Source organism: Arachis ipaensis, chromosome B1, assembly GCF_059453495.1.
Source record: "Arachis ipaensis isolate K30076 ecotype BB chromosome B1, ASM5945349v1, whole genome shotgun sequence".
NCBI classification, from domain to species: domain Eukaryota; kingdom Viridiplantae; phylum Streptophyta; class Magnoliopsida; order Fabales; family Fabaceae; genus Arachis; species Arachis ipaensis.
Window position 1 is genome coordinate 23586969 of NC_142436.1, and position 72089 is coordinate 23659057.

At 34.1% G+C, this 72089-nt stretch overlaps 2 protein-coding genes and 2 non-coding genes across 5 annotated transcripts; all 4 read right to left on the bottom strand.

Annotated features, from left to right (window-relative positions):
- Nucleotides 1–4183: 4183 nt before the first annotated feature.
- On the bottom strand, nt 4184–17923 carry LOC107627349 (suppressor of RPS4-RLD 1). Of its 2 annotated transcripts, none has more exons than XM_088501260.1 (23): nt 17407–17923; nt 17153–17262; nt 15965–16608; nt 15663–15707; nt 15423–15524; nt 15273–15353; nt 14002–14068; nt 13204–13304; nt 12981–13088; nt 12551–12621; nt 12377–12433; nt 11687–11795; nt 11518–11598; nt 11210–11296; nt 10681–10887; nt 8992–9320; nt 6785–6871; nt 6584–6683; nt 5817–5908; nt 5697–5735; nt 5500–5590; nt 4944–5041; nt 4184–4753 (listed from the first exon to the last, which is right to left on the bottom strand). In XM_088501260.1, the coding sequence occupies exons 1-23, from the start codon at nt 17526–17528 to the stop codon at nt 4465–4467; spliced, it is 3117 nt and encodes a 1038-aa protein (XP_088357386.1). In that variant the 5' UTR covers nt 17529–17923; the 3' UTR covers nt 4184–4464. The 2 variants fall into 2 exon arrangements, with proteins under 2 accessions (XP_088357386.1, XP_088357385.1); XM_088501259.1 differs by having other exon boundaries at nt 6584–6692; nt 17407–17844.
- Nucleotides 17924–35094: 17171 nt separating this feature from the next.
- On the bottom strand, nt 35095–35202 carry LOC148575968 (small nucleolar RNA R71). The gene has a single exon (XR_015902832.1). It is a non-coding gene; the product is annotated as a small nucleolar RNA R71 (small nucleolar RNA).
- Nucleotides 35203–42180: 6978 nt separating this feature from the next.
- On the bottom strand, nt 42181–42286 carry LOC148575969 (small nucleolar RNA R71). The gene has a single exon (XR_015903599.1). It is a non-coding gene; the product is annotated as a small nucleolar RNA R71 (small nucleolar RNA).
- Nucleotides 42287–50210: 7924 nt separating this feature from the next.
- LOC107617193 (uncharacterized) lies at nt 50211–55099 on the bottom strand. The gene is made up of 7 exons (XM_088502636.1): nt 55048–55099; nt 53789–54121; nt 53623–53746; nt 53340–53538; nt 53151–53258; nt 52922–53036; nt 50211–50477 (listed from the first exon to the last, which is right to left on the bottom strand). Exons 1-5 carry the CDS (start codon nt 55097–55099, stop codon nt 53175–53177), a joined length of 792 nt encoding a protein of 263 aa, XP_088358762.1. The 3' UTR covers nt 50211–50477; nt 52922–53036; nt 53151–53174.
- Nucleotides 55100–72089: the final 16990 nt, after the last annotated feature.

The following is a 72089-nucleotide window of genomic DNA, read 5'->3' on the forward strand; positions in this document are numbered from 1 at the left end:
TGATGCAAAAGTTAAATTATTCCTAATTAATATGGCCACAAGATATCAATTGTTTCTACTTACATTAAAAAAATGTCTAGTTAAATTAAAATAGATCATCTCAGTGAAGGGGTCACTTACTGTTAGAAAGAAGCTAGCAAATATATACACAAAGAAGTCTGGTAAAGCATCTCCTTCAGCAAGACCTCGAGGATTAGAAAACAGTTGAATCAGCGGAAAGCAAATTGAAGAAATTCAAGACCTTAATCTTCAACACATCGTGAACAGGTTTTAGGGCAGCACACAATTTTCAATTAGGGAACATCAGATTATATTTGTAGATATAATAATATATTACCAAAAATAAATAAATAAATAAATAAATAAATAAATAAATAAATAAATAAAAAAGGGATAAAATTTCGACATGTTTGTGCCAAGAAAATGAACTATCCCTTTTATCCTGTTTTTGGGAGCAAAATAGACAGAAAATTATATATATATATATATATATATATATGTTTTTTTCATTTTTCTTTTTTTTCCTACCTTTTCTTTCATACTTAAAAATAGAAAAAAGACAGAAACATAATAGAATTGAAGAATAGGATTCAACAGTCAAATCATAATTTGAGTTAAAAAATGTAAAAGAAAAAAAGAAAATGTTCTTCAGAGTAAGATTCTAGTACTCATAGTCATGATTAATACAAGGAATATTTTGCATGCCATTTTTGGGATTAGGGTTCCTTTGAATCAACAATGGAAAAGAGAAAGATAAGGATGGAGCTAGCAGTGAAATCTTACCTGGAATATTAGAAAAGTTAGGTATAGTCAAACCATCGTGAACAGAGAAAGTAAATAAAATTTGGGAGAATGGGAGGCACAGATTAAAGAAGAAGCCTTTTGGCATTTAAACACTAACGTAACCTCTCTCTCACAAGTATTACAAAAAGATAAGAGTACTGAACTATTTTACTTTTTGTTTAGCCAAAATAAAAATAAATAAACAAATAAATAAAATAACAAAAAAAAAAAGAGTACGAGTACTCTTGTGTGCTTTCTAAGTGACGTTTCAAAATATCATTCTTGTCAAACACGTATTATTTTATATATATATATATATATATATATATATATATATATATAATAAAAATAAAAAAATAAATAAATATACTTTCGTATATACTCCTTTTATTATTATAAGAAGCAAAATTCTTTTTACTTCCAATTACTGTACGACTTCAAGTGAAAAATTTTGGGGGCATTATGTTAGACAAAATATAATTTTTATAAAAAAATTATAAAAAAGATAGTTAATTACATGGTGATGTCTCCATATATAATATTTATATCTATTTTAAATTAAATTAGATCATTTGACAGTCGATTATCTATTTGATTTTTGAAATTCACATGAGGTGCGCGAACAGTTACGGGCCAATCTAAATTTTCTGCAATAGGTGTACAAATGGTAACTGTCAGCTGACATTAGGTTAGTTTATAAATAAAGCTTTAGGAACATATTGTAAGCAGTTAGTTCTTCTTGAAAAACACTTAGAAATCAAAAACTCTCTCAACCCCTTAGCATCACAGAGTAAAATTGGGAATCTTAAGTAATTCCTCTGAACTCAAACACTTGTACTTTGCTTTTTCCCAATTTTTATTAATAAAATTCTTCTACTTTTACGTCTTCTTCTTTTTTAAGTTCATGTTTCTTCCTTCATCTTCTTTTTAATTTTCTATTTATTTCAATTTCTGCAATTTACTTCACCACTAGCACCTTGCATTTATATGTTTATTTGTTACTTTTATTCCTTTTAATTTTATTTGACGTTACAATTACGACATTGAGATACCCACAATTTCTTTTAAACATAAACAAAATTTGAATAAAATAGACAGAAAAAAAAAAAAACCTAATTGGTTCAAATGGTTTTCGGCTTAGATTGATATTACATAAAATTATGCTCATGGTATCTTAAACTTTTATATTGCTTACCTATTTTTCCTCTTTTGAGTGAACTTTTACCGCAATTCATAAAATGTTACTTTAAGAAATTTAACATATTTTAGAATAAAACACAAAAATTGTCTAAAAATTTTAGTTGCGGATAAAAATATTGTTAAAAGATTTAAAAATTAAAAATACTCTCAAAATAATTAGAGAAAATTCTACTCCTCTCTCTTGAGAGATGTTAAAATGATACCTCCTTTCTTTTTATTTGTAAAATATACATTCCTCTTTTTTATAACTTTTAAAAAACCTCTTCTTTAATTCATTTTAAATTTTTGAAAAAAGGACAAATAGGTTCCTGACCTTTTGTCTCACGGACATTTTTGTCTCTGACCATTGAAAAATACTTTTAAGTCCCTGACCTTCACAAAACTTAGACGGATCAGTCCATCCGTCTAAATTCCTCCGTCAGGGACTGATCCGTCCAAATGCCTCCGACTGATCCGTCCAAATTTTGTGAAGGTCAGGGACTTAAAAGTATTTTTCAATGGTTAAAGACGAAAATGTCCACGGGACAAATGGAACAAAAGGTCAGAGACCTATTTGTCCTTTTCTTATGTTAACTAATGTTAACTTTATCCATTTTTCAAGAAAAAATATATTATTTTTTACAAAAATATATTATTTTTTACAAAAATATCCTTTAACAAAAATTTTATTTTTTTATCATTACATTTTTCTTATCAAAATACCTTTTAATAAATTTTTTTTATTGATTAAATTATCTTTTTACCAAAATATTTTTTTTAAAAATCAATAATTAATTTTTTTTAAAATACTCTTCAATAATTTTTTAATTATTAAATTATGATTTTACCAAAATTTTTGTTAACAATTATTTTAAGATACAAATATTTTCTTGACAATTATTGGCTAGATTATTTTTTTTCATGTATAACATAACTGTATGCTAATTCTAACTTATTCATATTAATTATATTGTTAAAAAATGGTTACACATACATAAATATCACAATGATTAATCACCTAATAATCTCTTAGCTTCCTATAAAGATTGTCCAGAAAATCATTAAACGGTATTTAACTGAATTATTTAATATAATATACATTTACATTTTAACTATTATTTTAACATAAAAAAAAACTTTTATGACTATTCACATGACATAGTCTTGATATAAAAATAATATATAATTTATTCTTTATGAAATATAATTAATTTTATGACTTTTATGACTTTATAATATAAATTAATAGTAAAATATAAAATTATATAATTGTATTATATAATTTGGTAAAAGTCATAATTTAATTAATTTATTAATCAATTGTAATATATTAATTTATTTTTTATTAAAAATTAATAGTAAAATATAAAAAAGATTATTAACGAAAATTTTGGTAAAATCACAATTTAATAATTAAAAATTTATTGAAAGGTATTTTAAAAGGAAATTAATTATGAATTTCTTTTAAAAATTATTTTAGTAAAAATATAATTTAACCAATAAAAAATAATTTATAAAGAGTATTTTGGTAAGCAAAATTTAATAACAAAAGATAAAATTTTTGTTAAAAGATAATTTATTTTTTCTTGTAAATGGACAAAGTTAACATTAGTTAATACAAAAAATTTAAAATAAATTAAAGAAAAATTTTTTTAAAAATTATAAAGAAAAAAAATGTCATTTTAACATCTCTCGTACGAGAGGAGTAAAATTTTCTCAAATAATTAAAAACGTCACAAAAATACTACAAAATAAACTCGTCTCTGTATTTATTTCTAGTTAAGACACTTTTGTCTCGATTTTAAATCTTTCAAAATATTTGTCATTTTTATTTTTTGAGAGCATTTTTGTCGGCAATCAAATTTCAAAAGGCATTTTTAGTAGTTTAATCTATTTAACAAATATTATTTAGAGCACGATACAAATTTTGGAAAGGAACAGCAGGACGATGGTGCGTTTTGGCGCAAATACTCCACTCAAAATTATTTTATGACCTCTAGAATAATCGGCATAGATCTTTCGCTACAAAGTTGAATTTATGCTACTTTCCATACCAAACTATTTCGGTGTTTTCTGCGCACCGAACTATACAATAATCATAAAATTCATAAAACAAATGCTGAACATCTCAATCGTGGATGTCGACCGATTCTGAACCATTTAGGTATTAAGAAACCATTAACAGTTAAAAATGAAATAAAAGGAAGGAGAAAATAAAGAATTACGAAGGAACTTCCCTCTTTCAGGAATTTAACAAATAAAATACAAACAGAAAGCAAGAATATATTAACTCCTATTGCATTATTGTACAACAGCTAAACACGGGTATGATGTGACCAGTCTTCACTTATTGATAAATCGGAAAAATAAAAATTCTAACTTTATAATCCGATGCCATGAAGTTACATTATTATACAACAGCTAACATAGTTATAATGTGACGGATTATTTATTTCACAATAATACAGGCAGTTAACTCACTTGGGCATTTCTTAAAGGAGCTCAATCATCAGAAAAGCTTAAAGCAGCAACAACGGACCCTGTTGATGGAAAAGTTGATGAAACATCAGGGTAGTCTTTCCACGAGGTTGTCACCTCCAAAGATGGGTATAGCCATGATTTAACCGAATCCACAAACGAGTTTGGATCTAAGTTCAAAATGGCCTCCCAATCAACTTGTAAGCCCTGAGGGATGCTTCCTGTGAACTCCATATTGGCAGCGAGGAACAAACCAAGCATACCTATGAACCCCACTGCAGCTGATCCTCTGGACAGTGGCATAAAGTTATACCTGAAAAACGCTTCGTTAGGTTTTACAGAAATGACACTAGGTGTGATCTACTAGTACAAGGTTTGGGTGGTCTACATGAGGTCCAAAATTCATACTTTGGTGTCGTCAATGTACCAAAGAAAAAACTTTATAGAACATTCAAATGCTTAAAAAGAAAGAAAATTGGCAAAGTTTGATCAGGAAGTTATACCAGAAATATGTCATCTTTAAAATTGCATCTCTGATGTTTTCAAGCATGTCGAAATCAGTAGACCCATAGTTTTCACCACAGTAAGCATTGCAGAGATTCTGACAGATACCAGTTCCAACATGCATACAAGGCAAGCGTTAAGACTGACCAAGAAATTTGAACTATAAATCAAAGTTAAAAGAAAAACATATTTTCATACAAATTCAACAAGAATAAATATACTGCCAGCAAATAAAAAAAGCTGAAATGGCCAAGGAAGACAATGTTAATTATACATGTAGGTGACTATAGATAAACTCTCATTTGTAGTTGATTCTTGGAGTGTCTAACTCTTCCTTAGATCAGTGTAATCCTTTTTAGGGTTCTATGCACTTCCCCAATAATCCTACAACAATAATACATATTTTTTCTCTTCCGATTCCAGATCTAATAGTGTGTTAACTTATTATGAGATGACAGATATGGTATGAGGTCAATGGTCAAGATACTAAAGAAACATAAACAGAAACCACCCATAAAGTGGCCATATGTATAAGGTTTAGTTTAAGCCACATACATCCCATGCCATTGCCATTTCTGCATCAAAATCTTCCCATCTCGCAGGAGTGCAAGGTGTTCTTATTGCAAAGTCATAACCACGTTCCCCCCTGAAAAAAAAAATCCATCAGTTATTCAATTAAAAAAAAGGAAGAGAAGCAGCAGGAAATGAGGAAGAAAATAACTGAATTTTCGTAAGGCATGTATCTAGCTTACATTTTTACAAGGGTTATCCTTGTCCCTTCAAGCTGCTTCCTGAAGAACAATAACATACAGAGAAAGTAAGCATTCGGAGAAATTCTGTTGCCAGTCACATTTTGCACTATGCACACTTACTCTTCAAATGCAGCACTCTGGCACCAAGTAGACAACCAGAAATCCTCACCAACAATTCTGTAGAGATCAGAGCATGATTTTGCATGCATGATCTGCACATCAAGCATTCAAGTTTCCATTTTCAGAGAAACATAGACAAAGGAATCTTTGCTATTTTATTATATCATAAGAATCAGAACAATACAATGGTACATAACAGCCAACACGGACCATTATAAAAAATCCGAAGACATTTGATACCAAGTAATCTATATGGAAGCATTTCTTTTCAGAAGTTCATTGCCCAAAATGAAATCCTTAAGATTCAATTATATTTATGAAGCATGTCAAGTTAATTCAAAACAACTAAAACGTTAACAAAAATTTAAAGATTATTCGTTTCAGTCTATCTAACTTGACAAATAAGAAACATCAATATCATGCACCTTGCAGATTTCAATCATCTATTCTAGGCACACAATAAACCTATCTATTGATATGGCTGGCTGAGGAGCGACATAACACTTGATTCTCCTGACATGTTGTGTCTCTTATAAACTGGTCTATTGAAAACTTAAATGATATAGAATACCAAATAGTGTACGAGATACAAGCGCAGATTTAGAGTATCACCCAGCAAACAATGGCATAAGAGGTGCATTAACACACTAAAATTAGCATTAATACACTAACATTATAACTTTCCAAAGCTGTACCTTTTTGAGGTTAAAAGTCATGTAGTTGCTTTCTGCATGGTAAACCAAGTAATTTTAAAGCTACAAACTCACCTCTTCCAGTTTCCCATCTTTGGCAAGATGGATGATCTTGTCTTTTTTGCTGTAGACATATGATCTCTCTTTCATGACAGTCTTTGCAATATCCAATGTCCTGCGGGATCTAGAAATAATAAGTACTTCCAAGCTAGTTTACTAATTAACTAAGAATAACTAAAAAGAATGAAAAAGTTAAAATAAAATCACCAACTTTACCTTTCATAATTAGGGAAGTAACGGACAACTTTGGCTTGTCCAAGAATCAAAGGTGTGTGAGAGCCAAACCCAGAATTAAACTCCTCACTGAAATGCAAAAAATTCAATTCAAAGTCCATATAAAATCTGAATTTCATACAATTCTGAAATAATAATCTGAAGAACTGCAAGAAATAGAAGCAAAAATAAATCAGATCTAGAGAATAACAGAACTATGATCCTATTTTGAATAAATGGAAAGCTATCCTAGTAAACCAATCAATGAAAAATTTAACTTTGACCATCTTTCAATTGCAATAATTGGTCACCCCGATTTCTGCACAACTGCAATTATATCCACCTTTTCTGGTCCTAAAATAAGATCATAAGTGTGTGTGTGTGTGCGTGTGTGTGTGAAAGATTAATTTGTTGGTAAATGTGGATAAAAGAAAAAAAGACAGTTCCAAAAGCAGAATTTTTTTTCAACATTTTCCTTTTAGTCTACTTGTTTATTTTGTAATGTGACAGTACTTTTACCATTTTATCCGTTATATATTACAAAATCAAACATCACTTTTTCTTTCATACAATTCAAACAAAATATATTACCAGTTAACTGAAATGTGATTTTAGTTAACATATTGAAACAAATTTATTTCATTACAATCAATCATAAATAAAATCAACTATATTTATTGTTGATTATTGAAAATATCTTACTTTCAAACAAAAGGCAATCCATCATCTCATATTTATTGTTGATTATTGAAACTCTCTTACTTTCAAACAAAAGGCAATCCATCATCTCTCATGGATATCTAAGACTCACACGAAAGAAGTAGAAGTGTTCAAATAAGGATAAAAGTTATGTGTATACAACATTATACATACAATATTGAAGAGAAGCGAGAAATAATACAAAGAAAAGCGAGGAATTATACATACAAAATTGAAGAAAGTAAATAGATAGTCAAAACAAGAACAATATAAAACTTTCTATTTAAAGAAATTATGAATCTAAATTATTGGAAGAGGAGCCTTAGAGCAACGGTTGAGTTGTCTCCGCATGACCTCAAGGTCTCGGGTTCAAGCCGTGGAAACAGCCACTGATGTAATTATCAGGTTAGGCTATGTACATTACACTCTTTGGGTGCAGCCCTTCCCCAAACCCTGTATTAACGCGGGATGCTTGTACACCGGGCTGTGCTTTTCTTTTTTTAAAGAAATTATGAATCTAAATTTATTTATTGTTCAAAACAAGAGAAAAACTAGTGTGTATGTCTCATTATTTATAGTGCCTCTGACCCACATATAACCTAAAAAGATCAAGGAAGAAAGTAGGAATTGGACTTCAAGCCAACAAGCCAATAAAGGGGCCAGTGAAGGTTTACAAGAGAAGGCAGAGACAAAGATTAAAGGTAGAAATGAAAATGAACTGAAAGAAGGTTGCAGAGAATAGTCTGGGGAAACTGCAAGAAAGAGGTGAGGGAGGAATTCAGTAGCCTGGGCAGTGTGCCATGGCTTATGCCATTAGGCAAAGATAGCATCCTGTTTCTTTGATTATTTCCTATTAAACATGTCTAAATAGAGCCTGTTGTTGAGATTGGGGGCTTTGCCTCTGGATTATCTATCCAATTTCCAGTACTAATACTAGAATATATCATTATTTAAATAACTCCTTAGAATATCAAAGAAGGTTTCTCACTAATGGAATTTATATTTCCTTATATTTCATGATTTGCTTCCTTATTTAATTAGGTTTTGGAGTCTAGCATTATTGTAAAAAGGGCTTAATGCAGTTTGTATTGCATCACGATAACATTGTTCTATTGTTCAGAGTCTATTCTATTTTTTCTTCCTTCCTTGCCTAGAATCCATATATCATTAACAATTTCAGAGTGTATGCGTGTGTTCAGAAGACTAACAAACAATGGAATAGTTAGAAATCTTAATTAAGAAGCAGCACACCTCTAAATTTAGACTCAAAAAGACAAAAAAATGAGTTGGTGGCGGGCAAAGTATCAAGGGGAAAAAAGGATGTGTTTTTCTAATAATGAAAAGAGTTCACAAGTTCACATCAACAACATAGCATGCGACAATAGTTTCTCAACTTATCTTTGAGAACAATTTAGATATGCTCCGTTGCAGCATAAAATTGTTGGAGAAAACATAAGTGGCACTGAAACATAAATTACTCTATACTGATACTTAGTGCAAAGATGGGATACCTTAGCTTGTTCACCCACACAACAGGGTCACAAGGCTCAGAAATCTGTCTCCATCTAACAGCCAGTGAGTAAACATCTTGCCATGACATGGTACGACTGGATGATCTTTCTTCTATAGTGCCGTGTGAATATGATTCCAAGGCACTGCTCGTACTACAACCAGCCCCTCCTCTGTTTTGACTGGGCATATTAACTCTTTCCCTTCTCCTAGCCCTTTTCCCAGACTTTGAGTTGTTTTTATTAGAAGATTTCCATTCCACATGCATGGAACGCCAGGCCTTTGAGACCTTTTGTGCAATTTCAATGGCAGCAAATCCTGCCATACGATGCTGATAAATAAGGAAATATTAGACAGGCTAAAAAGATGATTGTATCAACAATAATGGCAACCAGAGGTGCTGATTGAATGTAATCATATTACAGTGAATGAGTGAAAGCATAAAAATTAGTTAAGGGGTAAAAACCATGATTGGCAAATATGTAGAATGAAGTGTCCCGAAAATAATCTTAGATAAAAAATAAACAACAATATCATCAACAACAATGCTTTATCCCACTAGTTGGGGTTGGGTACATGAATCAAATGCCATAATTGTGCTCTATCATGTATTATATTTATAGTGAGACCGTTTACCCATAGAACTCTGTTAGGTATCTAAGGAAAGTGGGAAACCACACCTTAAAAGCTAGCTGTTAAGGGGGAAGAACCACTCTCCTTATATACAACATCAAGCATCCCATACTACTCGATGTGGGACTTTGAGCACCCATAATACCCAAGTCCCTAACAAACTCCTTTGACCACCTCGTGTATGGTCTTCTTGGGTCTTCGTCTAAATTTTGCCATCTGTCTAGCTTCCATCTGATCCACTCATCAAACCGGATGCTCGATCGATGTTCAGTATTCTACCCACATGTCCAAATCACATGAGATGAGATTCTAGCATCTTTTTCAACAATAGGAGCTATTCCAATTTTTCCTCTTATAACATCATTCCTTATTCTGTCCATACTTAAATCTTCCTTTGATTCTCCCATAGGATGATGTCATTGGCAAATAGCCTGCACCAAGGTACAGGTTCTTGGATATGTTCGGTAAACACTTCCAAAACCAATGTGAAAAGATATAGATTTAGAGATGACCCTTGGTATAGTCCTATACTAATAAGAAATTCTTCTATCATACCACTTTGAGTTTCTACACTACTTATAACCTCATCATACATGTCCTTAATTGCACAAATATACACAATCCTTACTCTCTAGTTTCCTAAAACCTTCCATAAGATCTCTCTTGATATCCTATCATAGATATGCTACATGTGTACTTACATAGGAAGCTCATCCATGAATTTTTACTCTCCAATTTCGTGGACAAGAAATTTATCATGTGATTTAGTTTATGAGAAGTTTAAGTTAGTTATTGCTTCAAAATCCGGAAACTGACCTGCTTAATCTGAACTAGTTTTATCTATTATTGAACCATTATAGATCATTATTTATTTGCCAAAACAAAATATCCTAACACCATCAACTAAATGGAAATACTATATACCACATTTCCTTCTTTTGCAGTTTGATCATTATTTTTAGGTGCAATAAAATAAAGAAGAATACAAGCCTAATATTGACACCAAAGGCTCAAAAGCTAGAACTTAAGAGGGACATCAATATATTGAATAGCTTTACCTGACGCCTATTAGGAAGAAAACCGGGACAATCATATTGGATTTTATTGCCAGTTGAGTCCGCAGCCTGTATAAGAGTAGCCTTCTGCTTTGTAAGAGTAAAATCATGCCGTTTAAATTTTCCCTTTCTTAAAGACTCACGCAAAGGGGGTTGCCTGAACACCTTTTCACATACATTCTTTGGATGCAATCTCTTGCACCAGTGCTCCTAAATACAATGAAGATACAATTAAATATCATAGAAATTGGAACCCCAGGCAATACAAAACATGATCTTTTAGAGATCATATTACATAAACTAATTTTTAAAGATCTTTTGGAGCTAATTTAAATTCTCAGTAGGCATAATCATGAATCATATTTGTGATTTTCTTCCCCCTCCTATTTTTTATAGTAAATAGGCTAATTTACACAACACACATGACAACATAGTTATCGAGATAGAAGTCATCTAAGCAGAATTTTCAAGCCCTTGAAGTAAAAGAGATGAGCAAGTTCCAAGGAAAGGAAGTTATTTACATAACTTTTACCTTAAAAAGTGCATCAATATCCCCATCAACATCAAACCAGCAAAAATCACCATTAAACTTTGAGGCTGTGTAAAGAGCAATCTCTTTCTACAAAGGAAGATAGTGTAAAAGAACATATTAGAACAAGGCTGCACATAATGAGTGAAATTTAACAGAGCAACAGTGACATGCTGGTCTATCGACAGAATTTCTATTTGAAACATGCTGACAAAAAACTGCATGATAATATTATCATGCTCTAAGTGTGTACATTGTTATGCTTGTAATCTCTCTGCAAGTACAAGTATATATTTCACAATAAAACAAACCTGATAGAATGCAAGGCACTGGAGGATGAACTTGTCCATTGAATCTAATTCCAAATCCAGTGCAGCATCATAATCCTTGACCTGTGACCATTAAATAAAGCTCTAGCTTGGCATATGTAAACCAGCATGGCAATATTTCACACAAAAGTTAGAAATTAAGCAATCATACCGCCTCTTTGTATTGTCCGACAGCATGGTAGCAGGAAGCTCGTAAATATAAACACTCAATGTTGGTTCCGTCGATGCTCAGTCCCGTTGTTAAATCCTTGATAGCCTTTCTGAAATATTCAAACCCACATTAAATACTAGAACATAGAGTACCACACCAAAGCATTTAACAATGGCCACAATGGCCATTAGGGTGAAATATTTGAAACAATATATGATGACCTTTCCCATTTTCAAAAAATTCTTCAACTTATCTCCATAACATTTTAAATTTCAAACCAAAAGAGCATTGCTCCTTGCTATCTGAAATAAATAAAGATGCTTTGCATTTGAGCAAATACACATCAGATAAATGTCCCTTGAAGTGCTTGTTATCTAAATACAAGACATAAGTCCCAATGAAACTCCTAACAAGATTCTATTCAAATAAATCATTTTGTCAAAGAATGAAACAACTTAAGACAGGGAATGTCTCTATATAGTCCCCCCTAAGTCCCTAAAACAGTATTATCAACTACTTTCTTGTAGTTACAGGAACTATTTCACCATGTTCTACGATCCAAATTTTATCACATTTAATGCTTGTAGGTGTGCCTCTGTATAAGTTGTTTTCAAGACTCATTAAAATTAAGAACCAGTCACTCCAAAAGATATTCAACCTATCAGTCAGTAGATATGGTTGTATAAATACCTGTGCTCACCCATTGCATGGAACAGAAGGCCACGCATATGATATGCTCTGACAAACCTAACATCCATAGATAAAAGCAATCAGCCTCAGTGCCTCAGATAAAGTGAACAGCCACAAATCACAAAAAGAACACCATGCTAACATGAGTAATTTGGTTTCATTCATGACAATTACCTCCCATCAATTTGCAGCACCTCATTTAGACATTCATGAGTTTTCATTGGCTTTCCTAAATCTTGATAGAACTGCCCAAGATACACATTCAGACCAAAGCTAATAACAAAATCATATAAGATAATAGCTTTAAGAATACAAAAAAAAATATAATAATTGCAGCAAACTCAACAGAAATAAGCCCAATTAATTAAAGAAATGTAGAAATGTGAATTAATCTAGTACAAAATGGATAATCAAGTCAAAGTAGAATACGTGAATTTAGATAGATAACAGGCAGACAGAAATGCATGGATGAAAGCAGTGAACCAAGATATGAGTAGAGATAGCAGGAAGATTACAATAATATAGCTAAATATTTTTCACGAAGACATTCATCTCTTTAATTTGATGATGCTATCAATACAGCATGACTATGCATGATACATACCTGAGCCAGGTGTGCCCATGCTTCAAGGAAATTTCTATCAAGTTGAAGTGATTTTCGATGTGCTTCCTCAGCTTTGTTATATTCACCAACAGAAGATAATGCTAAACCCTGTAAACCCATTTTTCTCAATGAAGGAACGAAAATATCTTCTATGTAAAAATTCAGAAAACCGCCATAAATGACCTGAATCAGTCAAGAATAAGATAAAAGACATAAGCCTCACCAAATATGAGTAAGCAGACTTATTATCCTTTTCAAGCTTCACACAAGATGACAGGTCTCTAACAGCTGCATCAAAATCTTTAAATTTGAAATTGACAATTCCTGCATTAAGAAGACTAGATTAATTGGCAGTGAGACCTAGACAGAGAATTCATTATTTCAATTTTCACCATAAGTATTTTGTTGGACCAAACTCCCTAAACTTTAAATTGACAAATAATACCAATATAGAAATCTATGTCCTTAGGGTCTGAAGGAATTTTCTAAATACCTCAAAACCACATTCTTCTGTATCATAATTAATCAATTAGCACAGGAAAATAGCATACAATTTTCGTTGATGATTATCAACAAACCTAGATGACTTACCTTCATGGGTTCATCACACTATGAATCCCATGCAGAAAGGAAAAGTTCTTATATATAATTTCATCCAGCAATTCCAGATCTAATAATTCCCCATCTGCTTCTAACAAAAGGAAATATATGTTCACACAAAAAATATATCAACAGTAAAAAATGCAATCATGCCAGATGGCTTTTCCTTTTTTTTTTTTTTTTTTTTACTTTTCTAATAAAATTTCTTGTTATATCAAAGTAAAAGATAGTAACCATGCCACATAAAAATAATCCAATTTCTCCTTCTGAACTACCATAGGTACATGTATCAGACCCATCATAGCAGGAAAATAAAGAGAAAGAGAGGCATAACATTTTTCATTTCAGGATACACTTGCTGTTAATTTGTAATTTTTATCCTAATAACAAAACAAAAACCAAAAACAGTGTGAGAAGTTACCTCTCTCGTGTAAAATATCAGCTGACTCAGGTTCAAACTCTAGTGCCTTAGTCAAATCTTCAATAGCCTGACATCCAGCAAAAAAGGGGCAGGAAACATCAATTGTCATATTTATCAATTGATATTTGCACAAGAAAACTATATACCAATATGTTATGAAAAATTGCATACACAAACTCAATATTTCAATCTACTCAAATTTCAATCTTCTTATAATATAAAATGCAACTAATGCTATTTTAGGTCATTGTTAGAGACCACAATAAACTCCACCTATGTTACTAGTTGGCCTCAAACCTAGATAAAATAGGAGGGTTGTATTAGGCCTTTGACTATTAACATAAAACTTTGTTGAATCTTAATGACATGGTCAAAAACACAATATTGCAAGTCTAAGCAGAGGCCAGTTACGTGGATATAGTTATGGTTTTAGTAGAGTCGGTAACTTCCCCAATGGTTTCATTCAGGGATTTAATGCAAGTGTAGTTGGAAGGAATGGACTTAATATAGATGGAAGATCGAACGTTGTTACTGTTGGTCCTAGTGAATATCCTCTTTTCAGTCATAGTTATGGGATAGGACTTGACTTTGGGCCACCATTGACCCAAAATGGAACTTCAAACTTTACTTCTACCTTCATAGGGCGAAAGTTTAACTCTTCATTTGGTGGTAGTCCAAAAGGAACAACAATGCCACTAAGGCTAAAGATTTTTGCATTTTTGATTGTGTCTACAACGATGTTTGAAATTGAAATGAAGGTTGAAAAGCATTGTAGGTTGTGGATTTTATCTGTAACTATTGAATACCTTTTGTGCAAGTTTTAGTTTATCATAATTTTTGGAACATAATGTATCTACGTGTAATATATTTGCATATCCATGTTAATATTTATATTTGAATTAGTACTAATTAGGTTATATATAAGATGCGCATGGTGGTTTTTTCTAAAAGTTATATTTACCTTTTATTTTCAATAGCAATATCAATTACCTTCAGATGATATGATTTTCGGAAGTGTATTATTATATAACTGTGCTGATGATTATATTGCACTATATTATGGATCTCATCAATCAAATTTCGTCATTATTTGTTAGTAAATAGCATAACAAACATTTGGTGTTATATTAAGGCAGTTTGTTCATTAAGGTTCTAATCTTATAGTTAAAATTCTTATTATCTATTCATGCATTTAAGCATTTTTTCATTCCCGTGCATCGCACGTGTTCATTCACTAGTGAGATACAAGAATTACGCTTAGTCATGCTTACCTCAACAAACTCTCCCAAGGCTGCCCGGGCTTGACCTCTCCTTTTCCATGCTTCACTAGCCGATGGATTAAATTGTATGGCCTAAGATATTCAACATGTGAACTAAAAGCATATAGAAGAAATAGTATAAGATAATGTTCATTCAGGTACCTTTGTAAAATCAGCTATAGCAGAATTAAGCTCTTTCTTGAAAGCATATGCCGTCCCCCTTCCTATCAATGCCTCAGGATATGCAGTATCTTCTTTCAGTATCTGAGAACAACATGGCGACATGGTTACAGTATTTTATTTGGTAATTATTGGGGAAAACATAGAAAAAAAAGAGTGTGAAAAGATAACAAATGCATGGACAGGAGAAATCAATTATATCAGTAGTGAGGAAAATTTCACCTTGTCAAAAATTGATATGGCTTGAGCATAGTTTCCGTCATTGACCTTGAAAAAAAGAAATGATGCCACATGTACTCTTAGAGATTTAGACACATTGATGCAGCAACAAGTTGACATATAGTATAAATTAGGAAATTGATATTGTCACTCCTATTTTTAATAATGTCACTCCACACAACACACATGATTTTTTTACATTGTATGTTTGCATAAATTTATAAGAAAATGAGTGACATTATCAAAATAAGAGTGGCAATTTCCATTCCCTATAAATTATTATAAGTGAAATCTATAAAACTAACCGCTTGTATTCCCCTTGAGAGTCGAAAATCTACGCTTATGGAATTTTTGTTAGAAACTTTAGCAACACAAAATTTCTTATATTTCCTGGCTTCTTCTTTTCCCTCATGGGGAAAAACAAACTTACTAACTGGAGTCCTAAGAATCTCAGAGATATTAATTGAGTCACTACTATTCCTAGGCACTTTATCACCGGAATCTGAAGCGTCACTTGAGTCATTACATGATTCAGAATTGTAACTTAGATTCTCAATAACATCAGGGCTTTCATTCACTTGGCCATCAAATTTTTTTGGCTCTCCATTTTCATCACGCAAGTCGGTTTTTGACTCAAAGTCCACATTAGACTTTAGGCATATCTCAGATTTATTGCTGCCATTTCCAGGTGATTCAGCCTGAGCAGTCAACCTATCATGATTCATATCTGCCCCTGAGTTCCCATTATTTGAAGACTCCAATATTGATTGTGGCATGGACAACTCATTAGTTTCACAAGATGCATCATTGCCTTGTTTTGCCGTTTTCAAGAGCTCTTCAAGTTCTAGCAGCTGTTTCAAATCTGTGGCCTGATGCAAAGCATGTTCATGTCCTTGCTCCCATACCAAAATAGCATCTCTTTTCCTTCCCAATGCAGAAAATGCACTACCTACATGACAAAATAGAACAGTATTGAGTTCAAAATTAAAATGTTTGTGAATGAGAAATACACTTGAACCCCTAGCCCTCTACTGTATCACGTAACACCAATCTATCCTATAACCAGAGCATGAACAAATCCATTATAGCATTATTCCCCCATGATCATTATTCATCAAAGTTAAATCGCCTCTTCCCTTGGCCACATTGGTTTCAGAGTACAATCATTTGCCTTATAAACTAATCAACTACTGATTTAAGTAATCACAACGAGCACTCATCAATTTAACTAATCACAAGAAATACCACCCGTCCACCCCCAGGGGATAGAAAAATTGAATCAGTCTGCATAGTCAGACTAAGTCAACAGTGACAGAGTACCAAATTTCTACGGCATAGCGCATAACTAGCTCAATTTGTCAAAATCACTAAAAAAAACTTTTTTTATTTGAAAAAAGCTATTTCTTTTATCAAAATAATAGAGGGCAGACAAGCATTAACTTAACTGAAACTCTTAGAAAATTAAAGATGTGAAATAAAAGTAAATGAAAGACCTTTGAGAATATAAGCCTGAAGAAGCGTAGGATCAAGCTGCAGAGCTTTATCGCAATCCTTAATCGCGTGCTTATTCAGCTCCAATTTGCTGTAACAAAAGGCTCGGTTGCTGAAACCACAACACAACCATCACCACAACAAAAATTGACCATCAAATTAGCAAGAAGAATAGCATTTCTACAGAGAATCAAAATCAATCACCACAAAAAGGAAAAAGAAACGAAATTTGGGGATCGGAGATGCGATTATGCACCATATGTCTTGAATTGTAGGGGAACAACAAATAAGGGAGTCAAGTATCCGAATGGCCTTGGACCATTCCTTGGAGGCGCAGAACCTTGCAAGCTCAACTCGCTCGGAGAGCGCAGGAGCCATGGCAGTGCACCGAACCGAACCCGGGTGAACCGGATCAGAAATGAATGTGCTGGTTTGTAACGGTTTCTTGGGATTTGGGAACGAAATTTGGGTGGGTGGTGTAAGTCGTGAATTGGAGAATTGGCGAAGGGTTTAAGAGTTTTTAGATCGAAGGTTGAGAAAAGAGACGGAGAAAGGAGGAAGGAGGAGGCGGAGGCAAGAGAGTAACGGCGCCTTGGGGATGACGCGTGAAGTGCACGGATTTCTCTTTCTCTTTTCCCGTAAGTGAAAAACTGGAATTTCCTTTTTCTTTTTTTTTTCAAACCGAAAATGTTATAAGAAGAAATTTAAAATTTTAGTTAGCACTCAGATTTTAAAAAAAAAAAAATGGATTGGAGAGTGGAGACTAATGTGTTATCTTATCTACCATCTAGAGTAAATTAGTAAAAGAAAAATACTAGAGTACTACTAAAATTTATTATTTTTAGTTATTAATTTTTTTATCTTTAAAATTTGATATTTTTATGTCGAATAAATTTAAAAAAAAATGATTGTGAATGACCAAATGTTTTTAAAAAATAAAAAAAATTAGAGATCAAATTTTATTTCGATTTTTTTAGTATTTTCTAAATATTTATTTAAATGCCATAAAAATTTAGAGCAAACGGATAAATCGTTTGTTAAATACATAAATTTTTTTGCCATTTATAAAAGTATAATATTTATTGGTTATTTTTATCGCATTCTCCCCAAAACTGTTTTGTTAATAATATCTTTTAAAAAAATTTTTATTAGCACCTAAATTCTTCAGATAAATAGTTAACTCATTATCTTAAGAGGGAAACATCTTTGTTCTTAAAAGCAATCCGTCATTAAATAAAAAGAGATCCGATATTAACTTATTAAGTAAATGATAGTTGAGTTGCATGTAAAATTAAATAATAAAATAAAATTATGTAATTTTATCTATATATTATGTATAAAATTAGAAATTTTTCTTTCTATATTAAGTCATTAGAAGTGAATCTTTCCAACAAAAAAAAAAACTCCGAACATAAGTAACATTTTGTCTTATATAATTAAAAAGTATTTTATTACAAAATATCAATAATATTTTGTTTTTTTATCTAATTAAAAAATATTTTTTTATAAAAGGTTAACGATATTTTATTTTTACATAATTAAAATAATATTTTTACAAATGTCGATGACAAATTTTATTGCCATTATAAAAGAGTAAAATACTAAAATAATTAAATATTTTTGTATTTAACAAAAAATTATAAATATGTAAAAAAATTAGGCCATATAATTATGTCAAATATTTTATTTATATTTATTAATAACATTGATAATAATTTTTGCATCAACAAAATTGTTTAAGATTGAAATAACTACAAGGCATCAATAACTAACAAGAAGTGTTATGTCAAAAAAAATAGTAAAAAGTGTACATAATTTTGTGTTTTAAAATAGTATTTATTTAGTATCTATATTCATCCGCGATATAAATATGATAGCGCATGTTTATCATTTATTTGATAAGACATTTTATGGACACGGTGACACATAATAACACATAAAATATATATTTTCAATATCTCTTCTTTAATATGAGACATAGCTTATAAAACACAATTTTTTTATTTTATTTTTTTTCTTTAATTCCAATTCTGTCCCTTATCCACTTATCCTCTCACCTTTCTCCTTTTTTATTTTACCTTCTTAGACCATCTTCATCTTTCACATGTCGCTGCTATCATTATTGTCTCCCTCTTTTACATGTCATTACCATCACTATCATCCTCTTTTCATCCTCTTCTTTTTTCACTCTTCCTTCATCCACCTTTTATCACCTCTCTCTCCTTTATATGCTGTTGTAGCCACTGTCGCATCTCATCCTTTACACATTGTCGCAGCCACTACTGTCATCCTTTCTTCTTCCTCTTCTCCCACTTTTCCTTCTTGCTTCTTTCATCTCCTTTCTTCCACCGTATTCTTTCTTCACAAATTGATGATGCCTGTAAAATCCGATAAATTAATAAATAATTAACTAATAAATTAATTAAGAGTCAAAGAAATAAGAAAATTAAATTATATAATTTGAAGAGGTAAAAATATTTAAAATATAAATTAAAACACTAATTTTAAATATTTTGACCCAAAATTAAGTAAACAGACTAAACCGGATGAATCAGGCTCAAGTGGGCCTAAGCCCACTCACACTAAACCTCATATAAGGCTGTAAATCAGCCTCCCTCTCTCATTTAATGCCATTCCATGCTGAAGGATGGGAGAAAGGAAGCAAAACCTAATTTCCAAATCAATTCAAAATTCAATTTCATATAACTTTCAATCCGGAGTTGCGATTGATGAGTCGTCTGCGGTCACGCGTTTGTCTCAGAATTCTCATCAAATTCATTTGAACAAAGTGGTAAGGATCTCTGATTTTTGTGTCTAGTTTTTCATTCCTTTCTGTTTTCATATTTTAGCGTGGGTATTAAGAGATTTTGATTATTTTGGTGGTTTAAGTGCGATCTAGCTTTGAATAATTGTTGGGTTTTATCCCAATCATCAATGGATGAGGTAAAGATTCTTTAAACCCTTATGATTTGTCACTTTTGTGATTCCTAGTATTAATTTCGGTTAATTGTATGAATTAGCTTGAGTTTATGTGAAATTGGGGTTAAATTGGTGAATTAGAGCGCTTGGAACTTAGCTTTGGTGGCCGAGACTTGATTTTTAGTTTGGAGGTCTGTAATATGGTAAAAGAGGAGTTTTGTGGTGTTTTAAGCTTGGAAAAATTGGCCAATGTATGGTTTTGGTTTCTTGTAGTTAATATATAATGTTGCTAGGCTAGTTGCCATAAGATAGGTTTGAATGTTTTGAATTGTTGATTTTGGTGGATTAAATGTGTATATGTGTGCATTTGATTTTGAGATTGGACATGTGTATGTGAATTTGATGGAATTATAAAATATGATGATAATATAAATTGAAGAGGATATGTGTTGGAATGATTGTGAAGTTATTAAATGTGTTTATATGTGATGTAGGATGAGTATGATGATGAGTTAAAAATAAAAATTTGATAATTTAGGTATTTATGTGATTGATAAGTAGGGAGTTAGTATTTGGTGATGTATGTAAATGTTTAGGATTGAATTTGGTTGTAGTTTGATTGGTTTTGAATTGAGAATTTTAGAAAACTAGAGGATTTGTAAGTTTTGGTAAAAGTTGATTTTTGACCAACTTCGGCGGGGCATAACTTGGCTTCCAGACCTCCAAATCTTGTGAAACTTATTTTGAATAAAAATTGGGTCCATGAAGTTTATGATGTTTGAAAAAGAACTAAAAATTATTTTTAACAAAAAAAGTTATGCGCATTTGAAGTTTGGTATAAAATACTGATTTCTGCAACTTAACAGCTTTTCTGAAAAACCTGAGGCATGCATACGCGGAAGGCTCCACACGACGCGAGTTTTGGAATCTGCCCAGCACTCTCACGTACGCGGTACTATTTTGCGTACGCGACTTTGTCAATTTTTAAGCCATGCGTACCCAAGGGGTGGCATGAGTACGCATGACCACCCTGTTTTGCAAAAGTGGTATTTTTGAGTTTCTAACCATTCCTCTAACTTTTCAAACCTCTGTAACCCCTATCTAAGATCCAATAGCTAGTCTTTAGGTTTTGAAATAAGAGTGAACATATTGAAGAAGTTGAATTGATATTGAGAGAGATTTGCGAAGTGAAGAATTGAATTAATGATGCATTGAAAATGCTGAATGAGGAATGATGATGATTGAATTTGATTGAGGATGATGAGGTTGGTTATGAGAATGATGGATGATGAGGATTGATGCTAATTACGATTTTTTGAATGAATTGGAATAAGATTGAGAATGGATTTGAAGATGAAATTGAATTTGATTGAGATACCCACCGGGTAAGATGCAGTGGTGTTGTCCGCTTGCTCCGGGTAAAGAGTTGAGACACTGAGTAAGATGCGGTGGCATTGTCCACTTCCTCTGGGTAAAGGTTCAAAATGGACGTGGGATCGTGGTTGTTTACCGCGCACGGATTGTGAAATTGTAATTTATGCACCTGACAAGGATCGTGATGGTGTACTGCTTGTCCAGGGTTGCAGTTGAGGTGGAAATTGTGGTTATTTACTGCCCACTGGTTTTTCAATTGAAAATCTTGTCAGGATCGTGGTGGTATATCGCTCACAATAGTGGGATCGTGGTGGTGTACCGCTTACCAGATGGGGATTGTGGTGGTTTACCGTCCACCGATTTTCAAGAGGACGATATCCGGGTTAGCTACCGGATGTGTCGGGTTCTGACAAAGTAACCGACACGTGAGCTCATGGCCAATAGGATAGGCATGTATCATATGCACTTGTATGTTTTGTTTGAGTATGCATTTGTTTTTACTTGCCTAATTGCTTAACTGTAATTAACTACTACTTGATCTAATTGTTGTATCTATTTTCCATATTTGTATTTTTTCTATTTGTCTTGTTCGTGTTTGTTTCTGAGTGATCCCTCAGTGGTGAAGGAGTGTTGAAAGTTGTTCCATCTGGCAATAGGGAGCTTTGTAGAGAACGGAATATGAATTGTTAGTCTAAAATCCTTAGATATAATCACCCTAATTTTGGTTTAATGCGAACTCTAGACTTTGATCTGAGCTATAGAAGTTTAGGATTGCCTCCGGCTTTCCAGAGTCTTATATCTTAACTATTTGGACATTGTTACCATACTGAGAACTCTCAGTTTTTATTCTATACATATTTTATTATTTCTCAGATGGAGGACGTGAGACACCTCGTTAAGCGTGTTAGAGACTCTATTGCAAGCGAAAGTCTACTTTTGGGAGCGGCATTGTGACCGAACAAGAAGAAACAGATCGCAATGGCTCATCCCAAAACCTTACTTGATATTGCGACATTCTTCTTCTTCATCATGTGTGCGCGTATTTTGTCCAATAATAATGATGATGGAATTAGTGATGAAGAAGCAGCTTAACTCTTGAAGTTTAGGAAAGTCCTGCACAATCTTTCCTCCAATTGGTTCGATAACAACACTACTATGTGTCAATAGACTGGCATAGTTTGTGCAGAAAAGATCCAACTCGGGTCAAGGGGGCTCAATGCAACACTCCCTTTAGGTCTCAACAAATATCTTGTCATACTCTTTTACCTTGTTCTTGGAAACAACTCTCTCAGTCTCAGTAGCCTTTTGTCCGAGTCTTTTTCAAAACTACCCAAGCTAAAGAGATTGTCTCAGCGACCAGAAGAATAATAATAAGTTGTCAGGTACGATTCAAGTTCTTTCATTCATGCCACGATTGTATAAAGTGAATTTTGAGGGGAACTCTTTCAAGGATTCTATCTCAAACTTATCCCATTGCACACACTTGCAATATCTATTGCTTGCAAATAATCGGTTAACAAGTGTAGTTTCACCTTTTTTGGGATTGCTCAATAAAATTTATCAAGCTTTATTGAAAAATAACTAGTTGCAAGGTTCTTTTCATTCATTTAATAAGACTTGAACTCCAAAGATAAATCTCACTACTAATGCATTCTGTTTAAACCATCATACTCCTTCTTGTTTTCGTTTTTGATGCTACTCTTTACACCGCTGACCACACTTTTCATAAACGAGTAATTATGGCTTAATGCTATTTCTATATTTGGCTCACAATGCTGCTTCAATTTCACTCCTACTTTGGGGTTTTTATCTTTACGAGTCTCCCTCCATTTAGGCATCCTTATAGTCTATATCTTTTTTACTCTCCCTCTTGTCTTCTTTCTCAATGCTATGTTAAGTAGCAAGTGTAAGGAGTGTAAGAATTAATCCCACATTGGAAAAAACAAGAAAGAATACAGAGTTTATACGATAAGAGACCCATTAACTTGACACCTTAAGGTTTTGAGTTGGATGTGGTATCTTCTCATCTTATGTTCTCTCACTTGGTTCTTTCCTGAAGTCTTTTCGATGATCGAGAGCTTTCCATGGTTGCCAAACAAGTGGTATCGAAACAAGTGGTGACCCAACAAGTAATATCAGAGAGTGATTTAAAGAGTATTCAATGTGAAGTATCAAATGGCACAACAAATGGTATCAGAGCAATTGGTATTAGAGTTGAGATTAATCGGTCTGATGGTTTGAAGAGTATTCGAGGTGGTTCCTCCCTGAAATTTTTTCGGTAGTCGAGAACTTTTTACGGTAGCCCAACAAGTGGTATCAGAGCAAGTGGTATTAGAGCCAATGGTTAATCCATTTGGTGGTTTAAGGATTCTAAATCAATTAAATTTAAGAGAAAAGGATAAATAGGTCCTTGACCTTTTGTCCTGCGGACATTTTCGTCCCTAATCATTGAAAAATACTTTTAAGTCCCTGACCTTCACAAAACTTGGACGGATCGGTCCCTTCGTCCAAATGCCTCCGTCAGGGACTGATCCGTCCAAATGCCTCCGTTAGGGACTGATCCGTCCAAGTTTTGTGAAGGTCAAGGACTTAAAAGTATTTTTCAATGGTCAGTGACGAAAATGTCCGTGGGGCAAAAGGTCAGGGATCTATTTGTCCTTTTCTCTAAATTTAATTCATATTATTATTCAATAGAATTATAAAGTAGTAATTAAGCACAATTATTATCTATATTAAAACGGTATATTTTTTCTTTGTATTTCTTTTTTGTTAAATAGTAATATTATTAAATCATATATAAATTATCAAAATAAATAAATATATTGTATAATAATTTTTATAACTTAAGTTTTAAATTTAATATTAATTTATATATTATCTAATATATCCCGAAGCAATATATATATATGTCACTTCTCTTCCGCTATTATATGTATTCTAAAATATTAAATGCATACCAAAAATTAGTCGGTGTATACTGGTATAAATTTTTATGTTTAACATAGTCTTAATCTTGTTTTACTTTTTGTTTTTATGTTTAAGTCCTTGACGGAGGCATTTGGACGAAGGGACTGATCCGTCCAAGTTTTGTGAAGGTCAAGGACTTAAAAGTATTTTTCAATGGTCAGTGACGAAAATGTCCGCGGGACAAAAGGTCAGGGATCTATTTGTCCTTTTCTCTAAATTTAATTCATATTATTATTCAATAGAATTATAAAGTAGTAATTAAGCACAATTATTATCTATATTAAAACGGTATATTTTTTCTTTGTATTTCTTTTTTGTTAAATAGTAATATTATTAAATCATATATAAATTATCAAAATAAATAAATATATTGTATAATAATTTTTATAACTTAAGTTTTAAATTTAATATTAATTTATATATTATCTAATATATCCCGAAGCAATATATATATATATATATATATATATATATATATATATATATATATATATATATATATATATATATATAAATGTCACTTCTCTTCCGCTATTATATGTATTCTAAAATATTAAATGCATACCAAAAATTAGTCGGTGTATACTGGTATAAATTTTTATGTTTAACATAGTCTTAATCTTGTTTTACTTTTTGTTTTTCGTAAGTTTAACATTGCTCAATGTAGAAATAATAATGAGCATACCTAGAATAAAAGTAGAAGAGAGCAAAGTTTTAGGTGAGTGAGACTGCGGGAGAAAAGCATTGCCAGTTTTAATTAAGAATGATGGAAAATTTTCGATAGGTTGTTATTGGACACATCCAAAATCTTGAGTTGTCGTAGACTTGTCAAGCTCTCTGGAGTGGAACCGTTTAACTTATTCCCACCAAGATAGAATCTATACAGATCCATTAAATTATCAAATGTAAAAGATATTATCCCGTCAAATTCATGTTTGTCAAATTTATGGTTCTGATGTTGCCCTTATTATCACAGGTGATAAAATTTCAAAGTTGATAGGGATTGTTTCTTCGCCATGATTGCACCAACAAAAATAGATATTAAAATATTTGATCAACTTAAAGTAGAGTGGTGACTCTATGATCACAAGGTCCAGGATGGTATAAACAGAATGCATTAGGAGTGAGATTTATCTTTGGTGTCTAAGTCTTATTAAATGAAGGAAGATGATTCTGCAACCAGATATTTTTCAATGAAACATGATAGATTTTTGCTAAGTAGTCCCATTAAAGGTGAAACTACACCTATTAACTAATTGCTTGCAAGCAATAAATATTGCAAGTGTGTGCAATTGGATAAGTTTGGGATAGAACCTTTGAAGGAGTTCCCCTCAAGATTTACTTTATATAATCGTGACATAGATGAAAGAACTTGAATCGTATCCGATAACTTATTATTATTCTTCTGGTTGCTGAGATCCAATTTTTAGCTTGGGTAGTTTTGAAAACGACTCGGGTAAAAGGCCACTGAGAGTGTTGTTTCCAAGATCAAGGAAAATGAGTGTGACAAGGGATTTATTGAGACCTAAAAGGAGTGTTCTGTTGAGCTTCGTGACTCGAGTTCAATCTTTTCTGCACAAACTATGCCAGTTTATTTGCACATAGTAGTGTTGTTGTCGAACCAATTGGAGAAAAGATATACAGGGCTTACCAAAACTTCAAGAGGTAATCAACTTCTTCATCACTAATCCCATCATCATATTATTAGACAAGACACATGCACACATGATGAAGAAGAAGAATGTTGCAATACCAAGTAGGATTTTAGAATGAGCCATTGCGATCTGTGCTTCTTGTTCGATCACAACGTCGCTTCAATTTTACTTTGGCGTCCTTATAGTCTTTATGATACTCCCTCTTGTTTCTTTTTTTGACCCTACTCTTTACACCACTGACCACACTTTTTATAAACGAGAAATTATGGCTTTCAATGTTATTTCTATATTGAGCAAATTTTTTGGCTCACAATGCTGCTTCAATTTTACTCTCTACTTTGGAGTTTTTATCTTTATGACTCCCTTTATTTGGAGTTCTTATAGCTTGTATCTTTTTTACTCTCCCTCTTATTTTCTTTCTCAATACTATATTAAGTAGCAAGTGTGAGGAGTGTAAGAATTAGTCCCACCTTGAAGAATACAAGAAAGAATGGTAAGTTTATACGATGAGAGACCCATTAACTTGACACCTTAAGGTTTTTTGAGTTGGATGTGGTGTTTTATCATGTTATGTTCTCTTATATTATTCCTCTCCAAAGTCTTCCTGGTGATCGGGAGCCTTCCATGGTGGCCAAACAAGTGGTATCAGAGCAAGTGGTGGCCCAACAAGTAGTAACAGAGAGTGATTTAAAGAATATTCAAGGTGAAGCATCGAAAGTAGACCAACTAGTGGTATCAGAGCAATTGGTATCAGAGTCGAGATTAATCAGTCTGATGGTTTGAGGAGTATTCAAGGTGGTTCCTCCCTAAAATCTCCCCAGTAGTCGAGAGCTTTCTACGGTAGCCTAACAAATGGTCGGTCTGGTAGTTTAAAGATTCTAAATCAATTAAATTTAGTTCATATTATTATTCAATACAATTACAAAGTAACAATTAAGCACAATTATTATCTATATTAAAATGATATATTTTTCTTTGTATTTCTTTTTTGTTGAATAGTAATATTATTAAATCATATATAAATTGCCAAAATAAATAAATATATTGTACAATAGTTTTTACAAATTAAGTTTTAAATTTAATATTAATTTACATATTATCTAATATATCTCGAAGCAATATGTATAACATTTTAAATTTATACTATATAATATAATTAATTTAGCTCTCGATGTCTAAGTCTTAACATATATATATATATATATATATATATATATATATATATATATATATATATATATATATATATATATATCAAAAGGCGTCACTTCTCTTCCACCATTATATGCATTCTAAAATATTAAATGCATACCAAAAATTAATCAATGTATATTAGTATAAATTTTTAAGTTTAACATAGTCATAATTTTGTTTTACTTTTTGTTTTCCGTAAGTTTAACATTGCTCAATGTAGAGATAATAATTAGCGTACCGAAAATGAAAGTAGAAGAGAGAATCAATGTATATTAGTATAAATTTTTAAGTTTAACATAGTCATAATTTTGTTTTACTTTTTGTTTTCCGTAAGTTTAACATTGCTCAATGTAGAGATAATAATTAGCGTACCTAAAATGAAAGTAGAAGAGAGCGAAATTTTGGGTGGGTGAGACTTCTAGAGAAAAGCATTACCTGTGGTAATGACAATGGTTTTAGTTGATAATGATTGAAGATTTTTCGATAGGTTGTTATTGGACACATCCAGAATCTTGTGTTGTCGTAGACTTGTCAAGCTCTTTGATATGGAACCATTCAATTTATTTCCACCAAGATACAATTCATATAAACCCATTAAACTCTCAAATGAAGAAAATATTGTCCCTGTCAAATTCATGTTTGTCAAATTCACGGTTCTGATTTTGTCCTTGTCATCACTGGTGATGAAATTCCAAGCTTGACAGGGATTATTTCTTCACCATGATTGCGCCAACAAAAATATATAATGAAATGCCTGAACAACTTGAAGCAAAGTGGTTTCTTTGTAATCACAAGGTCAAGGATAGTCTAAACAGAATGCATTAGTAGTGAGATTTACCTTTGGAGTCTGAGTCTTATTAGATGAAGGAAGAAGACCATGCAACTAGATATTTTTCGATAAAACTTAACAGATTTTACTAAGCAGTCCCAGAAAAGGTAGAACTACACCTGTTAACCAATTATTTGTAAGCAATAGATATTGCAAGTGTGTGCAATTGGATAAGTTTGGGATAGAACCCTTGAAGGAGTTCCCCTTAAGATTCACTTTATACAATCGTAACATGGATGAAAGTACTTAAATTGTACCCAACAACCTATTATTATTCTTCTGGTTGCTGAGATCCAATCTATTTAGCTTGGGTAATTTTGAAAATGACCTGGACAAAGGGCTACTGAGATTGTTGTTTCCAAGATCAAGTAAAATGAGTGTGACAAGAAATTTGTTGAAACCTAAAGTGAGTGTTCCATTGAGCTCCTTGACCCGACTTTGATCTTTTCTGCACAAATTATGCTATTGCTAGTCCATTAGCACATAGTAGTGTTGTTATCGAACCAATTGGAGAAAAGATTGTGCAGGATTTTCCTAAACTTCAAGAGGTAAGCAATTTCTTCATCACTAATCCCATCATCATTATTATTGGAAAAGACACACGCACACATGAGGATGAAGAAGAAGAATGTTGCGATACCGAATAGGATTTTTGGGATGAGCCATTGCGATCTGTGCTTCTTATTCGGTCACAATGTCGCTTCAATTCTACTTTGACGTCCTTATAGTCTTTACGATACTCCTTCTTATTTTTTTACGCTATTCCTTACATCATTGACCACAATTTTCATAAACAAGAAATCATGGCTTTCAATGTTATTCCTATATTGAGAAAATTTTTTGACTCACAATGCTGTTTCAATTTCACTCTCTACTTTGGAATTTTTATCTTTACGACTCTCCCTCCATTTTGGTGTTCTTGTAGCCTGTATCTTTTTTACTCTTCTTCTTGTTTTCTTTTTCAATACTATGTTAAGTAGTAAGATTGATGAGTGTAAAAATTAGTCTCACATTGAAAAAAAGAGAAAGAATGGGGAGTTTATACGATGAGAGACCTATTAACTTCACACCTTACGGTTTTGAGTTGGATGTGGAATCTTTTCATCTTATGTTCTCTCATTTGGTTCCTCTCCGAAGTCTCCCTAGTGATCGAGAGCTTCCCACGGTGCCTAAACAACTGGTATCAAAGCAAGTAGTGGCCCAACAAGTAGTATCAGAGAATGATTTAAAGAGTATTCAAGGTGAAGCATCGAAAGTGACCCAACAAGTGGTATCAGAACAATTGGTATCAAATTCGAGATTAATCGTTCTGATTGTTGATGCGTGAGCATCTTTTCTATCTTTTCCTAGTGAATTTGCATTTAATTTGTTGAGTTTAATCAAGAATTAATCATCTTTTAGCCACTATGGATGCAACTTTGAGTTGTGTGCAATGCTGTTTATTTTAGGTTGTATTCGGCTGGATTTGATGGAGTTTCCATAGAAAAAGAGAAGAAGGCGAATGATGCTGTCAATCCTAATCTCTCTGCACTGAAACCTAAATAACTCCAGCTACAGATGTCTAATGGACGTGATTTCAGTGATGTTAGAAAGCTAACTTTCAGAGCTTTCCAATGATGTATAATAGTCCATACTTCTGCTCCACCAAGTCAGCAAGGGTGGCGCCTAACTTGAGATTTCTCAAGTTAGGCGCCAAGATCACTTATACTCATTCATCCAAGGCTGCCAAGGCTGCGCCTAACTTGAGATTTTTCAAGTTAGGCGCAAGGCACACCAACAACACGCAAGTAATGCTCCTTCACTCAAGTTAGGCACACGATCCATTCAAGTTAGTTGCCATACATCAACAAACATGCACAAGGAGTAGGCCACACTTCAAGTTAGGCGCATGATCCCCTCAAGTAAGGTGCCAATGTTCAAGCTCCACACCAAGACACGCTGCCCACCTCAAGTAAGGCGCAGCTCCAAGCCAAGTTAGGCACAAGCCCTCCTTCAATCAAGTGGTCCCACGCCAATGCACAACCCATGCGAGATATTTCATTTATTCTGATTAAAACTTTAATTTTTATTTTAAAATAGGAAAAGATATTATTTAGTTTTTAGGAAATATATTTTACATTAATTAGGATTAGATATAAAAGGGAAAAGTATCAGCCCTTTGGTCTCTTTTCTTCTCTCCTACCTCATTCCGCAATTTACAGTTTTTCTGAATCCTAGTTTTCTCTCCGAACCATGAGCAACTAAACCTCCACTATTAACGTTAGGAACTCTGTCTATTGTATGGATTGATACTATTATTTTTCTATTTTAATTTATGTACTGATTTATAATTCAAGAATTGTTTTCGTTCTTTACTTATGAATTTGGGTGGAATGGAAGTATGATCCTTGTTCTAATTGCGTTCTTGTATAACTTAGAAAAGCTATTTACTTGAACAATAGCTTGAAAACAATTTCTCCTAAACTTCTAATTATCTGGACTTAACGGGATACGTGACATATAATCCTCTTATATTTGGGTAATTAGGATTTTTGTAGCATATAAACTAGAATTGAACTTCACCCTCTAATTGAAATTAAGTGACTAAGGAATTGGCGGTTGATGAATTTTAGAGGAGACTAAAAAGGTCTAAGGAATTAGGGTTTAGTCACTTATAGTTTGCCATGAATTGAATCTTGCATGATTAAAATAGTTAGTAAAAAAAGTCAATCCGAAAAATAGATATCTCTGAAGCCTTAACTGTTTCTCCATATATTATTCACTACTTATTTACTGCTTACTTTTCTGATTCTCTGATTTACTATTTAATGCAATTGAACTTTCTAAACATCATTTTCTGTTCGCCTAATGATGAGCGGATAATTTATACGCTTTTTGGCATTGTTTTTAGTATGTTTTTAGTAGGATCTAGTTACTTTTAGGGATGTTTTTATTAGTTTTTATGTTAAATTCACATTTCTGGACTTTACTATGAGTTTGTGTGTTTTTCTGTGATTTCAGGTATTTTCTGGCTGAAATTGAGGGACTTGAGCAAAAATCAGATTCAGAGGTTGAAGAAGGACTGCTGATGCTGTTGGATTCTGACCTCCCTGCACTCAAAGTGGATTTTCTGGAGCTATAGAACTCAAAATGGCGCGCTTCCAATTGTGTTGGAAAGTAGACATCCAGGGCTTTCCATCAATATATAATAGTCCATACTTTGGCTGAGTTTAGATGACGTAAAAGGGCATTGAACACTAGTTCTACGCTGCAGTCTGGAGTTAAACGCCAGAAACACGTCACGAACTAGAGTTGAACGCCAGAAACACGTTACAAACTGGCGTTCAACTCCAAGAATGACCTCTCCACGTGTAAACTTCAAGCTCAACCCAAGCACACACCAAGTGGGCCCCGGAAGTGGATTTATGCATCAATTACTTACTTCTGTAAACCCTAGTATAAATAGGACTTTTTACTATTGTATTAGACATCTTCGGATCATCTTTTGATCATTTTTTAGATCTCTAGACCTCCATGGGAGGCTCCACTCAGCCATTCTTACCCTATATTCACTTATGTATTTTTCAACGGTAGAGTTTCTGCACTCCATAGATTAAGGTGTGGAGCTCTGCTGTTCCTCATGATTTAATGCAAAGTACTACTGTTTTATATTCAATTCAACTTATTCCGCTTCTAAGATATTCATTCGCACTTCAACATGAATGTGATGAACGTGACAATCATCATCATTCCCTATGAACGCGTGCCTGACAACCACTTCCGGTCTACCTTCGATTGAATGGATATCTCTTGGATATCTAATACAGGGGACCAAGTCCGAGTTATTAAGTGTCTTCGTGGTATAAGTTAGAACCCATGGATGGCCATTCCTGAGATCCGGAAAGTCTAAACCTTGTTTGTGGTATTCCGAGTAGGATCTGGGAAGGGATGGCTGTGACGAACTTCAAACTCGCGAATGCTGGGCGTAGTGACAGACACAATAGGATAGTAAATCCTATTCCAGTATGATCGAGAACCTCCAGATGATTAGCCATGCAGTGACAGCGCATTGGACTATTTTCACAAGAGAGGATGGGATGTAGCCATTGACAACGGTGATGCCCTTACATAAAGCTTGCCATGGAAAGCAGTAGGACTGATTGGATGAAGACAGCAGGAAAGCAGAAGTTCAAAAGAACGAAGGCATCTCTATACGCTTATCTGAAATTCTCACCAATGAATTACATAAGTATTTCTATCTTTATTTTCTATTTATTTATTATTTATTTTCGAAAACTCCATAATCAATTATTATCCGCCTGACTGAGATTTACAAGATGACCATAGCTTGCTTCATACCAACAATCTCCGTGGGATCGACCCTTACTCACGTAAGGTTTATTACTTGGACGACCCAGTGAACTTGCTGGTTAGTTGTGCGAAGTTGTGAAGTTATGTTTGGACCATGGTATGGTGCACCAGTTTTTGGTGCCATTACCAGGGAGAGAACAAACAACAAATTTTACAACCTGAGTAACAATTTCGCATACCAAGTTTTTGGCGCCGTTGCCGGGGATTGTTCGAGTTTGGACAACTGACGGTTCATCGTGTTGCTCAGATTGGGTAATTTTCTTCTTATTTTATTTTCAAAAAGTTTTCAAAAATTTTTCAAAAATATTTTCTTCTTTTTCGTTTTTCCCAATTAATATTCGAAAAAAAATAATAAATAATATTTTCAAAAAAAATAAAATATTTTTTTCTTCAGAATTTTTAAGAATGAATTCTAGCGTTTCATGAAAAATGTTGGAGCCTGGCTAGCTGCAAAGCCATGTCTAAATTCTTTTAGACTGAGGCTCCCAAACCATCATCACAAGAGCAAGCTAGTTGTTCCTAATCCATCTGCTGTTGTATGACTGATGTGTATTCTAAAGCTTGGCTGGCTAGTAAGCCATGTCTAACCCTTAGATTGGAGCTTTAGGCTAACATTGAAAGATTCCTGGGATTCATATTAAAAATTTTGAAATCCTTATTTTCTTTTTTCATTAATTTTCAAAAAATCAAAAAAAATCATAAAATCATAAAAATAAAAAATATTTTGTGTTTCTTGTTTGAGTCTTGAGTCAATTTCAAGTTTGGTGTCAATTGCATTTTTCTAAAAATTCTTTGCATTTTTCGAAAATTCATGCATTCATAGTGTTCTTCATGATCTTCAAGTTGTTCTTGGCCAGTCTTCTTGTTTGATCTTCATATTTTCTTGTTTTGTGTCTTTTCTTGTTTTTCATATGCATTCTTGCATTTATAGCGTCTATACATGAAAAATTTCTAAGTTTGGTGTCTTGCATATTTTTCTTTTCTTGAAAATTTTTCAAAAATAAGTCTTGATGTTCATCTTGACATTCAAAGTGTTCTTGGTGTTCATCTTGACATTCATAGAGTTCTTGCATGCATTCATTGTTTTAATCTAAAAATTCTCATGCATTGAGTCTTTTTCATGTTTTTCTCTTTCTTCATTAAAAATTCAAAAATCAAAAAAATATCTTTCCCTTTTTCACTCATAAATTTTCAAAAATTTGAGTTGACTTTTTCAAAACTTTTTAAAATTTAGTTATTTCTTATGAGTCAAATCAAATTTTCAATTTAAAAATCTTATCTTTTTCAAAATCTTTTTCAAAAATCATATCTTTTTCATTTTTCTTATTTATTTTCAAAAATTTTAAAAATATTTTTTTTAAAAAAATCTTTTTCTTAATTTTACATCATATTTTCGAAAATATCATCAACAATTAATGTTTTGATTCAAAAATTTTAAGTTTGTTACTTACTTGTTAAGAAAGATTCAAACTTTAAGTTCTAGAATCATATCTTGTGATTTCTTGTGAATCAAGTCATTAATTGTGATTTTAAAAAAATCAAATCTTTTTCAAAACTAATTTCAATCATATCTTTTCAAAAATATCTTTTTATCTTATCTTTTTCAAAATCATATCTTTTTAATCATACCTTTTCATATCATATCTTTTTCAAATATCTTTTCTAACTTCTTATCTTCTTAACTTTTAAAAATTGATTTTCAAAATTTGTTTCAACTAACTAACTAACTTTTTGTTTGTTTCTTATCTCTTTCAAAACTACCTAACTAACTATCCCTCTCTAATTTTTGAAAATACCTCTCTCTTTTTCAAAAAATTCTTTTTAATTAATTAATTGTTTAAATTTTAATTTTAATTTCAATCCTCCTTTAATTTTCGAAAATCATTAACTATTTTTCAAAATTTATTTTCGAAATTTCCTCTCCCTCATCTCCTTCTAATTATTTATTCATTTACTAACACTTCTCTTCATCTCAAATCATTGCTCTTATCCTCACCCTTGTGTTTGGATTATCCATTCTTCTTCACTCTTATTCCCTTTCTTCTTCTACTAACAACAAGGGAACCTCTATACTCTGGTAAAAAGGATCCCTATTATTATTTTCTGTTCCCTTCTTTTTCATATGAGCAGGAGCAAGGACAAGAACATTCTTGTTGAAGCAGATCCAGAACCTGAAAGGGCTCTGAAAAGGAAACTAAGAGAAGCTAAAATACAATAATCTAGAGACAACCTTACAGGAATTTTTGAACAGGAAGAGGAGATGGCAGCCGAAAATAATAATAATGCAAGGAGGATGCTTGGTGACTTTACTGCACCTAATTCCAATTTACATGGAAGAAGCATCTCAATTCCTACCATTGGAGCAAACAATTTTGAGCTTAAACCTCAATTAGTTTCTCTGATGCAACAGAACTGCAAGTTCCATGGACTTCCATCTGAAGATCCTTTTCAGTTCTTAACTGAATTTTTGCAGATCTGTGATACTGTTAAAACTAATGGAGTAGATCCTGAAGTCTACAGGCTCATGCTTTTCCCGTTTGCTGTAAGAGACAGAGCTAGAATATGGTTGGACTCTCAACATAAGGATAGCTTGAACTCTTGGGATAAGCTGGTCAAGGCTTTCTTAGCCAAGTTCTTTCCTCCTCAAAAGCTGAGTAAGCTTAGAGTGGATGTTCAAACCTTCAGACAGAAGGAAGGTGAATCCCTCTATGAAGCTTGGGAGAGATACAAGAAACTGACCAAAAAGTGTCCTTCTGACATGCTTTCAGAATGGACCATCCTGGATATATTCTATGATGGTCTGTCTGAATTAGCTAAGATGTCATTAGATACTTCTGCAGGTGGATCCATTCACCTAAAGAAAACGCCTGCAGAAGCTCAAGAACTTATTGACATGGTTGCTAACAACCAGTTTATGTACACTTCTGAGAGGAATCCTGTAAGTAATGGGACGCCTCAGAAGAAGGGAGTTCTTGAAATTGATACTCTGAATGCCATATTGGCTCAGAATAAAATATTAACTCAGCAAGTCAATATGATTTCTCAGAGTCTGAATGGAATGCAAGCTGCATCCAACAGTACTCAAGAGGCTTATGATCCTGAAAACCCTGCAATAGCAGAGGTGAATTATATGGGTGAACCCTATGGAAACACCTATAACCCCTCATGGAGAAATCACCCAAATCTCTCATGGAAGGATCAACAAAAGCCTCAACAAGGCTTTAATAATGGTGGAAGAAATAGGTTTAGCAATAGCAAGCCTTTTCCATCATCCACTCGGCAACAGATAGAGAACTCTGAACAAAATACCTCTAATTTAGCAAACTTAGTCTCTGATCTATCTAAGGCCACTCTAAGTTTCATGAATGAAACAAGGTCCTCCATTAGAAATTTGGAGGCACAAGTGGGCCAGCTGAGTAAAAAGATCACTGAAACCCCTCTTAGCACTCTCCCAAGCAATACAGAAGAAAATCCAAAAGGAGAGTGCAAGGCCATTGAATTGACAATCATGGCCGAACCCACAAGAGAGGAGGAGGACGTGAATCCCAGTGAGGAAGACCTCCTGGGACGTCCAGTGATCCATAAGGAGTTCCCCTCTGAGGAACCAAAGGAATCTGAGACTCATCTAGAGACCATCGAGATTCCATTGAACCTCTTTATGCCATTCATGAGCTCTGATGAGTATTCTTCTTCTAAAGAGAATGAGGATGTTACTGAAGAGCAAGCTATCAAGTTCCTTGGTGCAATCATGAAGCTGAATGCTAATTTATTTGGTAATGAAACTTGGGGAGATGAACCTCCCCTGTTCACCAATGAACTAAATGCATTGGAACAACTGAGATTGCCTCAGAAGAAACAGGATCCTGGAAAGTTCCTAATACCTTGTACCATAGGCACCATGACCTTTGAGAAGGCTCTATATGACCTGGGGTCAGGAATAAACCTCATGCCACTCTCTATAATGGAGAAACTGGGAATCTTTGAGGTACAAGCTGCTAGAATCTCATTAGAGATGGCAGACAATTCTAGAAAACAGGCTTATGGACAAGTAGAGGACATGTTGGTAACGTTTGAAGGCCTTTACATCCCTGCTGATTTCATAATCCTAGATACTAGGAAGGATGAGGATGAATCCATCATCCTTGGAAGACCCTTCCTAACCACAGCAAGACCTGTGATTGATGTAGACAGAGGAGAATTGATCCTTCAACTGAATGAGGACAACCTTGTGTTTAAAACTCAAGAATCTCCTTCTGTAACAATGGAGAGGAAGCACAGTAAGCTTCTCTCAGAACAGAGTCAACCAGAGCCCCCACAGTCAAACTCTAAGTTTGGTGTTGGGAGGCCACAACCAAATTCTAAGTTTGGTGTTGAACTCCCATATCCAAACTCTAAGTTTGGTGTTGGGGAGTCTCAACAATGCTCTGAACATCTGTGAGGCTCCATGAGAGCCCACTGTCAAGCTATTGACATTAAAGAAGCGCTTGTTGGGAGGCAACCCAATTTTTATTTATCTAATTTTATTTTTATTTTTATTGTTCTTTCATGTTTTATTAGGTTCATGATCATGTGGAGTCATAAAATAATTAGAAAAATCAAAAATAGAATAAAAAACAGCAGAAGAAAAATCACACCTTAGAGGAAGGACTTACTGGCGTTTAAACGCCAGTAAGGAGCATCTGGCTGGCGTTCAATGCCAGAACAGAGCATGGATCTGGCGTTGAACGCCCAAAACAAGCAGCATCCTGGCGTTCAGACGCCAGAAATGCACACTGAGGAAAGCTGGCGCTGAACGCAAGAAACATGCTGCATCTGGGCGCTGAACGCCCAGAACAAGCATCACTTCGGCGTCTAAACGCCAGAAATGAATGCAAAGGCATTTTACATGCCTAATTGGTGTAGGGATGTAAATCCTTAACACCTCAGGATCTGTAGACCCCACAGGATCCACACATACCTCCACTCACCTTCCCTCCTCATAATCCTATATCACCCTCTCTCTCTCTCTCCATTCACACTCATCCCTTCTGTTTTCCATTCACCATCACATCCATACACCCCACCTACCTTCAAAATTCAAAATCTCTTTCCCACCCAAGCCCACCCATATAGCCGAATACACACATCCCTCAATCTCCTCCATATCTTCTTCTTCTACTACTATTCTTTCTTCTTTTGCTCGAGGGCAAGCAACATTCTAAGTTTGGTGTGGTAAAAGCATAGCTTTTTTTGTTTTTCTATAACCATTGATGGCACCTAAGGCCAGAGAAACCTCTAGAAAGAGGAAATAGAAGACAAAAACTTCCACCTCCAAGTCATAGGAGATGGAGAGATTCATCTCAAAGGTCTATAGCTCAGTGGTAGAACATTTGATTGCAAATCAAGAGATCCCTGAGATACCTCAGGGGATATATTTTCCTCCACACAATTATTGGGAGCAACTAAGGGTGGAACATCAAGAGCACTCCATCATCCTTCATGAAATTAGAGAAGATCAAAAAGCAATGAGGGAGGAGCAACAAAGACAAGGAAGAGACATAGAAGAGCTCAAGGACATCATTGGTTCCTCAAAAAGGAAACGCCACCATCACTAAGGTGGACTCATTCCTTGTTCTTAAATTTTCTGTTTTTCGTTTTCTTATGTTAAATGTTTATCTATGTTTGTGTCTTTATTACATGATCATTAGTGTCTAAGTGTCTATGCCTTAAAGTAGTGAATATGAATCCATCACCTCTCTTAAATGAAAAATATTTTTAATTCAAAAGAACAAGAAGTACATGAGTTTCGAATTTATCTTTGAACTTAGTTTAATTATATTGATGTGGTGACAATACTTTTTGTTTTCTGAATGAATGCTTGAACAGTGCATATGTCTTTTGAAGTTGTTGTTTAAGAATGTTAAATATGTTGGCTCTTGAAAGAATGATGACAAGGAGACATGTTATTTGATAATCTGAAAAATCATAAAAATGATTCTTGAAGCAAGAAAAAGCAGTGAATACAAAGCTTGCAGAAAAAAAAGGCGAAAAAAAATAGAAAAAGAAAAAGCAAGCAGAAAAAGCCAAAAGCTCTTAAAACCAAAAGGCAAGAGCAAAAAGCCAATAGCCCTTAAAACCAAAAGGCAAGGGTAATAAAAAGGATCCCAAGGCTTTGAGCATCAGTGGATAGGAGGGCCTAAAGGAATAAAATCCTGGCCTAAGCGGCTAAACCAAGCTGTCCCTAACCATGTGCTTGTGGCGTGAAGGTGTCAAGTGAAAACTTGAGACTGAGCGGTTAAAGTCAAGGTCCAAAGCAAAAGAAGAGTGTGCTTAAGAACCCTGGACACCTCTAATTGGAGACTTTAGCAAAGCTGAGTCACAATCTGAAAAGGTTCACCCAGTTATGTGTCTGTGGCATTATGTATCCGGTGGTAATACTGGAAAACAAAGTGCTTAGGGCCACGACCAAGACTCATAAAGTAGCTGTGTTCAAGAATCAACATACTGAACTAGGAGAATCAATAACACTATCTGAACTCTGAGTTCCTATAGATGCCAATCATTCTGAACCTCAATAGATAAAGTGAGATGCCAAAACTATTCAAGAGGCAAAAAGCTACAAGTCCCGCTCATCTGATTGGAGCTATGTTTCATTGATAGTTTGGAATTTATAGTATATTCTCTTCTTTTTATCCTATTTCATTTTTAGTTGCTTGGGGACAAGCAACAATTTAAGTTTGGTGTTGTGATGAGCGGATAATTTATACGCTTTTTGGCATTGTTTTTTAGTATGTTTTTAGTAGGATCTAGTTACTTTTAGGGATATTTTTATTAGTTTTTATGTTAAATTCATATTTCTGGACTTTACTATGAGTTTGTGTGTTTTTCTGTGATTTCAGGTATTTTCTGGCTGAAATTGAGGGACTTGAGCAAAAATCAGATTCAGAGGTTGAAGAAGGACTGCTGACGCTGTTGGATTCTGACCTCCTTGCACTCAAAGTGTATTTTCTGGAGCTACAAAACTTAAAATGGCGCGCTTTCAATTGCGTTGGAAAGTAGACATCCAGGGCTTTTCAGCAATATATAATAGTTTATACTTTGGCCGAGTTTAGATAATGCAAAAGGGCGTTGAACGCCAGTTCTATGCTGCAGTCTGGAGTTAAACGCCAGAAACACGTCACGAACCAGAGTTGAACGCCAGAAACACGTTACAAACTGGCGTTCAACTCCAAGAATGACCTCTTCATGTGTAAACTTCAAGTTCAGCCCAAGCACACACCAAGTGGGCCCCGAAAGTGGATTTATGCATCAATTACTTACTTCTGTAAACCCTAGTAACTAGTTTAGTATAAATAGGACTTTTTACTATTGTATTAGACATCTTCGGATCATCTTTTGATCATTTTTTAGATCTCTAGACCTCCATGGGAGGCTTGCCACTCGGCCATGCTTACCCTATATTCACTTATGTATTTTTCAACGGTAGAGTTTCTGCACTCCATAGATTAAGGTGTGGAGCTCTGCTGTTCCTCACGATTTAATGCAAAGTACTACTGTTTTATATTCAATTCAACTTATTCCGCTTCTAAGATATTCATTCGCACTTCAACATGAATGTGATGAATGTGACAATCATCATCATTCCCTATGAACGCGTGCCTGACAACCACTTCCGTTCTACCTTCGATTGAATGGATATCTCTTGGATATCTAATACAGGGGACCGAGTCCGAGTTATTAAGTGTCTTCGTGGTATAAGTTAGAACCCATGGATGGCCATTCCTGAGATTCGAAAAGTCTAAACCTTGTCTGTAGTATTCCGAGTAGGATCTGGGAATGGATGGCTGTGACGAACTTCAAACTCGTGAATGCTGGGCGTAGTGACAGACGCAAAAGGATAGTAAATCCTATTCCAGTATGATCGAGAACCTCCAGATGATTAGCCATGCAGTGACAGCGCATTGGACTATTTTCACAAGAGAGGATGGGATGTAGCCATTGACAACGGTGATGCCCTTACATAAAGATTGCCATGGAAAGGAGTAGGACTGATTGGATGAAGACAGCAGGAAAGCAGAAGTTCAAAAGAACGAAGGCATCTCTATACGCTTATCTGAAATTCTCACCAATGAATTACATAAGTATTTCTATCTTTATTTTCTATTTATTTATTATTTATTTTCGAAAACTCCATAATCAATTATTATCCGCCTGACTGAGATTTACAAGATGACCATAGCTTGCTTCATACCAACAATCTCCGTGGGATCGACCCTTACTCACGTAAGGTTTATTACTTGGACGACCCAGTGAACTTGCTGGTTAGTTGTGCGAAGTTGTGAAGTTATGTTTGGACCATGGTATGGTGCACCAGTTTTTGGCGCCATTACCCGGGAGAGAACGAACAACAAATTTTACAACCTGAGTAACAATTTCGCATACCACCTAACTAAGTAAATCACTTAACAATTGTTGCTTGATCCATCAATACTCATGAGATCGACCCTCATTCACCTGAGGTACTACTTGGTACGACCCGGTGCACTTGCCAGTTAGTTTGTGGACTTTAAATTCCACTTCAAGTTTTTGGCGCCGTTGTCGGGATTGACTGTGATTGACAACTACTCGTTGTTTGATTGCTTAGATTAGATAATTTTTTCTTTACTAAATTTTATTTAGTATTATTCATTTTCTTTTTTTTTAATTTTTCTTTTTCTTTATTTGTTTTCTTTTGTTCACAACACTCACTCCCTTGCATTCGTTTTGTTTTTACTCCCTTTTAGTTTAATTTTTATTTTTTTATATTAATTTTTAAAAGCCTTTACTTTGTCTTATTCATTTTATTTTTCTTTATTTTCATTTAATTTTTTTATTTTATTTCATATTGCTTCGTTCTGTTTGTTGCATACATTTCATTTTTCTTGTTATTTGTTTTATCTGGTTCTTAGTTTGAATTTTCGATTTTCGTATCAATTATTTTATTATTTTTTTTTGAAATTAAGTTTGGTGTCACCTAGTTAGTTATTTTAATTTTTCTATTCAAATTTAAAAAAATTAAAAAAAATTTCAAAATTTTCACTTTAATTTTATTTATAATTTTCAAACTTTTTGCTTTAATTATTTAGTTGTTTTATTTTATTTCTTTACACAGGTTACCTCACTGGAAATTCTCTACACTCTGTCATAGAGATTCTCACTTTTTTTCTTGTCTTCTGTCTGTTTATGAGCAAGAACAGGGACAAGGAACCTCTGTTAGACTTTGATCCTGAACCTGAAAGGACTTTGAGGCGGCGTTTGCAACAAGTAAGACTTTACAAGGCTGCAGAATTCACTATGGATCATAATAATGCTGCTAATGCCAACATGGCAAATCCAAATGAGAATGAACAACCCAGAAGAGTTCTTGGCTCTTACTCTGCTCCTAATGCAGATCTTTATGGCAAAAGTATTGTGGTGCCTCCTAAAGTTGCAAACAATTTTGAACTGAAGGCACAGCTAGTTACTCTTGTGCAACAGAATTGTCAGTATCATGGACTTCCTCAGGAAGACTCGAATCAATTTATTTCTGATTTCCTGTAGATTTGTGATACTGTGAAGACCAATGGAGTGAATCCTGAGGTATACAAACTCATGCTCTTTCCATTTGCTGTGAGGGATAGAGCAAAGCTGTGGTTAGATTCTCAACCCAAGGAGAGTCTGGATACTTGAAAAAAGGTTGTTACTGAATTTCTGACTAAATTTTTCCCACTTCAAAAGCTGACTAAGCTAAGGGTGGAGGTTCAGATGTTCAGACAGAAAGATGGTGAGACTCTTTATGAAGCTTGGGAGAGATTCAAGCTACTAACTAGACAATGCCCTCCGGACATGTTCTCTAGATGGACTCAGCTGGATATCTTTTATGAGGACTTATGTGAAATATCCAAGATGCGCTTAGATAATTCTGCAGGCGGTTCTTTGCACATGAAGAAGACACCAGAGGAGACTACTGAGCTTATTGAGTTGGTTGCTAACAACCAATACTTATATTCCTCCAACAGGAATCCTGTGAACTCTGAGACCCCTCAAAAGAAAGGTGTTATGGAAGTAGAAGCTCTTAATGCTATCCTTGCTCAGAATAAAATTTTGAGTCAGCAGATGAATTTAATTACTCAACAGTTGAGTGGAATGCAAGTTTCAGTTGTCACCACCCAGAATACACCTCAAGAGGTCCCTTATGACATGACAAGTAATTTTATGCAAAATGAGAATTATGATTATGCTCAATCTTCCTCTGAACAGGTCAACTACATGGGGAGTGCTCCTAGACACCACAATAATGATCCATACTCAAAGACCTACAATCAGGGGTGGAGAAATCACCCAAATTTTGGGTGGATAGACCAACCTCAGAGATCTCAGAATTTTAACAATAATTCTCAGGGAGGTTTTTAGCAGAATAATCAAAATAACCGCCAGTTTCAGTCTCATCAACAACAACCACCTCAGCAGGCATACTCTCAACCTTAGCGGAACACTAACTGGGAGACAATGATAAACCGTTTTATGCAGGAAACCAGAGCCTCTATTAGAAACTTGGAGGTGCAAATGGGCCAATTGATCAAGTAAATACCTGAGAGGCCTCAAAGTACGTTTTTTGGTGATACAGTGGTGAATCCAAGAGAGGAATGCAATGCTATCACCTTGATAAGTGGACAAGTGGCAAGTATGGAAGCACAAGTTACTGAGGAGCCGGTTGAAAAAGAAGCTCTAGAGCAAACTGAAGACACATTAGTACACGCCCCTCCTAGGCGTGCAGACAACCCCTTCCCAGTCTCTCTTGACACTCATCCTACATTGCCTAAAGCTCCTGAGTACAAGCCCAAGATGCCATATCCTCAGAGACTTCAAAATGAGACCAAGGACAAGCAGTTTTCAAAGTTCTTGAAAGTTTTCAGAAAGTTACAAATCAATATTCCTTTTGCTGAGGTTTTGGGGCAAACGCCTCTCTATGTTAAATTCATGAAGGAGTTGTGGTCAAAGAAGAAGCCTTTAAAGGGAGATGAGGCAGTGGTCCTGACTAAGGAATGTAGTGCCATCATTCAGAATAACTTGCCAAGGAAGATGCCAGATCCAGGGAGTTTTCAAATTCCATACACCATTGGGAGCACAACCTTTGAGAAAGCGTTATGTGATCTAGGAGCAAACATCAATTTAATTCCCTTGTCTGTGATGAAGAAGTTGCAAATCCAAGAGGCACAACCCACAAGGATAGCATTACAGATGGCAGACAAATCTATAAAGCCTGCATATGGATTAGTGGAGAATATCTTGGTCAAAGTGGGTAAGTTCTTCCTCTCAGCAGATTTTGTGATTCTTGACACGGGGGAGGATGAGAACGCCGCTATAATTCTAGGAAGGCCCTTCCTAGCCACTGAGAGAGCTTTAATTGATGTAGAAGTGGGTGAATTAGTGCTTAGAGTGCATAATGAGCAACCGAGCTTTCATGTCTTCAAAGATATGCATTCAGAAGGTGAAGAAGAGAGGTGCATGCAGACTGAACTTATTGATCCAAACCTTCAAGAATCCCCTGATGACGCACAACAGCATCTGCAGCTCGAACCTCCTTTGGTGACAATCAATCAAATCCCTCCTGACATCAAACCTAAGTTTGGAGTCGGGAATGCATCATCCACCAAGGATAAGATTCCCAAAAAGAAGAAAGTACCCAGCAGATGGAGAAACAAAAAGATTCCCACTAAAGGTTTCTCCCCAGGAATGAAGGTGGTGTTGACTAGCAATCCAGTGTTGACTTATACAGTAAACTGAATCCTCTTTCTGGAGCATATTGAGCTACTTTATGGAGACACAGAAAAGAAAATCAAAGTGAGGGGTGAAGAACTGAGCCCCTATGATCCTCCTCCTTAGAGAAACTGACCGTCAAGCTAGTGACGTTAAAGAAGCGCTTATCGGGAGGCAGCCCGATGTTTTCATATCCCTTAGTTAAATTTTTGTTGGCTTAATTTTATTATTTATTTAGTTTTAGTTGAGTTTTTACTATTTTTTCTTTATTTTACGTATGTTTAGAACAGGCAGAGTCTACTCATTCACATCAAATTAGGCGCAGCCTAACTCCCAAAGTTCCACCCCACCTTATTGCCACCAGCAGTTCCAAACCAAATCCCCCCAAATCATTCATGATTCGGTCCCACCTTGCACAAATTCCCTTTCCAATATTCCTTATATCCCCTAATCCTTTCCCCATATACATATATATATAATGCCCCCCTCCTCCCATATACACACACATATATATATATAACGCCCCTATATACATATATATACATAAATAAATAAATACATAAAATAAATAAACTACATATATATATATATATATCCAAAAAAAGAGAGATTTTAACTAATTTTCACTTTTTTTGTCCTTTTTTCATTTTTTTTGTAATAATTTCTGTTTTTACTCCTCCGTGCACTTTTTATGTCCCTCCCTGTTTTCAAATTTTCTTTGCTTGAGGACAAGCAAATTTTTAAGTTTGGTATTGTCGCTTCGCTTGTGGTTTTTCTGTTTATTTTAATAGCACCAAAGGGAGACAAATCATCTTCACGGAAGAGCACAACCTGAAGAATGAAATGGCCACTAGGATAACTGAGGTGGTTGAGTTCCTTTCGTTCTATATTTTCTCCCGTTGTTATTATGTTATATTCCTGTTTTCTACTATTTTACTTGGTTTCTGCATGATCCTTTGTTATTTCAATTCCTAGATTCTAGTTTAATTTGCTATTTTTTCTGTTATTTGCTTTTAATTCTGAAAAGTGTCTCATGTATTGCTCACTGAGCTTGAATTCAAAAGAAAAAGAAGAAAAAGATGTATTGCATGAGAAATGAGTTTATAACAAAGAGTAGTCGTATTTACTTAAATGTGGTGGTATTCTTTGTGATTCTGAATGCATGACATGAACCATGCATGTTTGAATTTGAATCAAAGGATGTTGGTGTATAAGGAACAAGAATTTAGAGAACTATTATGAATTTTCTGAAATTAGTGAAAGTTGATCCTTGAAGCAAAAGAAACAGCAAAGGAAGAATAAAAAGCAAGGTCCAAGGCTCTGAGTATCAATGACTAGGGAGGTCAGACATGATTAGAAACTCAAAGAGTTGTTTTCCTAGTCATATGCTTGTGGCGTTCTTGTGTCAAGTAATCATTGAGACAGAACAGTTAGAGTCGAGATCAAATGCCAAAGGCTTTGAGCACCACTGTCTGGGAGTAGCTGAAAGAAAAATCAGAACTTCAAGAGAGTTCCCCAGTTAAGTGCTTGTGGTATTGTTGTGTCAATTAACCCTTGAAACAGAACATTTAAAGTCACGGCTAGGCTCAAGGTGCAAAGCACCAGTTAATTGAAAATTAAGGGATATCTGCTGTGTTCAAGGATTAAACTGAAGTATAAAGACCAGAGAATTCATAATATGATTTGGATTCTAATTTCGAATGACATTGACATTCCTCTGATTCAAAGGAGAGTGAGATGCCAAAACTGTTCAGAATTGTAATAGATAAATTCCACTTTAAGAAGAGACATGAGTATAACCGAACTCTCACTTCTCATGCAAATTCACATCATCTTAATCTTGTATTAGTTTTGGTTGCTTGAGGACAAGCAATAATTCAAGTTTGGTGTTGTGATGCGTGAGCATCTTTCCTATCTTTTCCTAGTGAATTTGCATTCAATTTGTTGAGTTTAATCAAGAATTAATTATCTTTTAGCCACTATGGATGCTACTTTGAGTCATGTGCATTTCTGTTTATTTTAGGTAGCATTCGGCTGGATTTGATGGAGTTTCCGCAGAAAAAGAGAAGAAGGCGAATGATGCTGTCAATCCTGACTTCTCTGCACTCAAACCTGAATAAATCGAGATACAAAGGTCCAATGGATGTGATTCTAGTGGCTTTGGAAAGCTAACTTCCAGAGCTTTCCAATGATGTATAATAGTTCATACTTCTTCTCCACCAAGTCAGCAAGGGTGGCGCCTAACTTGAGGTTTCTCAAGTTAGGCGCCAAGATCACTTATACTCATTCATCCAAGGCTGCCAAGGCTGCGCCTAAATTGAGATTTTTCAAGTTAGGCGCAAGGCACAACAACAACACGCAAGTAATGCTCCTTCACTCAAGTTAGGTGCATGATCCATTCAAGTTAGGTGCCATACATCAACAAACACGCACAAGGAGTAAGCCACACTTCAAGTTAGGCGCATGATCCCCTCAAGTAAGGCGCCAATGTTCAAGCTCCACACCAAGACACGCTGCCCACCACAAGTAAGGCGTAGCTCCATGCCAAGTTAGGCGCAGGCTCTCCTTCAATCAAGTGGTCCCACACCAATCACAAGCCACACGAGATCTTTCATTTATTCTGATTAAAACTTTAATTTTATTTTAAAATAAGAAAAAATATTATTTAGTTTTTAGGAAATATATTTTACATTAATTAGGATTAGATATAAAAGGGAAAAGAATCATCCCTTCGGGCTCTTCTCTTCTCTCCTACCTCATTCTGCAATTTACAGTTTTTCTGAATCCAAGTTTTCTCTCCGAACCATAAGCAACTAAACCTCCACTGTTAAGGTTAGGAGCTCTGTCTATTGTATGGATTGATACTATTATTTTTCTATTTTAATTTATGTACTGATTTATAATTCAAGAATTTTTTTTCGTTCTTTATCTTATGAATTTGGGTGGAACGGAAGTATGACCCTTGTTCTAATTGCGTTCTTGTATAACTTGGAAAAGCTCTTTACTTGAACAACAGCTTGAAAATAATTTCTCCTAAACTTCTAATTATCTGGACTTAATGGGATATGTGATATATAATCCTCTTATATTTGGGTAATTAGGATTTTTGTGGCATATAAACTAGAATTGAACTTCACCCTCTAATTGGAATTAAGTGACCAAGGAATTGGCGGTTGATAAATTTTAGAGGAGACTAAAAAGGTATAAGGAATTAGGGTTTAGTCACTTATAGTTTGCCATGAATTGAATCTTGCATGATTAAAATAGTTAGTAAGAAAAGTCAATCCGGAAAATAGATATCTCTGAAGCCTTAACTGTTTCTCCATATATTATTCACTACTTATTTACTGCTTGCTTTTCTGATTCTCTGATTTACTGTTTAATGCAATTGAACTTTCTAAACACCATTTTCTGTTTGCCTAACTAAGTAAATCACTTAACCATTGTTGCTTGATCCATCAATCCTCGTGGGATTGACCCTCATTCACCTGAGTTACTACTTGGTACGACCCGGTGCACTTGCCGGTTAGTTTGTGGTTATAAATTTCGCTTCAAGTTTTTGGCTCCACTGTTTCTTCCTGAAGTCTTCCCGGTAGTTGAGAGCTTTCTATGGTGGCTCAATAAGTAGTATCAGAGCAAGTGGTATCAGAGTTGATGGTTAATTTGTCCGGTGATTTAAATATTCTAAATCAATTAAATTTAATTCATATTATTATTCAATAAAATTACAAAGTAACAGTCAAGCACAATTATTATCTATATTAAAACGATATGTTTTTCTTTGTATTTCTTTTTTGTTGAATAGTAATATTATTAAATCATATATAAAATGCCAAATTAAATAAATATATTGTACAGTATTTTTTATAAATTAAATTTTAAATTTAATATTAATTTACATATTATCTAATATATCCCGAAGAAATATATAATATTTTAAATTTATACTATATAATATAATTAATTTAGCTCTCCATGTTTGGGTCTTAATATATATATATATATATATATATATATATATATATATATATATATATATATAAGTGTCATTTCTCTTCCGTTATTATATGCATTTTAAAATATTAAATGCATACAAAAAATTAATCGATATATATTAGTATACATTTTTAAGTTTAACATAGTTTTAATTTTGTTTTATTTTTTTCTGTAAGTTTAACATTGCTCATTGTAGAGGTAATAATGAGCATATCTAGAATGAAATAGAAGAAAGCGAGGTTTTAGGTTTGTGAGACTGCTGGAGAAAAATATTGCTTGTAGTAATGACAATGGTTTTAGTTGAGAATGGTGGAAGATTTTTGGATAGGTTTTTATTGAACACATTCAGAAACTTGAGTTGTTGTAGACTTGTCAAGCTCTTTGGTATGAAACCATTCAATTTATTCTCATCAAGACATAATTCATACAGATCCATTAAACTCTCGAATGAAGAAGATATTGTTTTCGTCAATTATAGATGTATATTCTCCACCGTTGTATTAAAACTTGTATTTAGTCCCTCTTAAAGGTTGACTTGGAGAACTATAACTTGTATTTTCTTTTGGTTTCCTTTTGTGCTTTATATATATATATATATATATATATATATATACTCTAGCTAGCCTTTGCTTCGCATGTCGAGTCTGGAGCTTGTTATTTGTATCTTTCACTAGCAGGTTGCTCGGGTGAAAGATATGTATTAGCTAAATTTCTCTATTCGATTTAACTCTAAAAAAAGATTTAATTGTTTTTTTATTAAAAAATATGTAATTTATATTGACTCAAAAAAATAAACACATCAACTCTAAAATATCATAGTTTGAATACTTTTTCTAAAACTTGTTGTGCCTTAGCTGGATGATCCTTCATTTCATTTGTAGGCGAAATAATTTGGTGAAATTTTTTAAAAATCATTGCATCTTACAGAACAATAATTTTAAGCTCCTCTCAAATACAGATATGAGTGATAGATTTCTTTTGATCCAATCTCAAATCACTCGCACAAATTTCTTAATCACTACCTTTTAATCTAGACTTCTTTTGATCCAATCTCAAATTACTCACACAAATCTCTTAATTACTACCTTTTAATTTGACACAAAAAAAAAGTTCCTTTACCTTTTATTTCTTCTTTTTTACTTTCTCTTTTATTATTTATTCTTAAATGTTGTAAGACTCATCCATCAATGAAATACTCCACAACAATTGAGATGCATTAAAAAAAAAGAGGTAGTAATATACTATTTGAAACTTTGAATTGTTTGTAATTTTTAATAGGTTGTTGAGTGATATAATGTGATTTTTATATTTTTAATGGGATTAAAAATTATAAACGAATTAATCAACTTAGTATATAATTTTAGAAATAATAATTAATTTATTTTGTGTAATTTTTACGTACAAAAATAATTTGTTCTTTATTTATCAGTTATAATATTAAATGAAAAAAATATAACATACTAAAAAATATCTCTTTAAAATTTGTTACTTATTAAACACATCACACATGGCGTTAAATTCAGTTACTTGCTCTTCTAGGCAATGTTCTAAGATTTTATGTAAAAGGAAGATTTTGACTCATTAAAATTGAATAGAAGATTAATAAATTAGGGTATGAATGTTTTCTTTATGTTTGGATGTTATAAATGCTTAAAAGAGTATTTGTTTAAGAGAAAATATGAATAAAAAAGGAAAAGATACTTCACCTGAAAAGAGACAAAACAGTTTTTTTATTTTATTTTGTATCGTACTACTAATTAATTAACTCTCTTGCCTTTTATGAGTATTTTCTAAGTCTGATCAAATCAATTTTTCTTCAAAATAGAAAAATCAACACAGCTTCACCACAATTTAGATAATTACAAATCTTAATATAACGAAATTGGCTAACATAATGAGCAAAAATATATGTCAAATGTAATATCCTAACTATCAAAGCTCACGCTTCCGGCTGCGCCACTCTGATAGCTCGGACATTACGACGACTCTTATACTATTTAAAACTAAAATATGAGCCTGTTTAAAACTTTAAACCGCAATACCGCTCCAAAAATACTTTTGTTATGTAACGTACATCCATACATACAATACAACTTACAGAAACTCTCAGAGTATATACTTATACATATATATAAAATAATATTACAAGCATAAACCAATATAATTCCTATCCCTCTTACAGAATACATATAGATAAAGGCGAGGGAACAATAAACAATAACTAGAGCGATACGAAACATCACGACAACAACTAGATAAGCTCTTCGTGACTTCAGCGTCCATATCCTGAAAGGGAAAATTGTAGGGGGGTGAGAACATCATCCTCGAAAGGATTTCCACCGTAGGGTTGCAGAATTACTATAATAGGATACGCGAGATAAAATCGTTACAGTGATTGATAACCACCTTATGTATCTTTTCAAAAACAACGGTTTATTATAAAAGAGAAATCTGAAATCTTTTCTGAAAGAGGAACGGTTCAATTCTTGAAAACTCAAAAGCCTTTCAAAAAGGTTTATCTATGCTGAACCAATTAGCCTTTCATACTTTTCCAAACCAGGAACACAAAACCGAAACCAATCATCGGTCCATCTCATTTCAACCACGGCCCTAGGCCCAAACAACCCAACCAACAACCAATCACTACAGTCTAACAGATTCCCAGTCGCAAAGACAGATAGGAAATTCAAGCACAAACAAACAGTTACAGCAAGTAGAACAAATAGCAGTTAACCACAAGTAATCACAAAGGCAAACCAAGTACAATATGCACACCCAAAAAATGTCACATAGATGCATATGATGCATGCCTGTCCTAGTGGCTGATGATATCATCTGTCGGTTATATAGCCAACCCGACACGTCCTGGTAGCTAACCATTGGACAGAAACATCCATTGCGGAGCAAGTAGGTTTGAGCTACAACTCCCTTGCTACTACCCGCTCAACCCAGAGCCAGTGGAATAACCACTACTGCGGGTACTACCCAGGCAGGTGTTTAAAAGCTCAACTTGGAGCGAGTGGAATCACCACTACTGTCGCTACTACCCAGGCATCACAATCTCTGATCTGGAGCAAGTAGGACAGACCACAACTCTTGCTACTGCCCAGGATCTCAAAACATACATTCATTCAGTTCAGAATCAATATTCATCTCAGCCATTCCGGCTTAAATTCATAATTCATAGTCAGCCATCCGGCCCATAACATATTTCGCAATCAACCATGATTCATTATCATACACAGCCATTCCGGCTCATAACAAAATAGCACTTCCACCATTCAACATCATCAAATTCATAAAATCAGCATTTAAGCCATAAATCACTTTTTTTCAACTCATTTCACTTTGAAATCAAATTTCAACTCTTTTCAGCCTTGGCTTTAAAGATCTCATTTCTCAAATCATCTCAGGCTCATAAGCCACTTGTACTCAAAGTAAGTTCCCCTTTTAAAACAAAGCCACCCTCAGCATTCTCTTTCCAAAACTTCCAAAACCATGGCAAGTTAAGGATTTATTTAGAAATATTCAAAATCATTTATCCAGCAACGGGATTTTATAACAAAAGTTCCTCAGCAGAGTCTCAAGTCTTTAGGGGAGAATAACATAACTCATTTCCTCAAATTCACTTAAAATCATTAAAACCTTGGCTTCCTTATTTGAGTAACAAAATAGGATCTAAGCCAAACCGAGTCATGTAATCAATTACTCTTTTCAAAGCCGTTTCCTTTACTTAAACAAAAACCAGCTTCAACCCCATGGGTAAACTCTAGATCGTTTCAAACTGCCCAGAAATTGTTTTAGTCTTGCAAAAATTCAGAATTTAAAAAGCACTCAAAACTTTTCCAAAATATTTTAGAATGAAACTTGTCAATAGACGCTCAGGTTCTTTCAAGGTCACTGAAAGTTATCTAATTGAAACCCTCAAGTCAAATTCAAAGGCATAAACCCTTTTCACATTTAAAACAGCCTTAAAGCATAAGTTTCATCTAAATAACTTATTCACAAGGGAAATATAATACTTTTCTTAAGAAACAAGACTAAATCACAATTTCCTTTTTAATAATTCATTTCAAAAGCATAAGTCATCCCTTTCTTAATAATCCAGATAAAATAGTAGAAGTTTTTAACTCATGAGTTTCTGAATAACGTTTTAGTAAAGTCCCAGATTCTACCGGAATTTTGGCAGCACCTCCCCTAAAACTTGGACTCTGCCACCCTTCCCGGGTCCCATCCAAACCAATCCACAATCTTTATCAACGGTTCAAAATCCAAAATCAGTCCATAAACAACTAAATCCAACATTCAACTCATTTTCAGATTTCAAGGAACCCGTTTCAAAAATCAAATCATCATCAACCAATTAACTCATTTCCAAAGCTTAAGGAAACCGTTCAGCAATAATTCATTTATCAAAACCGAATCAATTAAAGCAAACCGGGCTGAACCCAAAAGTGTATTCTATTTTTCACATTTTCAAGAAAATCGACTCAACTCAAATCAATCCCAACGGATCAAACTCGATCTCAAATCTTTAAACGAATCAACTTCGAAAACATTCCGTTTCACAAAGTCGCACAACAATCCAGTCAAACAAACATTCATAGTCATTCAAGTCAACCAAACAATACATAAGACTGAAACAATCACAAAATATACCATGCCTCACATCAGTATCCATATGTAATAATTCCAATATATAAAACATAGTTTTCGGAAAAAGCCCCTACCTTGACATGTTGAAACCATAACCCAAATGCCTCACAGAGTTCTTTTCGCCTCAACCCGAACTGACGGCAACCAAAACCTCAGCTCCCAGCCACTTTTGCAATAAACATAGCAACACTAATCGCAACATACAATAACTGAGACTCAATCTTATAGCAATTAACGCCGCAAAACCTCAGCGTATGATAATAGAACAGTAACCAAAAGGGATTTCAAATCGAAAACGCTTACTGAAACTATGAAAGAACGGCCAAATCAAGCAGCAGTAGTCCCGGCGGTGGTTCTGGCAACAACCGCGCTACACCCGATGACTAGAACGGCAGCAATCAGAACTCGAACCTATGTTACCAAACCCCAAAGTCTTTAGCCAAGCATAACAGAATACTGACTAAAAGGACTTTCCGAAATGAACATGCTTACCGCAACAAGGGAAGAACTACACCTAGTAGCGGCAGCCCCGATGGTGGTTCCAGCAACACCCGCGCCACTCCCGGTGAGGAGAACGGTGGAAGCAGCAATGCATCTGCTCCGAATGGCAAGCACGGCGACGAACAACACCAGCGGCGGTGAATGGCAGTAGCTCCGGTGTGGGTCCGGCGGCGGCAACTCGCGATAACTCCTAGCACAAACAGCCTCAGTACAACTCTCATGGCAGAGGTGAATTTTTAACGGATAAGGAAGCTGAAGATGGTTTAGTGCTTACCAAATGACACCGGCTTCAGTGGCGGTTTCCGGCGGCCAGGCGCGGCGGCGCGTCTCCAGACGGCAGAGGCGATAGGGAGCACTGGGGTTCAGCGAGCAGTGGTGGTGGCTCCCGGTCTTGCCTTCTGTTCACGTTCCCTCTCTCTCAGACCAGATCGGCGACTGACCCCGTGGCAAGGGCGACGGCGGCGCAGTGAGGATGACGGCGGCGACGCAACGACTCTGGTGGCTCCGCAATAGTTCGACAGCAACACTAGCTCCTCCATCCTCACTTCCATCGCGTCCCTCTCCCTCCCTTGGCGATTTGACAATGACGCCTGGAAATGGCGGCGATGAGCGCGACGGGATGCAGCGTTGACGGAATGGCGGTGGCGCGCAGCTGTCGGCGAGGCGTGGCGGGTTCGGCGGGCTCGTGAGGGCAACGGCGACGGCGAGCTCCCTCCCTCCTCCACGCCGGTGAACTCTTTCCTCCTTCTCCCTCTGTCTGTTTCCTTTCTCCCCTTTTGTCTCACTATGTGCGTGTGTTTGTTACTGATGGGGGTTGGGATGATGGCTGCTGGGTTTGGGGAATTAGGGTTTTACTATTTTGAAAGGTAATTTAGTAATTTCAAATAAAATTGGGAATAATATAATAATTGATATCCAAATTAAATACAATACTAATCATATGTAGAAAAATACTATTTGTTCATCAATTTACAAATTATTTTTAATAAAATGTCCAAATCAAATAATTAGAAGTCATATAATTAAATTCTTTATTTTTCCAAAACAGCAGTATCAATATTTTAAAATATTTATTTAGTCCAAGTCATATAAAATTCTTATTATTTCACAACTACCAACTTTAGAATTTGAATATAGAAAATAATTCAATAATTGTAAAATTGGATAATAATCTTAATTTATTTCAAATTCAATTAATCGAAACTAGCTTTAATTTTTCTTTAATAAAGAAATTTTAGAAAAATTAAAATTACAGAAATACTGAATTTAAAATTAGCTCATGATAGCCTTTTTTCAAAAGTTCTGGGTCTTACATCAAAAACTCTCATTGATAAAACAAAAAGTCTTTGTTGAAAAATTATAAAAAACTCAAAATTGATAAATAATATCTCAATGAATTTTGCTTTAATATATAAAATCTCTGCAATCCTATAAATTGAGTAAAATAAATGATTTTTGAAAACCTTAGGCAATAATAGTAGCATTTCCCTGTTCCTTGGTGTAACTTTTATACCTGATTAGAAGTAATAACAATAACCTTTAAAGTCGTATCCTATCCTCCATAATAAAAAATCACACATAATTTCTCCCAAACTAATAATAATCATCAATGACAATAACATTAGTAATGGCAGTTAAAACAATAAAAGTGTTCAATAAAAAAAATAAAAATAGAAATTTAACCCCCCAAAAAAATTACCTGCTGCCCCTATTGCTGTAACCTTAGAGTTAATAGCTTGTCTTGCCTGCATCTTTTTTTTTTGAAATAAGAAATCACCTACTAAATCCATCAGAGACATGAGGTCAGTAGCAGTTATAAAGGCTTAAAGCAGAACATAAACCCACTACTATCTTGCTAAATAGACCAACAACTTAAAGAAACTACTATTCTAAATCAAGCAAAGAAGATAAAACCATCCTATAATAATAATTAAGACCATAATAAGACAAAGCATATGTACCTATTTCATCCACTCCTCAAGTCATTATATCATTGAATTTTAAATTCTCCTCTCCTATGCTCTTCTTTATTCGACACCCAAACTTGCCTCCAATACTTTATCTCCCATTTCAAACTGTGTATTTAGATTTTTGCTTGAAACATTTTGTAGTTTCTATGCTTTCAAATACACCATGTGATTGCAAAGAAGTTATACACTCACTGCTGCTTATACCTCACTAGAATTGGTGCCGCAATCTATGACTTGAAGCATTCCTTAGCTCATCTTCAATGCAGACCCATATTATATAGTACATCGCCCCAAAAATTTGATGCTACATCACAACTAAAGAAAAGATGGCGTACATTCTCTGCCTCTTTACCACACATTGGACATCCATAGAGGTTGGCAAAATCCCGCAACTACATAATTTGTCTCTAGTGTTACAATTTTTTCATTAAAACAAACCAGTTTAATAGCTCAACACGCTTGGTGCTAAACCATCCCATTATTTCTTCATGAACCTGAAATTGTTCGACACCTCCTCACCTGCCAAATCGTTATAATGTACTTATAGTATCTTACCCCTATTCCTTCGAAATTGATAAAATCAAACCAACATTTGCAAGTAATGAATGAACAAAGAAACACTTTGAAATCAAAAGGGTCATTAGAATCTATAACATTACAAAATAAAATTGAGTGTCTTGTGGCAAACACAAATATATTGGTTATTGAACCTCATTAAACATGCAACGAAATCAAAGTGCAAATCCATAAAAGAATTCTCAAAAATAAGGAAAAATAAGAACAAACTTTTGGCTCAAAAGAAATTGTTTCACAGAATAAGTAAGAGATCCAATTCTAACTTAACAATGTATTGAACTATTTAAAAAAAAAAGCTGCAAATAGATTCAAAGTAGAAAATCACCAACTAAGTAAAAAAATGAAGTCCAATACTCTACTACAGCAAAAAATAAACAACTTTGAAAATAATAATAAATGAAGTCAATTTTTATGTAGCAACTTAGTAACTATTGATGACTATATTTGGTATAAAATAGAGTAGTTATTTGCTTGAATATTAAGATTAAACAATATAATCAAGAGATAATTATTTTAGAAATGTATATTATCCACTCCTATTGACTCACCTACTCTCCTTAACTGACCTACTTTCGTTGACTAAGCTTATTTATACTTTCTCAATTTTGTGAAGGAAAAAAAATCTATATCAAGCACTACTTGTACAAAAAGATGAAATAAAAGTAATGATTTATATATCTCTACCGAATTCATAAATTACATGTCTCTAAACAAAAAATTGCATTTAATTATTTTTTTTTCTGATATTCGATTTTAACTCGTTAGATGATCCCAAACACAAAATAAAAATTTTTTATTCAAAAAGTCTCATTATTTAAAGTATTTTAATTTAGCGTCACTACTCATATAATTGTATTATTTTGAAGAACACCTAATATTAGGATCTAAACACATTTTTTAATAAAAAGGAAAAAGAAAGAAAAGTACTCAGCTTTTTATAAGAGCAATAAGTTCAGAATAGAATATAATAATCAATGTCCCATTTTTCAAGAGGAAAAACTAAAAATATGAAATAGGTTAATCGTATAAGTAGAAAATATCATCTCAAAGAGATCCAAACAAACTTGATTATCCTCAAACTCTACTTTTATCCAATAAACACCGTGTATTCATAATCATAAAACAGGACAAGTAAATTGCAATAAAGTTATAGCATGATAACATAGTGATAGACAGCTAACAGGAGCAAACAATAAATTAATTAAGATCATTTGTAACTAAACTGCTATATGCAATTGTACTTCACAGCTTTTAGGGGTTAACTTTTAGTTAATAGCTCTGGTAGAACCTAAGATGTAATTTTAATCAATTGTTATTGATTATATCAAATGTTATCCTCATCAATTATCAAGTATAAAAATACTTACCCATAACAAAAACGGCCAATTAAGAGAATTCATAATACAACAAAAACTAAAACTCTAAAGGGAAAATCCGATAAATTTACAGTTAATTTTATTGTTTTCTTCATTTATCCAAATTTAAATAATTGGATACATTCTCTAAACCAAAGAAAATATTTAAAAGGCATAATTGAGCATAATAATCACATTTAATTTTCATTAGCTCCGCAATAACTTAAAGGTCTTAATCTATTGTAATCTTCTTGGCATATTTAAAAAAAAAATTTGAGAAAAACCAAGACCCTCCAAAAACAAAACTTGATAAATAGTGAACTAACTCACCAGCAGTGTCCCACAAACCCAAATTCATGGTACTCCGATCCACAATAAACATTTACAAAGGTCCTACAATAGGTAATCTTATTGTGATTATGATTAGTTTATAAATACAAAAGGCTCCTATATTAGTATAGCCTCTGGTACTTCAGCATTGAAGTTCAATGCATAGTTATTTCCAATTTTCTTACACAAAATGGTATTATTATAAAGAAAATGCTAAATTTTCTTTTCTAAAAAAAACTTCACTTTTATAGACTAAGTTTAAAATTTTAAAGTATTCTTCATCTTCTATTTTTTTTAAATCAAGAAGCAAAATATCTTTATCATAAAGACAAAATCTTTAAGCATAGCAAAGTTATAGTCAAACTCACATTTGGAATCTAAAATTTTAACAATTGTACAATTGTACACATAATTTTCTGAATTTCCAACAAATAACAAATGATTTACAATTCAATATCAATTCCAAAATTATACAGTGGCCACTTACAATTAACAATAGGGAAAGTATGAGGAGACAATATTCTTATTGTACAATACATACAATGGGGTTTAATTGAAATTAAAATTAAATTATGGGTAATTAATTAATTTTGATTTCTTTCTAATTTGAAATTTGAAACAAATTAGGATTACCGTCAGTTATAGAATCAGAACAACGAATTCTCTCCCTCAAAACGGCGTGACCTCCATTCTCTCGATTAATCCGAGAATCTCGTTGCTTCAGCCCTCCGTCCGACACCACTGCTATCACCACCGGCAACCACCGTTGCCTACCCCCTCTCTTCTCTTTTTCTTCCCTCTTTCTCCATTTCTCCTCAATTCCCTGTACGTTACCCCTGGTCTCTGTGGAAAGCCCAATCCCAGCAAGATACCTCAGTGCAACCTAGTAGTGGCTGAGCTCTGTGTTGCTGCAACACCGCCTCTGCTACCCCTCTCTTTTCATTCTTCCCCTTTCACCAACGCAGGTTCCATGCTTCATCCTGTCTGTGTTCTTTCGTTTATTTATTTTAACTAATTTTTAATTCTGCTTTTAGTGTTTAGATTAGGCTTAGATTAATGGATTGATACTTTTTGAATTCCAAAATGTTTGATGGTGAATTTTTCTGGATTAATTGCTGCTTAAATTGAGTTTAAAATCCCTGTTTACATATTGTGCACACCATATGCTCGATGAAATGCCTGAGTGAAACTTTTTGTTTAATTCTTATGTTTGGCCAGCATTTGTCTTAAATTTTGTTATCTTTAGGCATTATAATTCAGAATTGTGTAATGTTATGCTATTTTTAATGATGTTTAGATTGAGTTTTGACATGACACTTGATTATTAGTTTTGTTTAAACACCAAATTGGTTTAAAATTTTAAATTTGGTCATTTGATTAGTGTAATTTAAGAAGTGCATATCATATATGTTTAGTTAAGTGAATTGAATGAAACTACCTATTCAAGTATGTTTTAAACATTTCACATGGTTGCCATTAGATTATTTTAAATTCCAATCCTTATGCCTCTATGCCATGCAAAAACAAATAAATTTAGTCACAACTCACTTCACAATTGGAAATATATACTCTAAGTGGCTAGTTGATAAGTAATCACCCATGATATGCTTAATGCCTAGAGACCTGCATGAATCTTATTAGTGTAGTATATTTTTAAGTAATATAAAATAGAACTAACTGCATTATTATTGTTAAGAGTTTTGCTGAAAATGTAAATTAGATAGAATAAAAAGAAGCATGCATGTTTAGATTAGGAATATATGTATGAGTATACATGATAAATAGCCTATGCATCAACAATGCAACTGAGTAGTAAAATAAGTGCATAGTGATTGTATGTGTTGCCTTTTGATATCGGTGGTACACAGTGTGATGTAGCACAGAGAATAGGGGTAGTTAAAATGCTTATATAATAGATAAAATAAAATAAGTAATTTAGTTACTATCAATAGGTGATGTTGATGCATTTTTTTCCAAGTTAATATAGGTAGGATGATGTGGTTCAGTTATATTTGTGTAGCTTTCTCTATGGAGTTTAGAGAGGATTTTTTTGCATCTCATTTATTAATTGTTTATCTAAATAGTTTTCATTATTTGATTTGGGTGTTTATTTCGTGATTATAGGTCATGCCACTATTGAATGTTACTGAGGTTGAAAGTGAAGAGATGAATTTTGGCTACATGGTTATCTTCAAACAGACACGTGAGATGTTCATTTCTGTAGGCGATCAGATGTTCAATTTACTTGTGAATGCAGATGGTTATTATTGGCTCTCTATTTCTATGTGATGAATGTTATTTATGACTTAACTGACTATCGTGGTTTGCAAAAGCTTTTTCATTAACACGTTAATTTAGTGGGTATCTGGTCATGATAAGAAAAAAAATAATGCTATGGTATTTTCAGAGTCAATGTGGATGTTCATTTCTGCTTGATTTTGGATGTTTATTTTTCTCATATAACCGGATGTTCATTATCATAGAACAAGCGATTGTCAGGTTTCACATTCATCCATTAGCTCACTGTTGCATCTGTTCAAAATGAATCAAACTAACTAGTCCCAGGGTCAAATATCATGAGGGCAATGCTTCACCAATTCAACTCATTCAAAATAGAAAAATGAAAAACATATATCCTTAAATACATTCATAATTAAAAAAATGTCATAATAGCTCTCTAGATGGTAACTTTCACTTTCAATCATTATGCCTAAGAGAATCCAAAAAAACACAATCACAACAACTTAACAATAGTTATATAGGATTCACGGTTACGTCCCTCTAATTGCACAGGAAAAAAAATAAAAACCAATCTGATATCACGCCGCTGACACCTGCAATACATTGCAATATGTTTTCAAATTAATAACCAATAAACAAGATAGATAAACGACAATGTAACATTTAAAGAATCCAGTCAATATTTTGTTGTTGTGTTGCTTTATAGGCGTTTAGACTTCGACTAATATAGGACAGCAAAAAGACTTGGTATTTTATGGCTTAGATTTTGGCTTGCGTTGTGACGTAACTAAGGGTAGCAAACTGAGTTAAGTGTGGTTATTGTTATATTTGTGCAAGTATGGTCTGAACTCTAAAATTACAAAATGGGCTCGAAGCTTTACATGTTTAAATAAAGCCAAAATATAATGACATATATACTACCATAACTGGATTAAGAGTAGCTGAGTCCAAAATTAAAACTGAATCCATCAACATCTGGTTTTTCTAACCCCATACAGTTAAACACTTAAACCTGTTATTATATAGTAAACCTGGAAATGGCAGAAACTTGCTTAGCCAAACATATTGAAATTCTTAGAAAAATATTGCTCACGTAATCATCTATTAGGCACTTCCTTCAGCAATATTTATTCATTTTTGGAGATTGGTGAATTAATATATTGGTCTCACTACCTTGTACTGATTAATATTGGATGTTGTTGGTAACTAGCAAGTAATACCTATATCATTTAAAATTAGTATTTGATATCTCATATCAGAAGCCACTATTCGTATCATACATGCATTATTTTACAAAAAAAAAAATACAAACCATGAAAGAATTAACAAAAAAAACATCTAAATAAAATAAAAACTATAATAAGCATGGATACATGTGAATGTGAAAACCAACAATCTGATTACCTACTACAGTTTTCATCTAATTAAAGGGGCAAAAAAAAATCTATCATGAACACCAAAAATCTATCATGAATACCAAACATCCAGTACCCTGGCGGCAGTTCTGATCGGCGGCGTCTCGCTTGGCGACTGGGTTGCAGTGAAGGCCAGATGTTCAGCGACAGCGCCGAGTTTGAGGGCAACGCACAGGTCGCTTGCGTTCACCTGTGACCTTCCTCGGTTGCAGGTTGCGGGGCTCCGGGTTCTAGCGCCGTCAAGGGGCTCTGTAACGAATTGGGAGGGTTTGAGTGGGGAGAGGAGAAACAACGTAACAAAAGGGATTGGAGATTTGGGAAAAAAGTGGAAATAGCAAAAATCTGGTGGTGTATTAAAATAAACAGCCATAATAGAATTAGGGTTAATTTTTAGCTTTAATTTCAATTTGGGCCTAATAAAAAGCCCATTGTAGGCATTGTATGCATATTTCATTGTCTCCCTAGCGGGATCCTTAACAATATTGTCCAATCATTTATTTTTTTTCGTTAAAGAATGCATTAACATAGAATATAAAAGGCATTAATTGAAAATCATAGCGGGTTGAAATAGCAAGATATGCACAAAATTGGCCTACGTATAACTTAATCAAATGTGAGAGAAAAAGGTAAAATATGTGAACAGGGCAATGAAAGCAACTACCAAAGTATAAGTAATAATGCACTTGAATGTTAAAAGTTACTTTTTATTTATTTAGTTAAGGAACTGATCTTGAAATCAGAGAATAATTGGTCCTTTTTCTAGATCATGTTCATTAGCCATGAAGCAACTTCAGTTTCATAAGTTGTAATATCATCTATTGAAATTCACAAAACATATTACAAGCAACTTCAGAAGCATATTTTTTACTATTTTAACTTTTCTGTTCACTGCATAAAAGCAACAAACATATCAATGATGCTCTTTAATTGAATTATTTATTGCTTAGTCATACATTTAACATGAAATTCAATTTTTATCATGATAATAGAAATACAAACTTAAATACATACTTCAAAATTTAAATACTTCTTGGAACAGATATGAGTTCATATTATTATCAAATGATGATGCAAGACTTAGTAAGTAAAAAATAAGAGATCTAAGGCGAGAGGGATAGCTGGTAATGCATATAATTGGTTCGTTTTTTAAAAAGATCTAGCCATAAAGGATCTTGACGATCCTTTAGTGTCAAAAGCTTATGGTGCAGTATTTACTTATCTATCTCCTATTTCTACTCCCCTGCAATGGACTCCAAAATGTAAAATTCCTAGCAAAAGATAGGTAATTTTAAGATTAATCTTATTTATCATATCCATGGCAATTCACATATTGAAATGGGATGAAAAGTTTGAAAGAAAAAATAGAGGCCAAATACTAAAACAAATTTTATAAGAAAACAACACAATGAGCTAGAAAGAGGTGAAAAAACTGTGACTCTCACAACAAAATGAGAATTTGAAATTGAACTTTCAGAACACACAACAGTAAACACAATATAAGAAACATATATAAGACCTCTTTACAGTGACTAATAATATAAAAAGAACCTATTTAAATAATGTAAAATTTTATTTAAATAATGATATACAATGAAGTCACCCAAAATTGATTTAAAACAATCCTAAATAAGCACAAAAGTTGTAAAATTTGACACATTTAAAGTTTTAGGATTTATAGATTCATGAATTTTTATAACCTTCAATAAATTTAGGCACAATATTTAGCACCATCAAATTGGAACTAAAACACAATAACTTACCAATCAAGTAGCTTTTACATGACCTTTAATGAGCACCACCTGAAGCTCTTCATCAACACCAGACCTATTCAAAGCAGGGACCAGAATTACAAGGTTCACGGATAAATATTAAAAGCTGGCCCCAAATAAACTAATATTAAGTACTAATTGTTAATTATTAATCATATGAATTACAAGGTGGTGTAGAATCTTGGTACGGACATATAGTGTGAAATAATTTAATAGTGTGTGCATAAAGATTCCAGTAAAAATTCATATAACAATAGATTTGGAATTATTCTTATAATCAATTTGGAAGAAATATTTTAACCCCTTATAATTACACTCATGATCACTTTCCCATCTAAAATTGAAAAATCAAAATAGGACACCCTAACAACCTAAAAAAAAAGTCAACATAATTTCTTCAATTTATTTTTACACAACCAAAATATTAACTAAAAAAAATAATATGCGAATATGACAAATATCAATTATAAGCACATACCTCGATTTGTTTACAATAGGAGTATCTTCAAATACATCCTCAGGGGATCTTGTTGGATTTCCACACTAAATAGAAATATGCGCATCTATAAAAAAGAAAAAGCAGAGCAGAAAAAGTTACAATCTTCGTTAACTATAAAATTAAAATCTATTAAAAAATTTTAATAGACACAGTAAGATACATAAACCTTTCTTCAGCAGAGGGTTCATCCAGATAAATAGATTCTTATTCCATATTCAATTAAGGTTCAATAGTTTATTGAAAAAGAAAAAATTCTATCATCAAATAAACTTATCATTGGTTTCTAATATAGAAACTACAAAGCTTATTTGGCTGAAATCAATGATGCAGAAAAGGAAAAAAATGTTTTCACATCTCAATTCTTAAACTCTGCAAAAATAGATAAATCCTCCATTTGGTTCAATAACGATATTAAGAGACATTCATCTTCAGTTAATATATGTAATCTTTCAGATGGTAGTAATAAAACAAACATGATCGTACTTCAACTAACAAACGAAAAGCTGCAATTTCTGCAAAAATGTTTTAAAAGAAAGGAATTCAGAGAAATCTTACCAAACCAAATGTAAATGAATATGTCAAGAATAATACTATCCCACCAGCACTCGTTGAAATTCGGTAACATGTGACGAAAAGTAAGCTTATGACACCAACACAAAATAGTTTATAGTTAATAAAGAAAAAAAGATAACATAAAAAATAGACAATTAAAAACATTTAGAAATAAAAGAAACATTTCTATTAAACACCTACTGAGTGCCATTTCATATCAGTGAGATAAACTTACATTCAGCCATTGTCAACACCTTTCAATTATCTCAATGAAGATTTCTATGAGATCTTCCTTCATAGTCCTTCTATGAAGATACTATTCTTGCAATCTTGCCCGATCTTACATCTGTCACTCCTCACCATCTGCAGCCAACAACAAATATTAAAAAAAAAATCATATGAACATAATGCTCAAAAATGAAAGAACAAATAGCAATAATAGATTCCAAAAATACTTAAATTAAATGAACCCAAAACCCTTACATACCTACTCCATCACAGATGACAAAACAGTCAATTTAATCCAAAATTTCTAATCAAATTAGTTCAGAATTAAAAAAAAAATAAACTTCCTTTTTTTTACCCAAGCAGCAATATATTTTATTTTTAAGAAAAAATCTTTAAGAAAACCAAAGCTAAAGTCAATTATACACAAGATAATGATACAAATTTGTCATGACATCAATTTTTTTTTTCACAGGTTATGATAATGATACAGATTGAAAGAGATCACAAAAATAATTAAAATCAAAACCTTTACCAAAGTAAAGGCCTTGCTGTCTCAGCCCTTCCAATCCTTGCAAAGAGTATCATCCAACAGACCAATGCATTAAACAAACAAATAACAATTAAAAAAATAGAAATAAAAAAGAAACATTTCTATTAAACACCTAGCAAGTGCCATTTGATATCAGTGAGATAAACTTACAATGGACCATTGTCAACACCTTTCAATCATCTCAATGAAGATTTCTCTCAGATCTTTATTCACAGTCCTTCTATGCAGATACTGTTCTTGCAATCTTGCCCGATCTTAAATCTGTCACTCCTCACCATCTACAGCCAACGACAACATTAAAAAAACACCATATGAACATCATGCTTAGAAATGAAAGAACAAACAGCAATAACAGATTCCAAAAATACTTAAATTAAATGAACCCAAAACCCTTACATACATACCCCGATGCAAAATCAGACGCTCCTCGCACCACACCTCCAGTTGGCCACCTAGAGCAAAATAAATGCCCTAAAAAACACGATGATGATTCATAATCTTCATGTACTAACAAATCAGACTTAAAAAATAATAATTCATAATTATTTGTGACAAAAAATCTGAAATCTAATATGTGTTCAGGTGAGCAAGCATTTGCTCCAGGACTCACCGCAACCGAGAGCGTCAGAGGCAGTAGGCAAAACAGAGAGAGAACACACCACTGAGAAGTCACTCTCACCGGCTCAGAGAGAGAAGCCACTACCCTTAGAGCCCTCATCGTCCCGATTATAGTCCATCTCCCCTCTTTGAGACCTCATTCTCCCGCCACTCGATGTTGCGTCATTCCGGTCTGACCGTCGGTTGTCTGCTCACTCCCTTGCCGTACATCGTACCGTTGCCATCCAGATCCACCGTTGCTCGTGCTCAAACATGGGGAAGCGAACGCCGGCTCTCCAACATTTCTCGAAGAAGTTGGGTTTGGGTTGGGACCATAGCAAGAAAGAGAAAAAGGGAGCCACGGTGAGAGACTCTCAAAATTAGGGTTTGGAACAAAAATTGGGTTACACGAGATGGCAAGAGATGCTACCCGTTATCGCCGGCATCTCACCGGATGAAACTACCCAGCGCCATTTCCGCGATTGCGATATCAGTCGAAGAAGCCACGTCACTCGTGTTAGGTTTTTGACGTTGAGGCTGAGTAGAAGAGGTTGTCGAAAATAGTTTGGGAGGCAGATAGAAAGGTTTTACAAATGACCGAAATGAGGGTTTCAAAGAGAGAGAATGCAAGAACATTAGCTGAGAAGAATACCCGCTTTCCTTTCATTTTTTATTCAAAAAATCTATCGGACGACACGTTAGCATTTTAGGCTCCAAAGAGCTGTGGAGCCAACACGTGGCTAGATACTCCATGTGCTCTATACTATTAGAAGATGATTTTAATATTTTGTTAGAGTTATTATTAAATTAGTGGTTAAATTTTCTTAAGAGTTGCTGTGTTACTTTAATGTAAGTGAAAATTAAATTTGTGATGCCTCTTGTTAGTTTGGTTGAATTAAAAATTAGGTTTTAATTAATTAGTGTAATGAGTTTTACAAATTCTTTTAAATTAATTTTCCTTGTGAGTTTAACATTTTGTTAGAGTTATTGTTAAATCATGGGTTAAATTTGCTTAATGAAATATGTTATTAGGAGTTGTTGTGTTACTTTAATGTATGTAAAAATTAAATTTTTGATGCCTCTTGTTAGTTTGGTTAAATTAAGAATTAGGTTTTAATTAATTAGAGTAATGTGTTTTACCTATTCTTTTAAGTTAGCTTTTGAATTAGTTTTAGGTTGTGAATTTAATAAGTAATCCTTTTTATTAGGACAGTACTATTTTCTCTGAACTCAGTTGGAGTTTCCTTCTTTTATTGTCTATGTTGTAAGACCTTATCACACAGAGCTTTACACTTAAGTCATAAATTAGAGGTGGCATAGTATTACGACCTCTAAAATAAAAAAAATATATGTATATATATATATATACAGAGGGAAATATAGCTAGGAGCCTTGAAGAAGAGTTAAACAAAACCAAAACAAAAAATCGCATCACACTCATTCGGATAAACATAGGAGAATAGATAAGATCGAACGGAAAGGATAATATATAAAACCAGAATTAAGAAAGATACAAATAACAAGCTCCAGATTCGACCTGCGAGCCAAAGGCTGACCAGAGTATATATATAGATACCCAAAAGTGTTTACCAAAATACAGAATATAAATCCTGCTTCTCCAAGTCAACCTCTAAGAGGGACAAAATACAAATATATACAAGGTGGACATTACTATTTATATACATATACAAAACTCTAAATACAAAATACCCAAAAGGTAGATCTTCGTGTTCCAAGAGTCTCCAGCAAGCTCAACGTGGTGTCTCACGTCTTGCATCTGGAAACAACAATATATGTATGGAATGAGAATCGGGAGTTCTCAGTATGGTAAAGATTTCCGTATAAAAAATATATAAGGTCCCGAGAAAGCTAGATGCATTCATAGAACTCTGACAATCCTAGATCAAACTTAAAGATTATACTAAACCAAAAATTTCAGTAATCTATCTAACGGATTCTAGTCCTAATCCCTCTTTACTTTTTGTCTCCTGTAAACCTCCCAATCTCTAGGTGGAACAACCCTCAGAGTCACCTCTGCTGGCATGAGGGATGTCTCAGAAAACAAACACGGGCAAAATAGACAAGGAAAGTATAGGTATAAATAGCAATTACAACAAACAGATAAGATAGTAGTTAATCACAGATAAGCAATTAAGCAAGCCAAAACAAATGAAAACTCAAACAAAACATACAAATACACATGATGTATGCCTGTCCTATTGGCCATGAGCTCACGTGTCGGTTACTTTGCCAGAATCCAACACACCTGATAACTAACCTAGACATCGTCTCTCTGACATGCATCCACAATCTTGCGATATAGTGTCCACCATAATCTTGAGATATAGTGCCCGTCACATTTTCTGGGATGAAGTGTTCCCAAACTCTTGGGATATAGTATCCATCACACTCATGGGATATAGTGTCTGACACACTTTCTGGGATAAAGTGCTTACAGACTCTTGGGATATATTGTTCACCACATTCTTGGGCTATAGTGCTCGACACACTTTACAAACAGAGAGAATATGATGCAACAACACTCGATGCTCTACTTCGAATGGTGATCCTTGTGTTTAACCGCATGAAACTCTAGCTCCCACTTGCAATCATGATCCTAAATCAGAAGGGTGAATAACGAGTAAGAAGACGAAGAACTAGAAAAAAATGGGAAGAAGAAGAAGAGGAAGAAGTAAGGGAAGAAATTTAAGTTATAAAAGGGGACAAGGACCAAATTGGAGCTAATCAAATTTTATGCCATGTCATCTAACTGTTACTGTGTCCAGCGTAGCAAGAATTGACCACGTCACTGACGACGTTAGTGCTCCGGTGATGGAAAATGAGGGAAGGACTAACGTGGTATATTTTTTCAAATCTGGGGGACTAATTTAGTGCAATTGGGATCTCGAGTACTAAATCAATACAACTCGCCAATCTCAGGGACCAAAGTGGGGATTAACTCTATTATTAAAATAGAAGTATGTTCATACTCTGATCCAAATAAATAAATATCCAAAATGAACTTTTACTTAGATCATTGGCCAAAATCAAGAGAGAGACATCCATAAGTGAGGATCAATCTATCGGGGCGAGACTTCCTAGTTCGAGTCTAACCCGACTTGGGAAGCAAGTAACTGCTCCCCTCCCACAACTATAGTTATTTTTCTCAACGGAATAAATAATTTTAATGTGAGATAACTTTTCATATAATAATAGAAAAAACCACCCATTAATTACAGATAAGATCTCCTGAAGTGATTACCATAGTATCACCTCTTCCTATAAATACTCCAACACTTCAATTATTTCTTAACTCAATTCTCACATGAACATATTATTTATACTCTTACTGACTTAGACATCAAAAATTTTTTTAGGCAGGATACTTAACGCGTTAGCTACAACATTGGATGGGTCGATACTCGATATGCGTAGCGCCTAGTATCCATTGTTTATGGTTAGGATTACTAGGGTCCAACTATCATTTTGGAGTTGACATGGAAGCACCTCAAGCACGTTAACCACCACCACCGACCTCTTTACACAAACCCATTTACACACAATCCATTTCAGGTATCCTTCGAAACAAAGTTATAAAAAATATATAATTATTAAATTCATTAACTATAAAACTTTATGTTTTTTCCTTCTTATTCCATTTTCCTAACGGCCCAAGCTCAAGTCAACGAGTATTAACCATGTCACAAGGCACTAACATTGGTCCAAAGGGCTGAAACCACACAGTTGGTGGTGTACATGACTGGATCTCGGAATTCGGCCCAAAGGCCCAACATATTTAGGCTAGAATCGATCAGGTTAAATATCGAAACGTGACAAACCCAAATGCAAAGAAACTTTCCAGTATAAGTATTCAACCGAAATAAGGTGATTGCTCAGCTCAGTCGTCCGATTGAACCAAATTAATTTTAATCCAATAGCTCAATCACAGGGTTGAAGCAAATTAATCTTTATCCGGTCCCACACTTTCACACAGCATCCTCTTTGGCACAGCCACCCTACCCACACGGCCGCACCTTGCCTCTCTCCATTCTCCCCTTCGTCCTTTGTTCCTCTTTTACACAAACCAAATTAATCTTAATGCGTTAGCTACAATATTTCATGGGTTGATATGCGTAGTGCCTAGTATCTATTGTTTATGGCTAGGACTACTGGGGTCTAACTATCCTTTTGAAGTTGACGATGACCACCACCACCAACCTCTTTAAACAAACTCATTTCCACACAATCCATTTCAGGTATACCTCGAAACAAAGTTATAAAAATATAAAATTATTAAATTTATTAACTATAAAACTTTATGATTTTTTCCTTCTTATTCTATTTGCCCAATAGCCCAAGTTCATGTCCACAAGCATTAACCACGTCACGGGGCACTATCATTCGTCCCAAAAGGCCAAAACCACGTGCATAGTTGGTAGTGTACAAGACTTAATCCCAGAATTCGGCCCAAAAGCCCAACATATTTAGGCTAGAATCGATCAGGTAAAACCTCGAAACGTGGCAAACCCAAATATAAAGAAACTTGTCCGGTCTAAGTATTCCACCGGATTAAGGTTATTGCTCAGCTCAGTCGCCCGGGTGAACCAAATTAATCTTTATCCGGTCCCATACTTTCACACAGCATCCTCTTGGGAATAGCCACCCCACCCACACGGCTGTACCTTATCTCACTCCATTCTCCTCTCGCCACCGTTCGGGTCATACGAACCTCTGATCACCGCTTTTTTCAATGACTTTTTGATACTTAACGCGTTAGTTATAATATTGCATAGGTCAATATACGCGACGCCTAGTATCCATTGTTTATGGCTAGGACTACTTGGGTCCAACTATCATTTTTTTCTTGATGTGAAAGCACCTCAAGCACGTTGACCACCACCACCGACCTCTTTACACAAACCCATTTACACACAATCCATATTATTAAATTTATTAAATATAAAAATTCATGCTTTTTTCCTTCTTATTCCATTCGCCCAATGGCCCAAGCTCAAGTCCACGAGCATTCATCACGCCACGAGGCACTAACATTAGTCCCAAAAAGGGCAAAACCACGTGCACAGTTGAATGTGTACAGGACTTGATCCCGAAATCTAGCCCAAATGCCCAACATATTTAGGCTAGAATCGATCAGGTAAAATCTCGAAACATGACAAACTTGAATGCAAAGAAACTTGTCCGGTTTAATTATTCAACCATATTATGGTTATTGCTCAGCTCAGTCGCCCGATTGAACCAAATTAATCTTTATCCAGTCTCACACTTTCACATGGCATCCTCTTTGGCACAGCCACACCACCCACACGGCCACACCTTGCCTCTCTCTATTGTCCCATTTGTCCTTCGTTCCTCTGCGGCGGCCACTTCTCCGGTGGCGCCGTCGATGAGCCTCTCGCCACCGTTCGAGTAATACGAATCTCTCATTATCGCTTTTTTCGTTGACTTTTTGATACTTAACGTGTTAGCTACAATATTACACGGATCGATATGCGCAGTGCCTAGTGTTCATTGTTTATGGCTAGGACTACTGGGGTCAAACTATCGTTTTGGAGTTGACATGAAAGCACCTCAAGCAAGTTGACCCCCACCACCGACCTCTTTGCACAAACCCATTTACATACAATCCATTTCAGGTATCCCTCGAAAAAAGTTATAAAAAAATATAAAATTGTTAATTTTGTTAATTATAAAACATTATGATTTTTTCCTTCTTACTCCATTCGCCCAACGGGCCAAGCTCAAGTCCACGAGCGTTAACCACATCACGAGGCACTAACATTGGTCCCAAAAGGCCGAAACCATATGAATTATAGGTGGTGTACAGGACTCGATCCCAGAATCTGGCCCACTGGGCGAACATATATAGGCTAGAATCGATCAGGTTAAATCTCGAAATGCGACAACCCCGAATGCAAAGAAGCCTATCCGATCTAAGTATTCAACCAGATTAAGGTTATTGCTCAGCTTAGTCGCCCGAATGAAGCAAATTAATCATTATCTGGTCCCACACTTTCACACAGCATGCTCTTTGGCACAACCATCCCACCCACACGGCCGCACCTTGCTTCTGTCCATTTTCCCTTTTGTCCTTCATTCTTCTGCGGCGATCACTTTTACTTTGGCGCTGTCGATGAGCCTCTCACCACCGTTCGAGTCATACAAACCTCTCATCACTGTGTTTTATATTAACTTTTTGATACTTAACGCATTAGCTACAACATTGTAAGGGTCGATATACGCAGCGCCTAGTATCCATTGTTTATGGCTAGGACTACTGAGGTCTGATGACAAGTTATTTTAGGCTAGTTTTACTAGCAATTTTTACTTGTTTTCATTAGGTTTCATGCATTTCTTAGGCAATAAGTAAGTGTTTGATTGAGAATTTTATGCTTGTCTTGATTCAATCAAACATTGTTAATTTTGTGCATTATCATGAGATTTATGCAAGAATTATGTGATTATTATGAATGATGCAAAATTCTATGATTTTGGCAAGGCTTTGATTGCATGTTTGATTGATGACAGATGAAAAGATGAAGGAAAGAGACAGGGGAGAAGAACGCTATGCTCAATGAAGAACACTATGTTCTCTTGCACCATAATCTTTGGCGCTACGCTCACTTTCAAAGAACGCTACG

Excerpts from the sequence above, each read along its gene's own strand:
- LOC107627349 (XM_088501259.1), bottom strand. The coding sequence starts at position 17,528 with ATGGCTCCTGCGCTCTCCGAGCGAGTTGAGCTTGCAAGGTTCTGCGCC. Across the intron at positions 9,321-10,680 it reads TTCTTCCTAATAGGCGTCAG|CATCGTATGGCAGGATTTGC; the intron begins GTAAAGCTATTC and ends CTTATTTATCAG. Across the intron at positions 6,693-6,784 it reads TACTTCCCTAATTATGAAAG|ATCCCGCAGGACATTGGATA; the intron begins GTAAAGTTGGTG and ends TATTATTTCTAG.
- LOC107617193 (XM_088502636.1), bottom strand. The coding sequence starts at position 55,099 with ATGCAGGCAAGACAAGCTATTAACTCTAAGGTTACAGCAATAGGGGCA. Across the intron at positions 53,539-53,622 it reads ACTGAAGCCGGTGTCATTTG|GAGTTATCGCGAGTTGCCGC; the intron begins GTAAGCACTAAA and ends TGTTTGTGCTAG. Across the intron at positions 53,259-53,339 it reads GTAGTTCTTCCCTTGTTGCG|GTTCGAGTTCTGATTGCTGC; the intron begins GTAAGCATGTTC and ends TTGGTAACATAG.